The following is a 72,089-nucleotide window of genomic DNA, read 5'->3' as shown; positions in this document are numbered from 1 at the left end:
ATGGCGGCTGCGCGAAAAGCACCATATGCTGCTGACACACGGAGCTGTTAAGTGGCTTTTGCGCAGGCAAAACGCTGCGTTTTTGCGTGCGCAAAAACGCCACGCTCGTGTGAATCCAGCCTAAAGGGGTTATCCGGGATTTGAACAGTTTTTATTAGGGGCTGGAAATGAAATAAATAATCTATAAAAGCAATACTTCTATCCTTGCCCCGGGCGATCTAACGCCGCTGACACTCACGGTGGCTTTTTACATGCCTGTAGCATGTGACTGCTGCAGCCATTCAGAGGGCTCAGTGGGGGGTCAGGGGTCATATGTTGTATTTCTGGCAGTATGCTAGAAATACAATTCGTCACCAGCAAACCCGGATAGCCATCTGGCTGCAGCAGTTACATGCTACATGCATGTAAACAAACACCGGGAGCGCCTGGGGCACAGATAGGTAAGTAGTGCTTTTTTGGTTTATTTATTTAATTTCCGGCCCAAATAAAAAAAATGTCACATCCCGGATAACCCCTTTAATAGGAGCACAAAAATAATAAACCTGGGGGCCTTCATTAGGACCCCAGGCTGCCCTGACAACTATAGACACCCTGCGATTGTGGGGGCAATGGGGTTACTGCTATTGACCGCAGCATCTCAGTGTTCAAACGAGTTATCTCTGATCCCAGCCGTTAAACTGATGTGTCGGCTATAAAGCACCCATACAGCAAATGTTGTAAAATGTCTTTATCAGAACATTCGTCATCAAACATCAAGTCATTGGCATGGAAAAATCATTTAAATAGCAGAAAAACAATCTTTCCAGTAGATTTGTGTGGAAGGATTGAAAATTTTCTGTTGATTATCATTAAATGCTACAACTATGGAAATAATGAAATGTGTCAAGGAAAAAAATATAAGCAAGTCCAATGATTTTCCAGTAATGCACTAGATTTCTGCTCATCAGAAATGATTGTGTTGTAACAATAGACACATTGATTATCCGCATAAATGTTACCATGCTTAAATATCTGTTCATTGGAAGCCAACCTAAGGGCATATCGATATTTGTGGAGATTTCTGTGGCTCATGAGCCTGAAAGAGACCTAACAGAAGAATAGATCCTTAAGAGTGCATTCAAACTTAAAAATTTTTTTTCTATAACTTACCTACTTCTATGCTAAGATATGATCATTTGAAGTTACCAGCCCAAAGTCTGAGGCAGAATTACTTCCAGGTTTTGATAGCAAAATTCTCTTCTGAGTTACTAATACTGTCTAAGGCCTCATGCACACGACCGTAAAAACTCCCGTTATTACGGGTCGTAATTACGACCCGTAATAACGGGCTCATAGACTTCTATTGGCGACGGGTGCCTTCCCATTTTCTCACGGGAAGGTGCCCGTGCCGTTGAAAAAGATAGAACATGTCCTATTTCAGGCCGTAATAACGGCACGGACAGTCCATAGAAGTCTATGGAGCTCTCGTAATGACGGGTGGCTACATGTGTGCACCCGTCATTACGGCAGCGTTGCTAAGCGACGTCAGTAAATAGTCACTGTCCAGGGAGCTGAAAGAGTTAACTGATCGGCAGTAACTCTTTCAGCACCCTGGACAGTGACTACCGATCAGTATAAACCTGTAAAAAATAAAAATAAAAGACGTTCATACTTACCGACAACTTCCTGCTTCCTCCAGTCCGGTCTCCCGCCCGTTGCCTTGGTGACGCGTCCCTCTCGACATCCGGCCCGACGTCCTGGATGACGTTTCAGGCCATGTGACCGCTGCAGCCAATCACAGGTCAATCACAGGCTGCAGCGGTCACATGGACTGCCGCGTCATCCAGGGATGTCGGGCTGGATGTGAAGAGAGGGACGCGTCACCAAGACAACGGCCGGGTAAGTATGAATTTCTTTAACTTTTATTACAGAAAAGGCTGTCCCTTCTCTCTATCCTGCACTGATAGAGAGAAGGGGCTGCCGATTAGTGCAGTGCTATTTTGCCGCCAAAAACGTGCTCGTAAATACGGGTGGAATACGTGTGACACCGGACCCATATTTACGGGCACGGGTTCGTAAATACTGGTGCAAAACGGGTGGAATACGTGTGACACCGGACCCGTATTTACGCCAATATTTACGGGTGGGAAAAAATACGGTCGTGTGCATGAGGCCTCAGTTTTAGACAGCGTAAACCTAGACAAGGCAGTCAAAAAATGCCCCAAATTTGTTAAAGTGCTGCATGCTGTATGATGAATTTAGCGCATCTTGCTAGACATTCTAAACACTTTTCTTTTCCTTATACCACCCATTAGCTGACTCAGTTCACGTCAGTTTGTTTGCCACAGAATTTTGTCGCATTTTGTTGCAGTGTTGCATTTTAATCCATGCCTCATTTTTGACAGACAGTTAATAAATGTGGCGCACAGCATGTACGCAAGAAATATGGCTTAATTATGTGGATACAAATCATCATTCAAATCAGTGTTCACATGTGTACGCTTAGCTGCTACTACTCAAGTCAGTTAGAAGATATGGATCCAAAAATTCCTCCATGACATTCATTTACAAATGATATAGAAAAAAGTTTTTTCACATTTCTAAATGTGAACTTAAGGTACTTTTATATATTTCTTCAGGTATGTTTAAAAGAAGGAGTAACTGCGGCATAGCATCCATCCTCATTGCAGTCAGGTTAAAGAAAAAAAATTAAAAAGCTTCCCTGTTGGGCTACTCCTGCTCTTTCGAGAGGCCATCCAGTAATCTATGATCCAGTGCTGAATTCCGACCACCATCTACCTTTCCGTGGTAACTGCTGGCAGTACTTTTTTCAATGTGAGCTGTACTATGTGTGAGTCAGATTTTCCATTTGAGTAAGGCCCAATGCACACCACAGTAAAAATTGTCCGTAATTACGGACCGCAATAACGGTCCTCAATTACGGACCCATTCACTTCTATTGTCCACGTATACCTTCCCTTTATTTACAGGATAGTGTCTGGGCTGTAGAAATGTACCGCAAAAGATAGGACATGTCCTGTCTTTTGCTTTTTACGAGCCGTGCTTCCATACTTTGTATGGGAGCATGGGCCGAAAATGCAGATGGCTATCAGCGGCCTGTGATTACGGGCACAGCCGTGTGCATGGGGCCTTAGGGCTGAGCAATTTTGGCCAAAAAATATCTCAACTTTTTTGTTAACTTTATGGACGATTTTCGATTATAATCTCGATTATTATTTTTCTTGCTAAATTAGCTATAAAGGGAAATTCACTCTTTTTTATATATAAATAACTTTTACTTCTCTAAAAAACTGATTTTAACATATTTTAGGAAACTTTATAGATTTGCAACTGTGCTGTCTAGAATTATTTGGACAGTGACACAATCTTCATGATTTGGGCTCTGCGTGCCACCACATTGGATTTGAAATGAAACAACTGAGATACAATTGAAGTGTAGACTTTCAGGTTTAATTCAAGGGGTTGAACAAAAATATCCTATGAAACGTTTAGGAATTGCAACCATTTTTCTACACAGCCTCCTCATTTCAGGGGCTCAAAAGTAATTGGACAAATTAACATTACCATAAATAAAATAGCTGTTTTTAATACTTTGTAGAGAATCCTTTGCAGGCAATTACTGCCTGAAGTCTGGAACCCATGGACATCACCAGACGCTGGGTTTCCTCCTTTGTGATGCTTTGTCAGGCCTTTACTGCAGCGTCTTCAGTTGTTGCTTTTTTTATGGGTCTTTCTGCCTTAAGTTTAGTCTTAAGTGAAATGCATGCTCGATCGGGTTGAGATCTGGTGATTGACTTGGCCATTGCAGAATATTCCTCTTCATTGACTTAAAAAAACTCCTGGGTTGCTTTCACAGTATGTTTTGGGTCATTGGCCATCTGTACTGTGAAGTGACGTCCAATCAGCCTTGCTGCATTTGGTTCAATCTGAGCAGAAAGTATATCCCTGAACACTTCAGAATTCATCCGGCTGCTTCTGTCTTCAGTTACATCATCAATAAACACTAGTGACCCAGTGCCTTTGGCTGCCATGCATGCCATCACACTGCCTCCACCATGTTTTACAGAGGATGTGGTGTGCTTTGGATCATGAGCCGTGCCAAGCCTTCTCCATACTTCCTTCCTCACATCATTCTGGTACAGGTTGATCTTAGTTTCACACTGTTCCATAACTGGGCTGGCTTCTTTAGATGTTGTATGGCAAAGTCTAATCTTGCCTTTCTATTTTTGAGGCTAATTAATGGTTTGCACCTTGTGGTGAACCCTCTGTATTTGCTCTCATGAAGTCTTCTCTTTATGGTAGACTTAGATACTGATACTCCTACTTCCAGTAGAGTGTTCTTCACTTGGGTAGATGTTGTGAAGCGGTTTTTCTTCACCAATGGAAATGATTCTGCGATCATTCACCACTGTTGTCTTCTGTGGACGTCCAGGCCTTTTGGAGTTCACAATATCACCAGTGCGCTCTTTTTTTTTCAAGAATATACCAAACTGTTGATTTGGCTACTCCTAACATTTGTGCTCTCTCTGATGGATTTCTTCATTTTTTTTCAGCCTAACGATGGTCTGTTTCACTTGCATTGAGAGCTCCTTTGACCTCATGTTGTGGGTTCAGAGCAACTTCCAAATGCAAATGCCACACCTGGAATCAACTCCAGACCTTTTACCTGCTTAATTGATGATGGATTAACGAGGGAATAGCCCATGCAGCCCATTAAATAGCTTTTGAATTAATTGTCCAATTACCTTTGGTCCCTTGAAAAAGAGTCAGCTACATATTAAAGAGCTGTAATTCCTAAACTCTTCCTCAAATAGGATGTGAATACCCTCAAATTAAAGCTGAGAGTCTGCACTTTAAACCCATATTGATTATATAACTGTATATTCAATATGTTTTGGTAAACAGCTAAAATGCAAAAACTTGTGTCACAGTCCAAATAATTCTGGACCTAACTGTACATCACGAGTAAAACTATGGGGCATATTTACTAAGGCTGGTGTTTCATACGGCAGGTTTAGCTATCTCCTCCACAGGAGTAAGATGCAACAGATTTATTAAGGGGCGTACGCCTCTGAATAAATCTGTCGCATCTTCCTGCTGGCCGTGTGGAGCAATGACCCAGGCCATTCACCATCCATCCGCACCCCACACGGGCATAAAATAAAAAATATGTATACTCACCTCGCCGCTCCTCTTCTTCCCTCCGGGTCCCCGTCAGGCTCACTCGGCATGTGGCGGCTGATACAAGGTCCTGATGCCGAAAAGCTACAGGGCCTTATATTCGCCGCAGCACTCACTGTCATCAGTGCAGCGGCACATACAAGGTCCTGACCCCACCCGGCATCAGGACTTTGTATGAGACGCTGCATGCTGAGGGGGCCTGACGGGAGTCGGAGAGGAGATGAGGAGAGATGAGCATAATTATTATTTTCTTCATTTAATTGTAGAAAGGGGGTTTGGGGGAATTGTCCAATCTGGGGAGTAAGGTACATGTCCCGACACAGACCTTGCTACACCCCACAGAGTGAAATCAGAGCCAGATAGGATTCCATTATAATTTGTGCTAGTTTTCTGGCGTAAAGGATAATAATTTTCCAGTCGCTGTGACCCTGCCCCTTTCGCAAAATTTTGCCCCTTTTTTAAAAAAAGGCAAGAGCGGTATAAAAAGGGCAAAAGTCTAAATTTGCAACTAGAAAACTGGCATAGAAAGGTTGATATATTCCCCCCTATGTCCGTAGGCACCCCTAAAAACACTAAAAACACTAAAAACAGTGCCTGATCTACAGGCAGCAGGTTGTAGAGCAATCAATACATAGTTCTGTGATAAAATATTCTGATACAGTATAACATGATTAACTGCGTGCTCATTCAAAGCTTTTGGAGTCCATAGGGTGATCTGTGATCAGGTGAAAGACCATTATTTACACTTTTTATTAAAAAACATTTTTTACCACAACATTCAGCAGCAGCGATTTTACTACATTTTTGAAATCATGCATGGCCTGCCCTGGACAGCCCATTATGAACATGGCAGGACATATAGCAAAATAGTTGCTGACTGGCCTGGTAGTGAAATACCCAAAATGCACATGATGCACTGCATTTATAGACGTGGGGCTGGGGTGCAGTGACGTCGGTCTATTCATAGCTGTAGCATCCATGACCGCGGGCCGTCGGGTCTACTCACCTCCTGACGTCCGCAGCCATGGATCTGTGAGCGCTGGTCCCCATCTCCTTCCCAGAAGATGCCAGCACTCACTTCCGCTCCGGTCCGCTGTGTCCTGTAGGGTGCGCGCCCATGCTCGTGCCCCCTCTTAAAGGGCCAGCGCGTGCACATGAAGAAAATCATCATCATCTACACACATGATTTCCTGGACTATAAGAAGGCCCCAGCCCGTCTGTTCCTTGCCTGAGCGTTGTTAGTATATCCCAAGTCTGTCTTGCAAATGGTCCCTTAGTGTTTCCCATTCCAGTTGTTACCTGTGCCCTATTACCTGTTCCTGTATCCCGTGCTGTGTTCTTGTTCCTGTGCCTACTAGTTGGAGTCATGTCTACTGCACCTGCTGTTGTTTGCCACGCCCTGTGTCATGTGCCACGTCCAGAGGGATTCGTCATGTCTGGTGCAACCTGCGGCACCTGCTGTCATCTGCCATGTCTGGCGCTACCTGCTGCACCCACATCCATCCATGCCAGAATTGCAGCCACTGTCTGGACTATCCAGGTACCCTTGTGCGGGACTTTGTATTGCTGGGGTTCCCTGTTGTTTGGCCAGCTACCTCCCTGCTATAGCGGTGTGGCCTAGTGGGTCCACATTCCCACAAACCCTGACAATAGCACTACTGGATGTGAATGTAAAGCTCTGCACAACACAGCCCCGTGCAGAAAGAGACCAATGGGCAATGATGGTAACTTGGAGTTGGACACTTGGACAGTAGACTGGACATAACAGGCATATCGATCAGCTCACCCCTCACCATCATTCAATTTCAAACACTTTTCGTGGTTTCCCATATTTGGTGGTGCAGGGAGAGATGTCTTCTGTATCGGTAATGGTACAATTAGTATTTCCAAGATGCAGAATTTTCTGCTCCTGTAATGACAGGGATAGGGAAACAGACAAGTGAGCCCTAATCTACCCGCCACTCAGTCCCTGCCTACTTGCAACGACCCGCCCTAGGCGACGGGGTACAACTAGGCGACGGTCCCTACACTCAGTAAGTGCACGACAGACAACCAGACAAGGAAACACAGAACAAAGGGAAACGGGGCAGTTGCCCACGGCAACACCGTGAGCAACAAGAGTACTAAACGAGCCGAGTCAAACCAGGAGAGTACGAGATGCCAAACGCAGAGCAGGAGAGTAGTGAACAAGCCGGGGTCAATACGAAGCAGGGACAAGTAGTTCAAGAAGCTGCAGCAGGGCCAGGAAACCAACAGAGAAGAATCACAAGCAAGGAGGAACAGGAAAGGCAGGTATAAATAGACAGTGGGCGGGAGCTAGCTCCGTCTGGCCAGGCTGTGATAGGCTCTCCCACTCCTAAGCCTGCCATCCTGAGTGGTGGAAGATGGAGTCAGTCTCACAGACATAGAAGCAGGTGCAGACTGATTACCTGTGGGCGTGGATACAGAAGCTGTGCCTGGCAGATCCTTAACAGTACCCCCCTTTTATGAGGGGCCACCGGACCCTTTCTAGATGGACCTGGTTTATTGGGGAAACGAAGGTGGAACCTCCTGACCAATACCCCAACGTGAACATCCCGGGCGGGTACCCAAGTCCTCTCCTCAGGCCCGTATCCTCTCCAATGGACCAGGTACTGGAGGGAGCCTTGGACCATCTTGCTGTCCACAATCTTGGCCACCTCGAATTCTACCCCCTCAGGGGTGAGAACGGGGACAGGAGGTTTCCTCGAGGGAGCCAAGGACGGGGAGCAGCGTTTAAGGAGGGAGGCATGAAACACGTCGTGTACTCGAAAAGATGGGGGCAACTCCAGTCGGAAGGAGACAGGATTGAGGACTTCAATGACCTTGTACGGCCCTATAAACCTGGGAGCAAACTTCTTGGACGGGACTTTAAGGCGCAAGTTCTTTGACAATAGCCACACCAGATCCCCGACTATAAACAAGGGGTTAGCAGAACGTCTTCTATCTGCCTGAGTTTTTTGTATGCTCTGGGACGACTCTAGGTTCTTCTGAACCTGGGCCCAGACTGTGCACAGTTCCCGATGAACGACCTCTACCTCGGGATTGTTGAAACTACCAGGTGAAACGGAGGAGAACCGTGGATTAAACCCAAAATTACAGAAAAAGGGGGAGACCCCTGACGAGTTACTGACCCGGTTATTAAGGGAATATTCGGCGAAGGGAATGAATGAGACCCAATCATATTGACAGTCAGAGATAAAACACCTTAAATATTGTTCTAGAGACTGATTAGTCCTCTCAGTTTGGCCATTAGTTTAAGGATGGAAGGCAGAGGAGAAGGACAGATCAATCTCCAACTTTTTACAGAAGGCTCTCCAAAACAAAGAAACAAATTGTACCCCTCTGTCAGAAACAATATTGACAGGGACCCCATGGAGACGCAGGATGTGTTTGACAAACAAGGTAGCTAACGTCTTAGCATTGGGTAGTTTTTGGAAGGGGAAAAAATGGCACATCTTACTGAAGCGGTCTACTACAACCCACACCACCGACTTGCCTTGAGATGGAGGCAAATCGGTGATAAAATCCATGGAGATATGGGTCCAAGGTCTCTGGGGAATGGGCAAAGAACGTAGTAAGCCTGCTGGTCGGGACCTGGGAGTCTTGGACCTAGCACAAACCTCACAAGCGACGACGTAGGCCTTAACGTCTTTAGGCAACCCAGGCCACCAATAGTCTCTGGCAATGAGGTGCTTGGTACCCAGGATGCCTGGATAGTGCGGAGTCATGATTTTTCCTAAGTACCCTTAGCCGGAATTGCAGGGGAACAAACAGCTTGTTCTCAGGAAGGTTCCCGGGAGCTGAACCTTGATCAGCAGCAATTTCAGAGACTAAATCAGAATCAATAGAGGAAATGATTATACCTGGAGGCAAAATACAAGCAGGATCTTCCTCCGAAGGAGGGCTGGCCATGAAGCTACGCGACAGTGCATCAGCCTTAATATTTTTAGACCCAGCCCTATAAGTAAACAAAAAATTTAATCTGGTAAAAAATAACGCCCATCGAGCTTGTCTCGGGTTTAGCCTCTGGGCCGATTCTAGGAAAACCAGATTCTTGTGGTCGGTAAGGACCATTACCTGGTGCCTAGCCCCCTCCAGGAAGTGGCGCCACTCTTCAAATGCCCATTTAATGGCTAAGAGTTTACGGTTGCCAATATCATAGTTACTCTCAGTGGGCGAAAACTTCCTGGAGAAGTAGGCACAGGGACGGAGATGGGTGAGGGACCTGGTACCCTGGGACAAGACAGCCCCCACTCCCACCTCGGACGCGTCAACCTCCACGATAAATGGCTCCATTTGGTTGTGCTGAATCAACACCGGGGCCGAGATAAAGCGCTTCTTAAGGGCCTCAAAAGCCTGGACAGCCTCAGGAGGCCAGTGGAGGAGATCAGCACCCTTGCGAGTGAGGTCCGTAAGAGGCTTAGCGATGACCGAGAAGTTAGCAATAAATCTCCTGTAATAATTAGCGAACCCCAAGAAGCACTGTAACGCCTTCAGGGAGGCAGGTTGGACCCATTCCGCCACAGCCTGGATCTTGGCGGGGTCCATGCGGAATTCATGAGGAGTGAGGATTTGACCCAAAAATGGTATCTCCTGCACCCCAAACACACATTTTTCGGTCTTCGCAAACAGTTTGTTTTCCCGAAGGACCTGGAGCACCTTCCTGACATGCTCAATGTGGGAGGACCAGTCCTTGGAAAACACAAGTATGTCATCAAGGTACACTACAAGAAATACACCCAGGTAATCTCTTAAAATCTAATTTATGAAATTCTGGAAGACCGCGGGAGCATTACACAACCCAAAGGGCATGACGAGGTATTCGAAATGACCTTCGGGCGTGTTAAACGCAGTCTTCCACTCATCCCCCTCTTTGATGCGGATAAGGTTATACGCCCCCCGTAGATCAAACTTAGAGAACCATTGGGCCCCCTGAACCTGATTAAAGACATCAGGAATCAATGGAAGGGGATACTGGTTCCTTACAGCGACCTTATTCAAGTTACGGTAGTCAATGCATGGCCTAAGACCACCATCCTTCTTCCCTATGAAGAAGAAGCCAGCACCTACCGGTGAAGTAGAGGGGCGAATGTAACCCTTGGCCAGGCATTCCTGGATATACTCTCTCATGGCTTCACGTTCGGGACAAGAGAGATTAAATATCCTACCCTTAGGGAGCTTAGCTCCTGGTACCAAATCGATAGCGCAATCGTATTCTCTATGAGGAGGTAACACTTCGGAGGCCTCCTTAGAGAAAACATCAGCGAAGTCCTGAACAAACTCAGGTAGCGTGTTCACCTCCTCAGGGGGAGAAATAGAATTAACAGAAAAACATGACGTCAAGCATTCATTACCCCATTTGGTAAGATCCCCAGTTTTCCAGTCAAACATGGGATTATGCAACTGCAACCAGGGAAGGCCTAAAACCAAATCGGACGATAATCGCTGCATCACCAGTACAGAGCACTGCTCCAAATGCATGGAGCCAACAAGGAGTTCAAAAACAGGGGTATGCTGTGTAAAATAACCATTAGCAAGAGGAGTGGATTCGATACCCACTACCGGGACAGGTTTAGGCAAATCAATCAAAGGCATAGCTAGAGACATAGCAAATTCCAGAGACATGATATTAGCAGACGACCCTGAATCCACGAAGGCACTGCCGGTAGCAGACCTACCACCAAAAGAGACCTGAAAGGGAAGCAAGATTTTATTACGGTTCATATTTACGGGAAATACCTGTGCGCCCAAGTGACCTCCCCGATGGTCACTTAGGCGCGGAAGTTTTACGGCTGCTTATTCTTACGCCTAGGACAGGTGTTCACTTGATGCTTGTCATCCCCACAATAGAAGCAGAGACCATTCTTCCTGCGGAACTCTCTACGTTGTTGGGGGGACACGGAGGCTCCGAGTTGCATAGGTACCTCCGAGTCTTCCGTGGAAGAACGAAGCAACGGAACCTCGGGAGGCATCACGGGGGAGTCAGAGGAGAAAACACATAAACGTTCACGTTGTCGTTCCCTGAGACGTCGGTCAAGTCGTACCGCTAAAGCCATAACCTGGTCTAGGGAGTCAGAAGAGGGATAGCTAACTAGCAGGTCTTTCAGGGCGTTCGACAGACCCAACCTAAACTGGCACCTTAAGGCAGGGTCATTCCACCGAGAAGCTACGCACCACTTCCTAAAGTCAGAGCAATACTCCTCAACAGGTCTCTTACCCTGACGTAAGGTCACAAGCTGACTCTCGGCAAAGGCAGTCCTGTCAGTCTCGTCATAAATGAGTCCGAGAGCAGAAAAGAAAAGATCAACGGAGGAAAGTTCAGGGGCATCAGGAGCCAAGGAGAAGGCCCATTCTTGGGGCCCTTCCTGGAGCCGGGACATAATTATACCCACCCGCTGGCTCTCAGAACCTGAGGAGTGGGGCTTTAAATGAAAATAGAGCCTACAACTCTCCCGAAAGGAGAGAAAAGTCTTCCGGTCCCCTGAGAACCGGTCAGGCAACTTGAGGTGGGGTTCAAGAGGTGAGGTGAGGGGCACTACCATGGTAGCATCAGGCTGGTTGACCCTCTGAGCCAGGGCCTGGACCTGTAGGGAGAGACCCTGCATTTGCTGAACCAGGGTCTCAAGGGGGTCCATAGTGGTGTGAGGAACCAGGGTAGAGTAGGTATATGGGCTTGTGATTATGTAATGACAGGGATAGGGAAACAGACAAGTGAGCCCTAATCTAACCACCACTCAGTCCCTGCCTACTTGCTACGACCCGCCCTAGGCGACGGGGTACAACTAGGCGACGGTCCCTACACTCAGTAAGTGCACGACAGACAACCAGACAAGGAAACACAGAACAAAGGGAAATGGGGCAGTTGCCCACGGCAACACCATGAGCAACAAGAGTAGTAAACGAGCCGAGTCAAACCAGGAGAGTACGAGATGCCAAACGCAGAGCAGGAGAGTAGTGAACAAGCCGGGGTCAATACGAAGCAGGGACAAGTAGTTCAAGAAGCTGCAGCAGGGCCAGGAAACCAACAGAGAAGAATCACAAGCAAGGAGGAACAGGAAAGGCAGGTATAAATAGACAGTGGGCGGGAGCTAGCTCCGTCTGGCCAGGCTGTGATAGGCTCTCCCACTCCTAAGCCTGCCATCCTGAGTGGTGGAAGATGGAGTCAGTCTCACAGACATAGAAGCAGGTGCAGACTGATTACCTGTGGGCGTGGATACAGAAGCTGTGCCTGGCAGATCCTTAACAGCTCCAGAGCCCCCAGCATTGGTAAGTGTCATAAGATTAAAAACTTGAACTTTTTATTTCAGTAACGCTGCAGAAATAAAGAGTTTATGTTTTTAATCTTAGGAGTTCTGGTGAAACAAAATTATTTTTGCTTGGAAATACTTGGACTGCAAACTAGCTCTTTGACAGACAGACTAGCATGTGTACCATTGTCTAGTAACTAGTCTGCTCCACTGGTGACGAAGGAACTTGGATGGCCATGATATGGACGTGAAGAGCAGGAGAAGCAAGTACCTGTGGCAACTGAACAGTGATGTGAGCCATGAGCAGAGGTGTGTAGCACTTGGGTTTCTCTTGTTGCAGGAAGAGGAATACTCACTAACACTTGTCTTCACTTCCTAAGAACTATTATGGCTTGACCAGGGCCGGCCTTAAGATAGATGGCGCCCCAATGCGAAATGATCTTTCGGCGCCCCATCCCATCATTTGAGTTTTTTGGCGCTGAATCTGATGCGGTTCCCGCGTCAAAATCAGCGCCAAAAAGCTGTGTGAATTGACCCATATTGTTATTTCAGGTTTTGTCTTAATACTATATTGGCATACCATTGTAATAACAGGATACTATTTTAGATACATTGTTGGAATTTATTATAGTGATTGTTTTTTATTTTGAGACTTTGAACATACGGTCACTGGACAACTTACTCTCATCTGTATATAGTACATGAATAAAACATCAATTTTACCTTTTTACCTATTTGAACCCATCCATGTAGTGTCTTGAAAGAAACACCTCTTTGCGGGTATTACCATTATGGGAGATTTTTGAATGTGAAATTCTGTTTGTTGTGGCCATTACTTTGTGCGGATAGTTTGCAGTATGAGTATTATTATACCTGCATAGTTTCAGTGTAGTTTCAAAAAACTATTATGTGCAACAGCCATATGGCATAGCTGCTGTTTGTACTAACTTTTCCTCCAACCCTCCAGATATGCACTGCACTACATTGTGAAAGGAAATTTCATTGTTGAAAAATAGAAAACAAAGAAATAAAACAGGAAAGCAAGAAAATTGTCTGGTATGTCATAAATGCCAGCCTGATTCTAATCTCAGTCTTGCGCTTATTTGGTATTTTGCATGGACAATAAATGATTATTTAGAATTTGTATTACAGTATCTGCCCAAAAGTATGCAGACACCTGACCATCAAACTTATAAGAACTTGTTGGACATGCCGTTCCTAAATTAGGGGGACGGGGCACTTACGGCGGCTTTACACGAACATGATATACGTCCGGGCAACGCGCGTGATTTTCACGCGTGTCACACGGACTTATATTAGTCTAAGGGGCAGTGCAGACTGTCAGTGATTTTTGCGCAGCGGGAGTCCGCTGCGTAAAACTCACGACAGGTCCTATATTTCTGCGTTTTTCGCGCATCACGCACCCATTGAAGTTAATGGTTGCGTGAAAATCACGCGCACCACACGGAAGCACTTCCGTGGGACGCGTGTGATTCGCGCAATAGCAGTCAAAAGTATGTTTGCAAACAGAAAAGCACCACGTGCTTTTCTGTTTAAAAACCTCCAAACGGAGTGTCACAATGATGGCGGCTGCGCGAAAATCACGCAGCCGCACATCCTATGTGATGACACACGGAGCTGTTAAGTGCCTTTTGCGCACGCAAAATGCACCGTTTTTTGCGTGCGCAAAAACGCACACGCTCATGTAAATCCCCCCTCAATCCGATAGATAACGGCCTGTATAGATAATGGCCTACCGTATATATCGGCGTACAAGACAACTTTTTACACCCTTAAAAAAATGTCAAAAGTGTGGGGTCGTCTTATATGCCGGATATTGTCTACATTAGGGATGCACGTTGCAGCCGCACAGCTCAGTATAGTACACATGACTATGAGAGCGGGGCTGCGGCTGTGTAATTCAGCCACAGCCCCGCTCCTGAGTCATGATAAGTTCGCGGGGTCAGGATGATGCAATGCGGCCAGCGCTGCACTATTGAGCGGCGGCACTGGAGACAGAACATGGCGGGCGCGCTACAAAACACCCCCATGTTCTGTCTTCAGTGCCTGAACTGCCGCTCATTAGTGCAGCGCCGGCCGCATCACCTCATGCTGACCGCGCGCGCACTTCCTGTCAGGAGCGGGGCAATGGCTGTATTACACAGCCGCAGCCCCGCGCTATAACGGCGGAGATCAGAGAAACCGCTCATCTCCGCCGTTATTCCCCTGAATGCTGCGATCACAGCTGACTGCAGCATTCAGGGGAAAGTGAGAAGGGGGGATGCCCCTGGATCGCGTCACAGGGAATTCCTGTGACGCGATCGAGGGCCATACCATATATGGGCAGACAGCCCAGGGTCTATTGACGGACCCCAGGGCTGTCTTACCATATTTCATGTTGTTAGGACATACCCAAGTATGTCCTAACAACTGCCTGTGTGCTATCTGTCCACAGGCTAATGTACTGGCACATATCTGATATATGTCAGTACATTAAAGTTTAAAAATAAAGTAAAAACAAAGTATTGTTAAATTTTTTAAAAAATACACCTTCACCTTTTTTACAATAAACATTAAAATAAGTCTCAATACATAAAATACACACATTCAGTAATGGCGCGGACAACAATGTTTTTGCATCATTTATGATGTGTACGCTGTAAAAAAAATGAAATAAACACGGCTTTCATTCACTTATTAATGTGAGGCGCGATGAATTTACCCTCCATGTTCCTCACATTAATAGTAATTAACCCCATCATGTACCTCGCACATTAACCCATTATGACTGAGAAACATGATGGGATTAATTACTATTAATGTGAGGCGCGTTCAAAATTCATCACACGTCGCGCCTCACATCAGAAAACGGAAGATTTTTTTTTTTATTACTGTTGGCAAAAGTATCGAAATTGGTATCGAAATCGCAATACTAAACGAAGTATCGGTATCGAAGTCCAAATTCTGGTATCGTGACATCCCTAGTCTACATATTGTCTACACACAGGTTGTGTGTTACCTTGTGAGCCTGCAGTCCGGTACACAGGCTCCCGGGATGCACGGAATCCGCCACGGATCTGAGGGAAGCCGGTATTAGCCGCCAGGGAACATCTCTGTAAGATCCTCTGGCCCGCCCTTTCCTCTCATTCCCTGCCTCTCAGATCTCGCACGATGAAGCAGCCTATCTGCGCATGCGCGAGTTCAAAGAGACAGAGAGTCCTGGGTCCTGCCGCCGATGGCCATAGTGAAGCGCTCCTGCACGAAATGGTGAGTATATCTTAAATTCTATATTTTAAGGGTAAAAGTTGGGGGTCGTCTTATACGCCCAGTCGTCTTATACGCCGACATATACGGTATATACTTTGATCTGGTGTCTGAATGTTTTTTTGTCTGATCTGGCGTCTAATTTAGGGGTCTGAAATAGTCTGGTCTGGAATCTGATTAGTTTTGGGGTCTGATCAGTCGTTGGAATTTTTGTTGTCTGATCTGGGGTCTGATTTAGGGGCCTGAAGTAATTATAGGGTCTGGTCTGGGGTCTGAAAATAATTTAGGAGTCTGGTTTTAGGTCTGAATTAATTTAGGGGTCTAGCCTGGGGTGCTAATTAATTTTGGAATAGAGGTATTATTAATGTGCACAGTATAGCATACTATTTATGTGTGCAATATACGGTAGCAGCACTATTTATATGTTACTGTCAAACTAAACTGCAGTCCTGTAACCCTAAGTGACTGTCAGTTTCCACTGGTCCAACAGTGCTGCTGTGGATCTCAGGATGACTCCCTCTACCACAGCTCTCCCAACTCATGTGCAACTTGTGGCGTTGCACAAATCACTTCGTATAGGTGTGCCCTCTGCCACTACCGTTCACATTTTAGCCCAACCATCCACAGATATGAGCGTGCAGCATACATGGTGCACTAAACTATGCGCTACAAGAGTGCAGTAGAGTATTCTCCTAGACCACTATGTAGTCAATACAGTAGCAGTCCAGGTCCTTGTTAGAAATTGGTACCATCTTTTTAAGGATCACTTAACTTGACTTGCAACAGAAGTAAAACAAGAACAATAATGGTATCAATAACACAGGTAACTTGCTTGTAAATTAATGTGTAGCACTTGGGTTTCTCTTGTTGCAAGAAGAGGAATACTCACTAACACTTGTCTTCACTTCCCAAGAACTATTATGGCTTGACCAGGGCCGGCCTTAAGATAGATGGCGCCCCGTGCGAAATTATCTTTTCCACCCCATCATTAAAAAAAAAATATCCCCAATTTTTTTTTATAATGCCCCTTTAGTGCCCCCATACAGTATAATAATAATATTTAATAATATAATATACAACAACCCCTTCAACCCCTTTGTCCTCTAATTGTGCCCACAGTATTATGCCACCTGTAGTACCCCTACACAGTATAATGTCCGCTTAGTGGCCCCCACATAGTATAGTACCCTCCTGTAGATTTTTCCATACAGCCTCCCTGTAGACAGTGCCATAATCCCCCACCTGCTCCTTGTAGATCATGCCATACAGCCCCCCCACACCTCCCCCTTGTAGACAGTGCCCCCAAACAAAAGCAAAAATTGTACTCACCTAGGCCCCGTTCCCATGACGAACTGAGCTGCTCCACGAAAGGATCCTGTAGCCTAGTACAGAGTTTCCCAACCTTTTCGGACTCGAGGCAGCACTGGAAAAATAAAATTTCCTCAGGCACCCCTACCAAAATTGTTGCGAGAAAGACCGAAAACGGCTAAAAAAAAAAGCAGTACAATCATAGGGTATGTTTACTCACGTTTTTTGTAAGGCAAAAAAATCTGCGCCACACAGCCCCTGATAGGGAGCGCCAGACAGCCCCCTGGTAGGGAGCACCACACAGCCCCCTGGTTGGAAGCGCCACACAGCACCCTGGTTGGTAGCGCCACACAGCCCCCTGGTTGGTAGCACCACACAGCCCCCTGGTTGGTAGCGCCACACAGCCCCCTGGTTGGTAGCGCCACACAGCCCCCTGGTTGGTAGTGCCACACAGCCCACAGCCCCCTGGTTGGTAGTGCCACACAGCCCATAGCCCCCTGGTTTGTAGTGGCACACAGCCCACAGCCCCCTGGTTGGTAGTAGCACACAGCCCACAGCCCCCTGGTTGGTAGTGCCACACAGCACACAGCCCCCTGGTTGGTAGTACCACAAAGCCCACAGCCCCCTGGTAGGGAGCGCCACACAGCCCCCTGGTAGGGAGCACCACACAGCCCCTGATAGGGAGTGCCAGACAGCCCCCTGGTAGGGAGCACCACACAGCCCCCTGGTTGGAAGCACCACACAGCACCCTGGTTGGTAGCGCCACACAGCCCCCTGGTTGGTAGCGCCACACAGCCCCCTGGTTGGTAGCGCCACACAGCCCCCTGGTTGGTAGCGCCACACAGCCCCCTGGTTGGTAGTGCCACACAGCCCACAGCCCCCTGGTTGGTAGTGCCACACAGCCCATAGCCCCCTGGTTTGTAGTGGCACACAGCCCACAGCCCCCTGGTTGGTAGTAGCACACAGCCCACAGCCCCCTGGTTGGTAGTGCCACACAGCACACAGCCCCCTGGTTGGCAGTGCCACACAGCCCACAGCCCCCTGGTTGGTAGTGCCACACAGCTCACAGCCCCCTGGTAGGTAGTGGCACAAAGCCCACAGTATCCTTGTAGGTAGTGGCAAACAGCCCACAGCCCCATTGTAGGTAGTGCCACACAGCCCACAGCCCCCTTGTAGATAGCGCCACTATAGCTCCCTGAAGGAGTGGAATCCCTGTGTGGCCGGGGATTCCGCTCCTGGAGCTCTCCTTGATGTCTCTGTCCATATATGGACAGTGACATCAGTGGAAACTCCTGAAGCGGAATCCCCGTCCACAGCGTCGGAGCTCCTGTCGTCTGTGTCCATTTATGGACAATGACGTCATTGGCTTCTCCTGGAGTGGATCTTGAGAGTAGGAGGCAGCAGAAGCTTGTAGACCACAGGGTTGATCTGCTGCAGGATCTCAAAGGGTCCGAGGAACCTGGCAGCAAATTTGTATGATGGCACCCTCAAACTAATATTCCTGGAGGACAGCCAGACCTTTGTGCCAGGAAGAAACTGAGGAGGTTCTCTTCTCCTTGTGTCCGCCTTCCGTTTCATACGGTCGACTGCCAGCAGGATGGAGTATCGAGTCTGCTGCCAGATTTGCAGAAAGTCCCTAAAAGCAGTATCAGCAGCTGGTACCTGGGACGTATCATTCACCAGGAGAGGAATTCGGGGGTGTTGGCCATAGACAATAAAGAAAGGTGTCTTCTGTGTGGACTCGCTGGTGTGATTATTGTAGGAGAATTCAGCCCATGGGAGCAACTGCACCCAGTCATCATACTGCTTGGAGATGAAGTGGCGTAAGTAGTTCTCCAATATCTGATTGATCCTCTCGACCTGACCATTGGACTGAGGATGGTAGGCTGCGGAAAAGTCCAACTTTACACCTAGGAGTCCGGAGAGGGCTCTCCAGAACTTCGAGGTGAACTGAACCTCCCCGATCAGACACAATATGCTGCGGCAAGCCGTGCAGGCGGAAGATGTGTTGGATGAAAACCTTGGCCAGTTGAGGAGCAGAAGGAAGACCGGTCAGAGGAACGAAGTGGGCCATCTTCGAAAATCGATCCACCACCACCCAAACAGCACTGCATCCAGCAGAGAGAGGCAGGTCAGTAATAAAGTCCATAGCTATATGCTGCCAGGGAGCATCGGGCACAAGCAATGGCTGGAGCAGGCCTCTGGAGTGAGCGACCTTGTTAGCTTCACACACTGAGCAAGAAGACACAAAGTCCATAATGTCCTTTGGCAGCGTGGGCCACCAGAAATTATGGGCAATCAGAACCCGGGTCTTACGAGTCCCCGCGTGACCTGCCAGTCTAGAGGAATGTCCCCAGCGGAGGATTCTCCCTCTATCAGCCAGGCGCACAAAAATCTTCCCTGGAGGAATGTCCCCAACTTGCATGGGATTGACAGAGACAATGTAATATGGATCAATAATGTTCTGTGGAATCTCTATGGTGTCTTCTGTCTCGAAAGACCTGGACAAGGCATCGGCCCTCACATTCTTGTCGGCTGGGCGATAATGGAGCTCAAACTGGAACCTGGTAAAGAACAGTGACCACCTGGCCTGATGAGGGTTCAGCCATTGGGCCGTCTGAAGATAGGTGCGGTTCTTGTGGTCCGTAAAAATCCGGATAGGATGAGCTGCGCCCTCTAGTAGATGTCTCCACTCCTCCAGGGCCATTTTGATGGCCAGTAACTCCCGATCTCCAATCGAGTAGTTGCGTTCTGAGGAAGAGAAGAGCTTAGAGAAGTATCCACATACCATTGACTTGCCCTTGGAATCTCTCTGGAACATTAGTGCACCAGCACCAACAGAGTATGCGTCCACCTCCAACGAGAACTGTAGAGAAACATCTGGATGATGGAGGATAGAGGCTGACGTGAAGGTGCTCTTCAGGCTATTGAATGCGGACTCTGCCTCAGGAGTCCACACCTTGGCATTCATACCCTTCTTAGTGAGGTTAGAGATAGGAGATGTGAGTGAGGAGAAGTTTGGAATAAACTGTCTATAAAAGTTGGCGAATCCCAGAAAGTGCTGTATGGCCCTCAAGCCTTGAGGACGTGGCCATTCCAGGACAACCTTTACCTTTTCAGGATCCATCTTGAGACCTCTATTCGAGACAATATAGCCCAGGAAGGGTAGAGCATCCTTTTCAAACACGCACTTCTCCAACTTGGCGTACAGACGATTCTCCCTTAAGCGCAGCAAAACTTGACGGACATGTCTCTGATACATAGTCATACACATAGTTTGTACGGTTGAAAAAAGACACATGTCCATCAAGTTCAACCAAGGGATGGGAAAGGGAAAGTAAAATATTTCTATACATAGGAGCTAATATTTTTTTCTTCTAGGAAATTATCTAAGCCATTTTTAAATCCATCTACTGTCCCTGATGTGACCAGCTCCTGCGGTAGTCTATTCCATAAATTCACCGTTCTCACAGTAAAGAAGGCTTGTCGCCTCTGCAGGTTGAACCTTTCTTTTTCCAGACGGAGGGAGTGCCCCCTTGTTTTTTGAGGGGCTTTTACACGGAACAGGATTTCACCATATTTTTTGTATGTGCCATTCATATATTTATATAAGTTAATCATGTCCCCCCTTAGTCGTCTTTTTTCAAGGCTAAATAGGTTTAGTTCTTTTAATCTTTCCTCATAACTTAGATTCTCCATGCCCCTTATTAGCTTTGTCGCTCTTCTTTGCATTTTTTCCAACTCCAGGGCATCCTTTCTATGAACTGGAGCCCAGAACTGGACTGCATATTCTAGATGAGGCATCACTAATGCTTTGTAAAGTGGTAATATTACATCCCTGTCCCGCGAGTCCATGCCTCTTTTAATACACGACAATATCTTGCTGGCCTTTGAAGCAGCTGATTGACATTGCATGCTGTTATTTAGTTTATGATTTACAAGTACACCCAGATCCTTCCCAACAAGTGACTCCCCCAGTGTAGCTCCCCTAGGACATAAGATGCATGCAGGTTGTTGGTACCCAGATTCATAACTTTACATTTATCTACATTAAACTTAATTTGCCAAGTGGACACCCAAACACTCAGTTTGTTTAAATCCGCTTGCAATTCACGAACATCTTCCATAGTCTGAACTATATTACATAGCTTGGTGACATCTGCAAAAATAGAAATAGTGCTATTAATCCCATCCTCTATATCATTAATAAATAAGTTGAATAATAGTGGTCCCAGCAGTGAAACCCTGGGGTACACCACTAATAACCGGTGACCATTCAGAGTAGGAATCATTGACCACAACTCTCTGGATACGGTCCTTGAGCCAATTCTCAATCCAATTACAAACTATACTTTCTAAACCTATAGTCCTTAATTTACCCATTAGACATCTATGGGGGGACAGTGTCAAATGCCTTTGCAAAGTCCAAAAACACTATATCCACAGTGGTCCCTCTGTCTAGGCTTCTGCTCACCTCATCATAAAAACAAATCAGGTTGGTTTGATAGCTTCTATCCTTAGTAAAACCGTGCTGGCTGTCACTTATAATACTATTTATTGTCACATAATTCTGTATATAGTCCCTGATGCGTCATAGGATCTGGAGTAAAAATCAAGATGTCATCAAGATAGACCACAACACAAACATAGAGGAGGTCACGGAAAATGTCATTAATGAACTCCTGTAAGACGGCGGGAGCATTACACAGGCCAAAGGGCATTACTAGATATTCATAGTGTCCATCACAGGTGTTAAATGCAGTCTTCCATTCGTCACCCCCGCAAATCCGGATTAGGTTGTAAGCCCCACGCAGGTCCAGTTTGGAAAAAATCTTGGCACCACATATAAGATCAAACAGTTCAGAGATCAGAGGCAACGGATACTTATTTTTCACCGTGATTTAGTTGAGACCCCGGTAGTCAATACAAGGACACAGGGAGCCATCCTTCTTTATGATGAAGAAGAACCCGGCTCCTGCGGGGGAGGAAGACTTCCGTATGAAGCCCCTCTCCAAGTTTTCTTTAATATAGGCAGACATGGACAGAGTCTCTGGCAAGGAGAGATGATATATCCTACCACGGGGAAGGGATGCACCAGGAATCAGCTCAATAGGACAGTCATACGCCCGGTGTGGGGGCAGTGTCTCCGCCACCCTTTTGCTGATGACATCCGAAAATGCCGCATAATGACCAGGCAATACTGCCAAATACCGAGACAGAGGAGGCTAAGCTGAACTAGTCTGCACCAGGTATCGGCTGTGACACTTGGGGCCCCACTGGAGAACCTCTCCAGAGTTCCAGTCCAGGACTGGGGCATGTAGTCGTAGCCAAGGCAGGCCCAGCAGCACAGGGTTAACGGCCTTGGAAGGGACATAGAACAATAGAAGTTCAGAGTGGAGAGCCCCTACTTGGAGCCTCAGCGGCTTGGTCACAGCTATAACTGGGTCTGGCAGAGGTAGTCCATTTACTGATTCAACCATCAACGATCTCTCCAGAGGGGTAATGGGTAATTGAAGAAGGTCCACCAGGTCTCTACAGTACGAATGAAATTGGCAGCGGATCCAGAGTCCAGATACGCAGAGACCTGATACGTTTTCTCACCGGACACTATGGTCACGGGTATGGACAATTTAGACGAGGTCCTTCTTTGTCCAAGGTTGTCTCTCCTACCAACCCTAGGCTTTGGGGCTTTTGGGGACACAGACGCACAAGATGGCCTCCGAGGCCGCAATAAAGAGAGTCCCGAAGTGCGTCTGCGTTGTCTCTCCTGGGTAGATAGCTTACATTGGTCCATCCTCACAGACTCCTTAGGAGGATCGGCATCTGAGGATGGCAGGAGTTGCTGCAAGGTAGGGACTGGACTAGGAAGACCTCCCTCCCAACGATTCTCTTGGAGCCATTCTCAGAGCCTTCTATCAATCCGGGCAGCCAGAAGGATGAGGTCATCCAGGGTAGATGACAGGTCTAGAGCGGCAAGTTCATCCTTAATTTTAAGAGACAGTCCATGCCAGAATGTAGCCACCAGGGCCTCATTGTTCCACAACAGTTCTCCCGCCAGGGTGCGGAAGTGGATGGCGTACTCTCCCACAGCGATGTCTCCTTGGCGTAGGTTCAACAAGGAAGCCGCTGCAGAGGAGACTCGTCCAGGCTCCTCAAACACAGTGCTAAATGTCCGGAGGAACCCCTGGAAGTCACGGGTCTCTGGTCCTTGTTTCTCCCAGATAGGATTCGCCCATGCAAGGGCCCTGCCAGTAAGAAGAGAGATGATGAAAGCGACCCTTGCGCCATCAGACGAAAATGCCCGAGAATACAGACTGAAGTGGATCTGGCACTGATTCAAAAATCAACGACAGGTACTTGCATCTCCATGATAGCGGTCAGGAAGTGGCAAAGAAAAGCGAGGATTAACACTGCCAGGAGGTGTAGTCTGAGGAACAGTACTGCCAGGAGGTGTAGTAGGAGGCACAACAGCTAGTGCCTCCTGCCAACATGCGAGAATGTTCAAAGCCTGGAAAAGTTGGTCCTGTTGAGACCGGAGGTCTAGCAAATACGCCCGCATCTCTTGTGACGTCGTCCATGGGTCCATGGCCTGAGCGTACTGTCACGTTGGGTTCGTGGATCCACTGGGCCGTACCGCCTGGGCGGTATGGCAGCTGGCCAACAGGGCGCAGGTCACAGTCCACAGTTCGTATAACGTACCTGTGGCAGCTCGGACAGTAGCAAGGCAGGATCGGCTGGGACTATGCAGGCATAGATACAGCACAGCATGACCACAGCACAGCACGGCACTTGACCAGGATAGCACGGGATACAGGATACAGGATACAAGAACTGGGAACACTGGAACTGTAAAACACTAGGAGACCATTTTCTTAGACAAACTAGGATATAAAAAAACAACGCTCAGGCAAGGATTAGAAAGGGAGAGGCCTTCTTATAGTCCAGGAAATCATGTGAGTTGATGATGATGAACGTTTTCATGTGAGCGCACTGGCCCTTTAAGAGCGGGCCCGCGCACCCTATGGGACACAGCAGACCGGAGCGGAAGTGAGCGCTGGCTTCTCCTAGGAAGGAGATGGGGACCAGCGCTCACAGATCCATGGCTGCGGGCGTCGGGAGGTAAGTAAACCGGACGGCCTGCGGCCATGGACGCTAAACTATGCATTCCAGTAGGTAGCTTTCTCCTGGCATCCGCCAAACCCAGATTTATCCATCAGAATGCCATATGGTAAAACTTGATCCATCACTCCAGAGAACATGTTTTCACTACACCAGAGTCCACTGGCGTCGTGCTTTACAGCACTCCAGCTGATGCATGGCATTATGCATGGGGACCTTAGACTTGTGTGCATCTTCTCGACCATGGAAGCGCATTTCATGAAGCTACAGGTGCTCAGTGTCACGGAGCGGGTTAGTGGACCCACTAGGCCGTACCGCCGCAGCGGGGAGGCAGCTGGCCAAACAACAGGACACCCCAGAAATAGAATGTCCCGCACAAGGGTACCTGAATAGTCCAGATGGTGGCCGCAGCTTTGGCACAGATGAGATGGGAGCCGCAAGTTGCGCAGACGTGGTGGATTCCTCCCGACGTGGCAGATAACACAGGACGTGGCGGATTCCTCCAGACGTGGCAGATGACACAGGACGTGGCGGATTCCTCCAGACGTGGCAGACGACACAGGATGTGGCGGATTCCTCCAGACGTGGCAGACGACACAGGACGTGGCGGATTCCTCCAGACGTGGCAGACGACACAGGACATGGCGGATTCCTCCAGACGTGGCAGATGACACAGGACGTGGCACGACTTGATACTAGGGCAAAGCACGGGAAACAGGAACGGGGAACAAGGTACGGGTAACAACAGGAACGGGAAACACTAAGGGACCATTTGCAAGACAGACTGGGAAAACTAACAATGCTCAGGCATCGAACTAGGGGGCTGGACCCCTCTTATAGCCCAGGGTACTCACGGGTCAAAGGTCGTTCAAGATGTCCGGTGCGCACGCTGCCCCTTTAAGAGAGGGGACGAGCGTGCGCGCACCCTGCGGGCTCCGGCGGAGGTGAGTGGATGCGAGCGCTGGCGTCTCCTGAGGAGGAGGCTGGGGCCAGCGCTTGCCGACTCGTGGCTGCGGCTGTCAGCGGGAGGCTGGAGCTGACAGCCCGCAGCCACGGACATTACAGTATCCCCCTCTTACGCCCCCTCTTCTTGGGACCGGAGCCAGAGAGAAACTTCTTTAGAAGAGTAGGGGCATTGAGGTTCTCCTCTGGCTCCCAGGACCTCTCTTCGGGACCAAACCCCCTCCAATCCACCAAATAAAAGTTATTTTCTCTCACTCTCTTCGTGTCCAAGATCTCCTTTACCTCAAAGATGTCCGAGGAGCCGCTGGGAGCAACCGCTGGGCTGGGAGTCTTGGAATAGCGGTTTAGGATCACAGGCTTCAGGAGGGAGACGTGGAAGGAGTTGGGAATCCTGAGGGTAGGAGGCAGCCGAAGCTTGTAGGCGACAGGGTTGATATGCTGCAGGACCTCGAATGGTCCAAGGAACCTGGGAGCGAATTTGTATGAGGGCACCCTCAAGCAAATGTTCCGAGAGGACAGCCAGACTTTAGTCCCCGGAAGATACTGAGGCGGCTCTCTTCTCTTGGTATCTGCCTTTCGCTTCATGCGATCTACTGCCAGCAAAATAGAGGACCGGGTCTGTTGCCAGATTTGCAGGAAGTCCCCATATGCAGAGTCAGCAGCGGGAACCTGAGATGAAGTCGACACAGGAAGAGGGACTCTGGGATGTTGACTGTACACAATGTGAAACGGAGTGGAAGTAGTGGACTCACTTGTGTGGTTGTTGTAAGAAAATTCGGCCCATGGTAGAAGCTGTACCCAGTTATCGTGCTGTGAAGAGATGAAGTGGCGGAGATAATTTTCCATGATCTGGTTGATCCTCTCAACTTGCCCATTGGACTGGGGGTGATAGGCAGAGGAAAAGTCCAATCTCACATCCAGAAGTTTACAGAGGGCTCTCCAGAACTTAGAGGTAAACTGAACCCCCCGGTCGGACACAATGTGAAGAGGCAAGCCATGCAAGCGGAAGATGTGCTGGATGAAGAGACTTGCCAGACGAGGAGCAGAAGGTAGGCCGGTCAGCGGGATAAAATGAGCAATCTTAGAGAACCGGTCCACCACCACCCAGACAGTGTTACATCCTGCTGAGGGGGGGAAGGTCTGTGACGAAGTCCATCGCAATGTGCTGCCAGGGGGCATTGGGTACAGGCAGAGGATGAAGCAGGCCGGCAGGCTTGCTGTGAGTCACTTTGTTAGAGGCACACACCGTGCAAGAAGAGACAAAGTCCAGAACATCCTTAGGTAGCGTGGACCACCAAAAGTGACGAGCAATCAGGTCTCGGGTTTTACGGTCACCGGCGTGCCCAGCAAGTTTAGAACTATGTCCCCAGCGGAGAATTCTTCTCCTGTCCGCCAACCGAACAAAAGTCCTCCCAGGAGGGATGTCTCTAACCTGCAGAGGATTAGCAGTGACGATGCAGGACGGGTCTATGATGGTCTGGAGGGACTCCACCGTGTCTTCTGTCTCAAACGATCTGGACAGGGCATCGGCCCTCACATTCTTGTCCGCGGGACGGTAGTGGAGCACAAACAGAAAACGGGTGAAGAACAGTAACCACCTGGCTTGACGAGAATTAAGTCTTTGAGCGGACTGAAGGTAAGTGAGGTTCTTGTGGTCGGTGAAGATCAGGATGGGGTGAGCAGCGCCCTCCAGAAGATGTCTCCACTCCTCCAGAGCCAATTTGATGGCCAGCAGCTCCTGATCTCCAATGGAGTAATTTCGCTCAGCAGAAGAAAACAGTCTAGAGTAGTAGCCGCATACTACTGCCTTTCCTTTGGAGCTCCTCTGGAACAGAAGTGCACCTGCACCGACAGAGGAAGCGTCCACTTCCAGTGAGAACTGCCGAGATACGTCAGGATGATGGAGGATCGAGGCTGAAGTGAAGGCACTCTTCAGGCTATTAAATGCAGACTCTGCCTCTTGAGTCCACACTTTGGCGTTCACACCCTTCTTGGTAAGGGTCGAGATGGGAGACGTCAGAGAAGAGAAGTTAGGAATAAACTGCCGGTAGAAATTGGCGAATCCCAGGAACCGCTGTATGGCCCTTAAGCCTTGGGGACGTGGCCACTCCAGGACAGCCTTCACTTTCTCAGGATCCATCTTGAGGCCTTGATCCGAGATGATGTAGCCCAGGAAGGGCAGAGAACTCTTCTCAAAGACGCATTTCTCCAGCTTGGCGTATAAATGATTCTCCCTTAATCATAGTAGAACCTGACGAACATGCCTCCGATGAGTCGTCTGATCTGGGGAGAAAATCAAAATATCATCGAGATAAACAACAACACAGACATAGAGTAGATCTCGGAAGATGTCGTTAACGAACTCCTGAAACACTGCGGGAGCGTTACACAGTCCGAAGGGCATCACCAGGTATTCGTAGTGCCCGTCCCGGGTGTTAAATGCCGTCTTCCATTCGTCACCCCGGCGAATCCGGACTAGATTGTAAGCCCCACACAGGTCTAGCTTAGAAAAAATGTTGGCCCCTCGTATGCGATCAAATAGCTCAGAGATGAGTGGCAACGGGTATTTGTTCTTGACTGTGATCAGGTTGAGGCCACTGTAGTCAATGCAGGGACGAAGGGATCCATCCTTCTTTTTAACGAAGAAGAATCCAGCCCCGGCCGGGGAGGAAGATTTTCGTATAAAACCCCTCTCCAGATTCTCCTTGATATGGGCCGACATGGATAGAGACTCAGGCAAGGAGAGAGGATATACCCGTCCATGGGGAAGAGAGGCATTAGGAACCAGTTCAATGGGGCAGTCATAGGTGCGATGTGGAGGCAGCATCTCAGCCTCCTTTTTGCTGAAAACATCTGCATACTGAGCAAAATGGGGAGGCAGTCCCGACAGCGACTGAGGCAGAGAAGGCTTGCCAGGATGGATCTGCAACAGACAACGACCATGGCACTTGGAGCCCCATTGGAGAACCTCTCCAGAATTCCAGTCCAGGACTGGGGCATGTAGTCGAAGCCAAGGCAGGCCCAGCAGAACAGGATTGGGCAAAACAAGGAACAAAATAAATTCAGAATGAAGTACTCCAACCTGGAGCTTCAACGGCTTGGTTTTAGAGATAATGGGATCAGGCAGAGGCAGTCCATTAACTGAGGCAACAGCCAAAGATGTCTCCAGGGGAACTGTGGGCAGCTGAAAATGATCCACAAGCTCCTTCTGGATGAAATTTGCAGCAGAGCCAGAGTCAAGATAGGCAGAGACTTGATGCGTCCTGTCGCCGGATACCAGGGTCACAGGAATAGTCAATTTGGAAGCGAATCGTCTGTTAGATTCTATTCCACCTAGTGTTGTCTCTCCAACCAATCCTAGGCAATGGGGTCTCTCCGGCCTCTGGGGGCACAGACGCACAATATGGCCTCCATGGCCGCAATACAAACAAAGTCCGGAAGTGCGTCTGCGTTGTTTCTCCTGGGTAGACAATTTAACATAATTACTCTGCATCGGGTCCTCTGGTGGGACGACTGAGGAGGATTGCGGGACAGCAGAATCCAGCCTGGGAAGTTCTCTCCCCCGGAGAACCTCTTGGGAACGTTCCCGGATCCTCATGTCGACACGGGAGGCGAGTAGGATAAGATCGTCCAGGGTAGATGGCAGATCGCGAGCAGCCAGCTCGTCCTTGATCCCTGAAGACAGTCCCTGCCAGAATGTAGCCACCAAAGCCTCCTTGTTCCAGGTCAATTCAGCAGCCAGGATACGGAACTGAATGGCATACTCGCCTACAGAGAGGTCTCCCTGGTGTAGGGTCAGCAAGGATGCAGCAGCCGAAGAAACTCTCCCAGGTTCCTCAAAGATCGAGCAGAAGGTCTGTAAGAAGCACTGCAAGTCCCGGGTCTCTGGTCCCTGATGTTCCCACAGAGGATTGGCCCATGCCAGGGCTTTGCCAGTAAGGAGAGAGATGATGAAGGCGATCCTGACGTCATCCGAACAGAAGGACCTGGCATGTAGTCTGAAATGGATCAGGCACTGATTCAAAAATCCCCTGCAGGACCTCGGATCTCCGTCATAGCGTGGAGGTAGCGGCAAGAAACACAGGGGGTTGGTACTGGTACAGACAGGAAGTGTAGCAGGCGGAACCGCAGGAACGGGTGCGGTGATGACTGTGGACGAAGCAAGCAGCCGATGGGCTATGGCGTTCACCGACAGGAGGAGCTGGTCTTGTCATGACTGGAGATCCTCCATCTCAGCCAGCATGGCTTGTGTAGTCAACGTCTCAGGTTGACCAGCGGGGTCCATGGCCTGAGTGTACTGTCACGGAGCGGGTTAGTGGACCCACTAGGCCGTACCGCCGCAGCGGGGAGGCAGCTGGCCAAACAACAGGACACCCCAAAAATACAATGTCCCGCACAATGGTACCTGAATAGTCCAGATGGTGGCCGCAGCTCTGGCAAAGATGAGATGGGTGCAGCAGATGGCGCCAAACGTGGCGGATGACACAGGAGCCGCAAGTTGCGCAGACGTGGCGGATTCCTCCGGACTTGGCAGATAACACAGGACGTGGCGGATTCCTACAGACGTGGCAGATGACACAGGACGTGGCGGATTCCTCCAGACGTGGCAGATGACACAGGACGTGGCGGATTCCTCCAGACGTGGCAGACGACACAGGATGTGGCGGATTCCTCCAGACGTGGCAGACGACACAGGACGTGGCGGATTCCTCGTGACGTGGCAGATGACACAGGACGTGGCAGATGACACAGGACGTGGCACGACTTGATACTAGGGCAAAGCACGGGAAACAGGAACGGGGAACAAGGTACGGGTAACAACAGGAACGGGAAACACTAAGGGACCATTTGCAAGACAGACTGGGAAAACTAACAACGCTCAGGCATCGAACTAGGGGGCTGGACCCCTCTTATAGCCCAGAGTACTCACGGGTCAAAGGTCGTTCAAGATGTCCCTGCGGGCTCCGGCGGAGGTGAGTGGATGCGAGCGCTGGCGTCTCCTGAGGAGGAGGCTGGGGCCAGCGCTTGCCGACTCGTGCCTGCGGCTGTCAGCGGGAGGCTGGAGCTGACAGCCCGCAGCCACGGACATTACACACAGTTCTTGTACTGATGTCACTTCCAGAGTAATGAAATACAGGACATGCATTCTTTACGTGCCACATGCTTTAGCACTTGGCGCCACTCTCTGTGAGATTACACGTTGTTGCAATTTGTGGCTTAACATTTGTTACACCTAGATGTTTTCACTTCACAATAATAGCACCTACATTTGGACCACTGCAGATCTAGCAGATCAGAAAATTTTACACACTGACTTATGTGAAAGGTGGCATCCTATGACAGTGCCACACTTAGAGTATCTGAGCTCCTCAGTATGACCCATACTATAACCAGTTTGTGAATTGAGACTACATGGCTGTGTGTTGATTTTTTTTGTACCTTTTTGCAATGGCTGTGGCTAAAACACCTGAACTCAATAATTAGCGGTGTCCATATACCTTTGGCCATATAAGGTACAATAATGCTTGGGCTAAGGAAAGGCCCATGACTTAGGAATCAAGCCAAGGCATTGTACAGTAGGCGTTAAAATGGAAAATGTAGTTGGTTATGTAGGGGTTAATAGGAAGACATATTGTTTTTGAGAGAAAAGTAAAGGGGATAGATAAAAGTGGAAAAGTGAAGGGGAATTAACAAGGGCACAAGTGATTGGTGGTAGGTGTGGTGTCTGCGCAGGATAGGGCTTGCAGACATCCAGCCAGAAGTGAAGTCTTCCCTTTCCAGTTGAAGGAGGATTCAATCTTTAAAGGAGGTTAATTTGGTGGAACAAGTGGCCTATCAAAGGTTTGGAAGTCCTCCGGGTATCTCAGTAGCTGTGGAAAATATATGACAGTGGGTTCTGGTTTCAGGTCAAGAATTACGGGGCAACATCAGTCTCAGTGTATCCTTGAGTTGGCATGGTACGGCTGAGGGACATGGAAGAGGAGGTGTTACAGTATCAAAGACCAGCAGTCCTCTAAACCTGTAATACTATCCGACTACCAGTCTTTCTGTAAAAATAAAATTTGCTGTACTATTTACTACTTTATAAACCTTATACATAAATTAAGCACTTACCTGTAAATTGAAGCATGGTGGCCCTATGGTTAGCATTACTGCCATACAGCATTTTGCCCATGGGTTCAAATTCAGCATTTATGTTTCCCCAATGTGGGGATTTCCGCCATGTACTTTGGTTTTGCTGCCTAAAAGACTATAGCATAAGTGTAAAAAAGTGTCAAACAATGAGGGTAGATTGTGAGCTGGGATAGAAGATGGTATGATAAAATACATTATGTGTACAGAGTTATGGAATATGGGGATAAATAATGGGTACTAAATAAAAAAACAAGTGGCAGCTTAATTGTTTGTGCTACAAGTTTTTGGATAAATATATAATCGGGCTCCAGAATAATGGCTGCACAGAGAATCGAAGGTCTATTCATATGTGTTGGTAATAATGTGAGAATGACCTTTTTTGATCTTTCAAGTTCATTTAAAGGGGTTCTCCCATCAGGGACATTTAAGGCATATCCAAAGTATATTCCATAAATGTCAGATACATGCGGGACCCACCTCTGGGACCCGCACCTATCTCTAGAACGGGGCCCCCTAAACCCGGTTCTATCTTTCCATGTTCCCGCTGCCACTTGTGATTTCCAACTATGTAAGTAGAAACCAGGGTAGCTCGCTGAGCTACGCTGTTTTCATAATTCCCGAAGAAGTGAATAGTAGTTACGGAAGTAGCGTAGCTCGCATGCTACGCTGCTTCCATAACTGTTATTCACTTCTATGGGAGCTACGGAAATCATGTAGCTCAGCGAGCTACGCTGTTTTGGACTTATATGGTCGGATATCAGTCGGAACACAGAAAGGTAGAAAGGGTTTAGGGGGCCCCGTTCTAGAGATAGATGCGGGTCCCAGAGGTAGAACCCGCATCTATCTGACATTTATGGCATATCCTGTGGATATGCCATGAATGTCCCAGATGGAAAAACTCCTTTAATGCCATCCAAACGACCCTGCTTAGGGAGAAACTTTTACGCATGACAGTGCAAGAGAAGTGGTTAATTGGTTACTTGCTGAATAGGCCACAATTTGTTTGGTTGGGAACATGTATGTCTGAGCTCGTTACGAGTAGTGTAGGAGATCGACAAGGTACTATAGTTCAGAGCAGCGTAATTTACAGAAGTACTCAAATGATTCAGTGATCATAGGAGATATTAAAGTGGTTGTAAAGGATTAGAAAAACACGGCTGCTTTCTTCCTGAAACAGAACCAACCCTTTACATGAGTTGTGTTTGTTATTGCTGCTCTGCCCCATTGAAGTAAATAGTGTTGAGCTGCAATACCAGACACAACCTGCAGGTGTGGCACTGTTTCTGTATAAAGGCAGCTAGGTTTTTCTAATCTTGTACAACCCCTTTAAAGAGGCTCTGTCACCACATTATAAGTGCCCTATCTCCTACATAAGGAGATATATATATATATATATATATATATATATATATACACACACTTGTCCTTCTCAATGAATAAGAATATCATCAAAAAGTTAATTTATTTCAGTAATTCAATTCAAAAAGTGAAACTCATATATTATATAGATTCATTACACACAGTGTGATCTATTTCCAGCATTTTTTTCTTTGAATGCTGATGATTATGGCCAACAGTTAATGAAAACCCAAAATTTAGTGTCTCAGAAAATTAGAATATTATATAAGCCCAATTTCAAAAATGATTTTTAACACTGAAATGTTGGCCTACTGAAAAGTATGTACAGTATATTCCCTCAATACTTGGTCGGGGCTCCTTTTGCATGAATTACTGCATCAACGCGGCGTGGCATGGAGGCGATCAGCCTGTGGCACTTCTGAGGTGTTATAGAAGCCCAGGTTGCTTTGATGGTGGCCTTCAGCTCGTCTGCATTGTTGGGTTTGGTGTCTCTCATCTTCCTCCTGACAATACCCCATAGATTCTTTATGGGGTTTGGGTCAGGCGAGTTTGCTGTCCAATCAAGCGCAGTGATACTGTGGTTATTAAAACAGGTATTGGTACTTTTGGCAGTGTGGGCAGGTACCAAGTCCTGCTGGAAAATGAAATCAGCATCTCCATAAAGCTTGTCAGCAGAGGGAAGCATGAAGTGCTCGAAAATGTCCTGGTAGACGGCTGCGTTGACTCCGGACTTGATATAACACTGCTGTTCAAACTTTTGTGTTGTTTATGTGATTCATATATGTGGGGTTAGTTACTGCCCCCATTTTTTATTCTTGGACTCCTCCCATTCTGTCCTGGGTGATTTTAATTAGTTTAATGCCGGTTCCTACAATCCCCAGATATATGTAGGCTTAGTCCCAGTTCTGGGTGTATGTGCAGAGATGTAGTAGAGATATATTCAGGTTGTTATAAGGAACGATATAAGAAGCTCATCTTACCAGCAGCTATCTCACTTTACAATAATTCGAGGGAGTTATGGAGTTTATGACTAGAGGGGTATTGTATTTTTAATATATTTTAATTTATTTTGGTATGGTGTGGGGGTTTTTTGGCTTGGAAGGGAGGTAATTATATTAAATTTTTATTGGGGTGTTTTAAGTTTATGTTTTAAGTATTTTATTTTAATACGTTTTATGTATAATATGTATATTGGTAAGGTTTTTATTTGAGTACTATGTTTGACTGCTAGAGTTGCTATTGACAATGAAATTTCCCCTATTGGATTAATAAAGTATCTATCTATCTATCTATCTATCTATCTATCTATCTATCTATCTATCTATCTATCTATCATCTATCTATCATCTATCTATCTATCTATCTATATCTAAAAAAAGGGAAAAGGTTAATACGTGCATTTTTGTTGCTGCACAGTGTGATTTCAGGTTGGTTCATTGTATAACGTTACTACATGTTCAGTGTATTAGTTATATAGAGAAAAAGCTGGAATTCCCCCTTTAAAATTGTCTCAAGACTGTGAATTTAGATCAAGCAGGAGAAGAAAGCAAGAGTGAAGTAGTGATCGGAGTCCCTCTGGTGACTGTATCTGATACATCTTGAAGTGAGTCAGGTACAACCCAAGTTTGACTATTACACCTAGATAACTGATTTACAACCTGTTTTTATATCCTTTGGTTGATGTTTAGCTTAACTTGCCTTAGCTTTAAGACTTGTACAGCCAAATATAAGAAGCTTAGTGCTGCAGAAGTACAGTCCTCCCCAACTTTGTAAAACATTTTTGAACTATTTTTTCAGACTTAGAAGATCTGCCTATTGAACAACTCTGACTTCCTCTGGACAAAGTGAAATCAGAACGGCATTGTCTTATGATCTGACGTCTCCCAGAAAAGAACTCTGGACTGTCAGATACCGTACGAGGAAGGCGAGGAGCAAGGAGGAACTGAGAGAATAAAGTGAAGTATCTCCACAAAGCTGAGGACAACATGAATGAAACACAGGAGGTACCGGTGACTCCAAATGTAACTACACCTTTTATCAACCCAATCTGTAGAACCAGGCAAGCACCATACACATATCAAATTCTTCAACGTAAGTACAATTCACTCTACTTTTATGAAGTTTAAGGCACATACACCCATTATAATTGTATTTTTAGGACATAAATATTGTTTAAGACAAAAAAATAATGATTTGGGGTCATGTTATATTAGTGTTACCCCCAAATGACCCTAACATTGTGCTTTAGGGATATTCCATTCTCACATAGAAACACATTATTTATCAGTAGATGAGTAATTTAGACAGGTAGACAAGTTTATCTCAGCTAAAGACAGTTCATATATACACACATGAATGCATAATGAATATATATAGGAAAGGGAACTGTAAAGCTTCCCCCCCCCCCCCTTTATCCTACTGTATATCTAACATTCTTATTTTATTTATGATAATTGTAAGTATTTCTCTTCAAGTACCTGGATTACTTGTAATATGGAAAATAAGTAATATTTGTAAATCACCATCAAAGAGTTGAACTGATATTCTGTTGAAACATTGACAGTGTTACAAATGGCCCTACATTTATGTACATTATTGACGAAATCTGCAGAAAACATATTTGGAATAATTTTTACAATGGATAAAATTTGTATGACCATGTGAGAGATGAAAAAAAGCACATGAAACCCTTTCCCACACCACGCTGTACATTTATGTCACTAGCAAGAGTTAGTTCTTGCACTGGACTATAAATGTACGGCGTGAGGATGGCACAAGATCAGGAGCTGAGCCCATGCCATCAGCAGCGAGTGTCATCTGTAACATCTAGTTGACAGTCTGTTGCAATGACCGGGATCAGAGCTAATGTCAATCCTACTGTTTAACCTTTTAGTGGCTGCGGTCAAGAGAGACAATGGCACCTAACTGATTTTACAGAAGTAAGGGCTCACTCAGTAAGCCCAACAGCACTAAAGATGCCAATGGGTTCCCATGGAAGCCGATGCTGCCTGTCACTATGTCACTGCCAAGCATACTACACTGCAAATGATCGCATGTACAAGCCCCCTAGCGGGAATAAAAAATATTGTAAAAAGTAAAAAGTCAATCAAGTTATAAAAAATAACCATTTGTTTCTTAAAAATTCTTAATATGGGAAACATTTTAAAAACTATGCAAATTGGTATCACCGCATTCATACGAACCCGTACTATAAATATAAAAAAAGTGTTACAATTTTACCAATGAAAACTTCAACTCATCCTACAAAATATAGTGAATCTTTATGGATCATGGAAAGCAGCGACACAAAAACAAATGATTTTCTAAAAAAATTTTTAAAAAAAGATTATTTATTGTACAAAAGCAGTAAAACGTAAAACAAAAACTGTAAAAATCTGGTGTTGCAGTAATAGTATGAACTTGGAGAATGACTTTATCATGTTATTTATAGCGGACAGTAAACACAAGAAGCAGATTCCCCCAAAAATGGTGGAATTGCAGTAAAAAAAAAAGCTATATGTAAATTCTTTGGCACCTAAAGCGTGCTTAAAACGTGGCAGATGTTGCAATATTCAATGGGAGTCTTAATTATGTAAATAGCGCTCACAAAATGCTAGCATATTTTACACATCATTTTTTTTTCTCGCCAGGTGAACAAGCCCTTAAATTAATATCAGTTGATCCTGCTTACCGTAATTTCAGGGGCGATCAATGTCGGCCGAATTAAAGTTTGGTTGTCAGCTGTATGGCCAGCTTTAGGATTGATTATGGACAGTTGTGTATTACAGACCCTTGATATTTTAAGAAATATGCGAAACCTGAAGCTCCTTCGCTCTGTAGCAAAATCTGTAACCGAGGCCCAACTTTCATAAGCTTTTTAGGGCCTATTGCAACCGCATCGAACACACCAAATCGTGATAAAAATGCATACATACATTTTTACAAACCTCAGTGAATCTAAAGTTAGGGTCTCATGGAGAAAGTTTCGAGTTAATATGACATCAATTTGAATGCATTTACCAAGATATGGACATGTCTGTGCAACAAGACATCGTATGCTAGTACTCCAGTCGTGGCTGTATCAGCTGTTCAGTATATATAACCCAACCTGCTAGTGAGCACCACACTCAACTCTCAACACAGTCCAAAATAGTATAACAGGATAACACATGGGTTTCATCTCCAGGGCAAACAGGAATGAGCAACTAGTCACAGTTTTGTAGTGCATAGGATGAATACACAATTTAATTCATTAGTTGCATGAGGAAGGGTGCGCAGTACCCCAAAGCGTTGCGTGATGAGGTGTAGTGTGTAGAGACCTCAGCGTTGTTGTTTGATATTTCCATGTATCTGGATTGGACTAATAAAATTAAATTCTGTGCACTACAAAACTGTGAGTAGTTGCTCATTCAAGTTTGCCCTGGAAATAATACAGTGGGTTAACTTATTATAATATATAGTACTGTATAACAAGTGATAACAGCTGAGGGAGTCTCATTCATAATCCATGGGATAGTCTGAAAAAAATGGCATAAGGTTAAAAAAACACAATTTTTTTTTTTACCACACAAGAACATAGGAAACTCATATTTTGCATATAAATCCTTATTAGCCAGATTTATTTTCATTGTACAGATGGGATTCTTTTAAATGGTAGTCATAGGTGTGTGTGCTTTGTTCCAAGAGAGGTCTGATTTAGAAAACCCATTTTTAAACACCCTATTAGCGAGCAGCTACAAATAGCGTATATATATCTCCCCCAACATGTCCATGCATTATACAGACAGCTGCAGTATACAGCTGATCGCTGGGAGCAGGGCAGATTCTAGCTTTTCTGCTGCCTGAGGCAAAAATTGCCCCACAGATTTTAATTGACACCCCCCTGGCTGTTCTACATCACTAGCAGCCTCCTCCAACTCTTGTGGATGCGGCAGTGCCTTGTACTCCCTTGGCATGCGTGGTGCAGTGATGAAGCCGGGCAGAGTAACCCTCGCTGCACGGTGCGTGACCAAGCAGTACAAGGCAATGGCGCATCTGAGAAAGTTGGAGGAGGCTGCTGGTGATGCATAACAACAAACGGGAATGATTTGAAAACAATTCCATCTGCCCTGCAATTTTGTTATTATAATTATATCCTATACAATTATAACTCCAGAACCAAGCTCATACATATATACATTACGAGAACCAAGCTCATACATATATATGGCACCAGAACCAAGCTCAGTACATATATACATCCCCAGAACCAAGTTCAGTACATATATACAGCAGCAGAACCAAACTCAGTACATATATACATCCTCAGAACCAAGCTCAGTTCATATATACAGCTCCAGAACGAAGCTCAGTACATATATACAGTACTAGAACCAACCTCAGTACATATATACAGCTCCAGAACCAAGATCATTACATAAATACTACACCAGAAACAAACTCAGAACATATATACAGCACCAGAACCAAGCTCAGTACATATATACAGTACTAGAACCAAGGTCAGTACATATATACAGCACCAGAACAAAGCTCCGAACATATATACAGCACCAGAACAAAGCACAGTACATAAATACAGCACCAGCAGAAATACAGCTCAATTTAGTGCTGTAAGGGTTTGCACGGCGTAAAGCTACAGCTCCCAGCATGACCCAAACAATGGTAAGGATATGCTGGGAGTTGATGTTTCACACAAAAAAAATCATACCACCCATCATCTGTCTGCAGATCATACAGTGACTACAGTGCTGATTAGAAGCAGAACATTTAGATTAAGTGTCTCACAGTTGACGTTTTCTCCGATTCTAGTTATTTTTCTCTTTTCTTCTCCATCCGGTCCAGACCTCTATAATGACTTCTCCCGACCACGGTCAATTTCTGCATTTTGCTGCTCAGATGTCTTCAGTTTCTCACTTTTCAAACATTTATGCACCTATAAACGAAGATAAAAAGTTCTCATGGTGCCACACACTGCACCCCTTAATATAATAGCACCATACACTGTATCCCCCACACACACACACCCCTGTAGAAAGTGCCCCCATAGAGCCCCCTGTAGATAGTGCCCCACATACAGCCCCCTGTAGATAGTGCCCTACATATAGCCCCTCTGTAGATAGTGCCTCCTGTAGATAGTACCCCACACATAGCCCTCCCTGTATATAGTGCCCCACATATAGCCCCCCTGTAGATAGTGCCCCCCCATATAGCCCCCCTGTAGATAATACCACTCATACTTTTAAATGAAAAAAAAACTGTACAGACTCACCTGATCCCGTTCTGTGGCAACGCAGGCCTGTTCTCTTCTGAGCAGGTCTACTGGGGCTGAACAACGCAAGTGGCACAATGATGTCATCGCACAGCTTGCGTCGTTGAAAGGCGCTGATTGGCAAGGCAGAATAACTTGTCCTGTCATTCTGTGCCTATTAAAGACTCAAGCAGCGCAATGATGTCATCTCGCCGATTGCATCATTGAAAGGCACTGAATGACAGGCCACCAAACGTGCCCTCCTATTCAGAGCTTATGCATGTAATTGTATCTGCGTCCTATGGACGCAAGTACAATTATAGTGCAGGAGTGGGTGGCGACAGCTATATTTTTTTATTTCAGATAGGATTAATAAATAAAATGCAAAAGTGAACATACAATGTTCTCTGTACTAAGATTGCCCTAAACCTGTCTGGATCATCCAATCAAAAACAGCATTACGGAGATGTTTTTCAAAGAATCCAGGCTTCATACAATATTACCTTTTGAGTGATCTTGGCGAAAAACCTGGTATAATAGTCAATATAGAGAAACAATCTCTTGCTCCTTAGTCCTATGAGAAGATTTGTTTTAATAGTTTTTTCCTAAACTGTGTTGATATTTATCTCATGTAGCACTATAAGATCTGTATATAATACAATATATAATAAGGCCCAGGTATGTAAGGTATTACCTCATAGTTTATCACATTCAGCTTTGGTACAGAAGTAATATTTTTTTATTCTTAATTGGCACTGATTTAGTTCTACAGTACATAGGGAAAAATAACAAAAGGTAAATAACCTGTGCTGACAGAAGAACACACTGCCACACCTCTTTATGGCCTTCCTTGGATTTATTAAAGGTGATTGACACATGTAAAACTCAACTTTAACCTTTCTCAGACTTCTGACTCAACATCAGTCACAGCTGAATATGAGAAATATTCATAGTTTACTATACATGTAATGCTGTGATGTGGTCAGTACTCTGTGATATTGTCAATCCGAGCAATGAAATCCTAAACTGTTTTGAATCCTAGCTCTGAAAATCACATCTAGCTATAGTATGGATTGGAGTGATGTAGTATCATTGAATCACACTTTTTTGACATGTGAATTAACTTTTCCCCAAATGGACATGCCCTTCTGAAATCCAAGCCATTTTGGCTCAGTTAATTGCCATTGTTCCAGCTGCTGAAACCCGCATCAATCAGCTGTGGGGTAGTATACATGGCTCTAATTCAAATCTTTGGCTCTGGCTAATAGAGGAGGGTCCCAAGCAGGGGATCGCCCCTCTATGACACTCATATGCCCCTAACAGAAAATGGAAAAATTCAGAATGAGGGCATTTTTTGCAGATATCCATAACTTATATTTTTATAATTGGAGATTGACCACAAATTCTTATCCACCTTCCATTGATGTTCCATTGACATTGGCCCATTGTCTCATAATTGGTGCGGCTAGGCATATCTATCTATTTGCGCATGTGTGTGACTTCATGTCTCTTTGCTGTACATATATATGTATTTATGAAGCCGTTGCGTGTGTATCTAAGAATGGGGGAGGGCTTCACTGATGCCAAGCGTGACTCTTTTAATAACGTTTCTACTTAGTAAAGTGATAGAAAAAACACCAGTTCCAACCTGGCAATATCTTCAGCCAATGCCATATTTATCAACCTGGTTGGGGCCTGGTTTAACCTGGTGCATGCACGAGGAGAGCTACTGGCGCACAGTGCATCAGTATTAATAAATTTCTTACTAAGAGTTTTTTGAAGGACAGCTTTATTTATTTTTTCCCCACTATCATGGTCAAGTGGAAGTCAAGTAGAGAGATGGCCAATTGTAAATATAAAATCGGAATCGCTCTTGGGCAGATTTATAACTCTACAACCCCCCTCCATCCTGGGGCAGGAGGGAATGTGCACTCCCTATCATGGCATCCCTTCCTTGATAACATTTTGGGAAATATGTGTTGAGAGGAAGGGAGAAATGGCCAATGTGAGCTGTGGTTTCCCATCTCCACAAGTCTGTGTATAGCCTTGTATACTGTTCATTTTCACATACATTTAGGAAGTCAACAACAGTCTACTGCACAAAACATACCTGATGTCTAAATACTGATGTCGTCTATAAAATGTTACAGTAACATCTTACAAGGTAATAAAATGTTTACAGAGTTAATAACCTCTCTCCAGCTCATGACTGTGGATCAATCCTATTCTAACTAGTAAAAGTCTGACTGTTCAGTCTGAATACAAGTTGTTTCATATTACCTTTGTGCTGACATTCATTTTTATTGTTTGTTCCTCCAGAGCTGGACATCACTGGAATGCTGCTGTTTGCTATTTTAACATTAATGGCACTGGTCTCTGTGCTGGTATTCTTAGAAGAAGCATTGTACATGTACAAGAAAGTACCCAGCACCAAAAAGTCAATAGTAATCTGGATAAACGCTGCTGCACCGGTAGGTATAAACCAAGGCCATTAAGGGCATGACCAGACGTGGCGTATTTTTTCCGCCACTGTCCGCATCAATGCCGCACATAATCTGCGTTGCCTAAAATGGGCATTAAATTGATGCGGACTAGCCGTTGCGTATTGAGGTGAAAGTACTTTCCCTTCTCTCTATCAGTGCAGGATAGAGAGAAGGGACAGCCCTTTCCCTAGTAAAAGTAAAAGAAATTGATACTTACCCGGCCGTTGCCTTGGTGACGCGTCCCTCTCTTGACATCCAGCCCGACCTCCCTGAATGACGCGGCAGTCCATGTGACCGCTGCAGCCTGTGATTGGCTGCAGCCGTCACTTGGACTGAAACGTAATCCTGGGAGGCCGGACTGGAGGAAGAAGCAGGGAGTTCTCGGTAAGTATGAACTTCTATTTTTTTTACAGTTTGATATATATTGTGATCGGAAGTCACTGTCCAGGGTGCTGAAACAATTACCGCCGATCGTTTAACTCTTTCAGCACCCTGGACAGTGACTATTTACTGACGTCGCCTAGCAACGCTCCTGTAATTACAGGTGCACACATGTAGTCACCAGTAATTACGGGAGCCCCATTGACTTCTATGGGCCTGCCCGTGCCGTAATAACGGCCTGTGATTATGGGCGTTTTTACGTTAGTGTGGATGGGGCTTCAGTCTGGCTGTAGACCTAGAAATACATAGGTCCAGCCAGAATGAAGAAATGTCATGTTCGTAAAACAAATACGCTACGCAGCACACATAGCATCTGCGGACTTCATTGCAGAATTTTGACTCTCCATAGAAGTCAATGGAGAAATTCTGCAATGAGTCCGCAACAAGTCCGCTACACGTCCGCAACAATCAGTGTATGCTGCGGACACCAAATTCTGCACTGCAGCCTATGCTCCGCAGCGGAATTGTCCGCAATGTGTAAACGAACCTAACAAAAAAGTTGTGGAAAGCTATGGAGAAACGTGTACGCTGCGGATTTCCGCCACGTCTGGTCATGCCCTAACAGTTCATCATCCCTCAGAAGTATAAAGAAGGAAGTGATAACCTTATAAAAAAATATAAGTATCAGTTCAGAAAATTACAATAGCAGTCTTTTCTTATAAATTCAAGCAATATGGACTAGGAATGAAACTTGTAATGCAGTCGTACATAAGGGCAGGAATTGTTTGAATGAATTGGCTATTATTTCGATTTAAGACTAAAAACACTTTATTCGAGTGTGTACACACACATATATATATATATATATATATATATATATATATATATTAAACAAGGGGTAGACAGGGTAGTCACATAAGCAGGACCTTTTGCTCGAGTGACGCCCCCCTTCCTGCATACTCTTCATTTATCACCAGTGTTATAGCATGGAGTGCATAGCGGGTTCTGGAGGATGTCCTGCATAGTCTGTGAGTCCTTTACTGTAGTAACCACTACTAAGGCCTCAAGCACACTTCAGTAAACTGCTTCAGTGTGCTATCCGTTTTTTTTAACGGATAGCACACTGGCCCATTCCTTTCTATGGAGCCATGCACATATCTGTTTTATTAACGGAACCGTGTGGCAGTTCCGACAAAAATAGAACAGGTCCTATTCCTGTTCATTTTTGATGGTACATTCTCGGCCATTCCATTAATTTGATCCGTTAAAACAACGGACTGTACACGGATCTGTCATTAGTGGCCATACAATGGGCAACGGATGTGTGCATGAGGCCTAAGGTCTCTTGCACACGACCGTTGTGCCACTTGGGCCGTTTTTGACGGCATCCAAGTGGCACCCGATAGTCTTCACGGAGCTATTCACTTTAGCGGGGGATTTGGGTCCGTGAAAGATGGTCCGAGTCTCTGATCCGAGGAAAGATAGAACATGTCCTATCTTTCCTCGGATCACTGACGGGACTCAGACGGCACAGTCGGACGTGTGCATGAGGCGTAAGGGATGGGAGGCAGTTTACTGAAAGATAACAAAGAGCTGATGAAATAGCTTGCTGGTGCTGCTCCCTTTATCAACTCCTTGTCATCACACAACAAAAGCCATTGAAAAGACATTAAAAAAGTCAAATTAAAGTTTCTTGACATTTTTAATTTAATGTGTTAAAAGTCAAGGTAAAGATGGCTACATCTGTACAGCTGTTCAGGATTATTTAATTACATAAGAAGCTAAATTACCCTCTATGGAGTTAAGGGCAGTGCGTTGGTCCATTGGCTACTACTACTGCACTCCTGAGATCAAACGCAATGAGGGTAATAACTACTTGGGGTTTGTGTTTTCTCATTGTACATTTATGAGTTTGCTATTGCATTCTTGAAATGTACTAAAAAGTAAACTGGCTTTCTAAGAAATTGGCCATGGTGTGTGCTTTTGCCTGACATGGGGAAATTAAGGGCCATTTGCATGAAACTATTTTGCAAACCACCAATTAGCAATCGGTTTGAAAAATTGTTCCTGAGAGTGTAATGGACATTTCCATCATTATAATCCTAAATAATGTTATTCTTCCTGGAAAAGTATGAATAAATTAACATCTGGGTGTTACTATCCACTTTTTTAAATGGATAAAGGGTCATGTTTCTACACACTCAGATACTGTCTAATGAGTTCTCACAGTGTCAGCATTATACGGACAAGCCAACCAAGAGAAAGGTAACGCCCAGTTGTCAATTTATTCATACATTTCCAGGAGCAATAACAGAGGAATGGCACAATGTAAGTGCTCCAGCATTGTTGTTTCACGGGAAATGCAGATATTTACTAAAACAGACATGTCTGGAGAGGTGATATGTCATTGTTATTCACATACCTAGTTATTCAGAATTACATTTATTAACTAATAATCATAATTACAATTCCATGTTTTAAGAATCTATCTTCTTTTACAGGTAATTGCAACAACATGCTGTGTTGGAATGTGGATTCCTAGGAGTACAATGTTTACAGACTTTACTGCCTCAGTGTAGGTATTGGAAGTCCTGCCACATGTAGGAATACTTAACGGGGTTGTCTGCTTTGGACTAATCCTTACTTACTAGAAGCGAGAGATGTTGTTTGTAGCTGCTCGTCACTCTGGCCAAGAGATGAGGATTATGAAAAGAGGACCCTCCCTCTGTTAACTATGAATTCCCTAACAGGTTATATGAAAATGGGTTTTTTAAGCTAGACAGCCCTTTTAATAAATAATGTCACTGCTGTGGATGAGAGTCGTCTGTCACGGCGGGAGGCAATTTAGGGACCGTCTTCTAGTCGCTGTGGTGAAGGACCTGCGGCCGGAAGTGACAACACTGCGTCATCTCGTGATTGGAGCTGAGATCACGCTGGGCTGTGAAGAGGACACTTATATGACGCTGACAGTACAGCGTCATACAGTCGTCTTTACACCACCAGAGTGAAAATAAAATGTAACCTTCCATTTGGATATTAGAGCCAAATTAGCATATGTATAAAAATGAACATACATTTTCAAATAATAAATGTTTTCTTAAAACAAATCACACTGTAGTTATCAGCATCAAAGCGCTTATTAGATTAGTTAGAAGATAGGGAATTAATAAACTGGGGCCAGAGCCTCTTGAACCCCTTCCCTCCTCAGCTATTTTTCGGATTTACACTCTTGTTTTTTCCGCCCCACATTCCAAAAGTTATAATTTTTTTATTTTTCCGTCTATATAACCATATGAGGGCTTGGTTTTCTGCGAAACAAGTTGTAGTTTTTCATGGCAGTATTTATTGTACAGCATAATGTACTGGGAATGTGAAAAAAATATATTTGTGGGGTGAAATGGGCAAAAAACAGCGATTACGCAATTTTTGGGGGATTTGTTTTTACGGCGTCCATCAGGCAGTAAAAACGACATATTCACCTTATTCTACAGGTTGATACGATTACAGCGATACCAAATGTATATGTTTTGTTTTATGTTTTACCACTTTTACAAAAAATAAAACTATTTGCTAAATTAAAACAATCTTTTGTGACGCCATGTTCTGAGAGCCATAACTTTTCATTTTTCCATCAATTTAGCAATGTCAGGGCTTAAATTTTGCAGGGTGAGCTGTAGATTTCACCGATACCATTTTGGGGTATATGCAACTTTTTGATCATCTTTTATTTCATTGTTTTGGAGCGCTAAGGTGGCCAAACAAACAGTAATTAGCGTGTTTTATATACAGTATATATACCGGGCAGGTTAAACAACGCTATATTGTGATAGTTCTGACTTTTACGGACGCGGTGACACCAGTTATGTTAACTTCTATTTTTTTTAACATTGATTTAGGGAAAAAATTTGAAAAGGGGGATTTTTTGAACTTACAAAACTTTATTTAACAGATTTTTATTTTTTTTTATTAGTCCCCCTAGGAGACTTGAAGCAGCGATCGTTGGATCGCTTGCATGATATACTGCAATACTAATGTATTGCAGTATATCGTGATTCTGACAGTCTCCTGGACAGTCTCCAGAACTACATAGATGGCGGACCTGAGGGCCTTTGTTAGGCCCCCAGGCTGCCGTAACAACCGTTGTAACAGGCCGATCGTGCCGAAGGGGTTGCGCGATGGCTTGTTTGAGGGGGCACCCCATGATTCTAACACTTTAAATGCAGCGGTCGCGATTGACCGCGGCATTTAAGGTGTTCAACGGGTGGAATCATAGTGAGCTTTGATTCCGCCCATTGCAGTGAGGTGTCGGCTGTATTACACAGCCGTCACCCGCTCTGCATGGAACACGCTCAACCCGTGAGCGCTCTCCATACTTCCCCATAACCCTTATCACGTACAGTTACGTGATAATGCGTTAAGGGGTTAAACCTATTTGTTGTACCGTTCCTCTGTTATTTCACCTACAAATGTATAAATAAATTATCAGTTAGGGTTGTGTAGCTATACAGTCTTAGGCCGGATTCACACGAGCGTGTGCGTTTTGTGCGCGCAAAGGTCCATAACAGCTCCGTGTGTCAGCAGCGTATGATGCGTGGCTGCGTTATTTTCGCGCAGCCGCCATCATTATGACACTCTGTTTGTATGTTTGTAAACAGAAAAGCACCTGGTGCTTTTCTGTTTTCATTCATATTTTTACTGCTGTTGCACGAATCACGCGCGTCACACGGAAGTGCTTCCGTGTGCTACGCGTGATTTTCACGCACCCATTGACTTCAATGGGTGCCTGATGCGCGAAAAACACACAAATATAGGACATGTTGTGAGTTTTACGCAGCGGGCACACGCTGCGTGAAAATCACGGACTGTCTGAACGGCCGCATTGACTAACATAGGTCCGTGTGAGGCGCGTGAAAATCACGCGCGTTGCACGGACGTATTATACGTTCGTCTGAATAAGCCCTTACACTGTCCAATCAGTGCTCACAGTCTCATACTGAGTAGGGACACGCCCATTTGACAAGAGGAGTATTACACTCACGTGTCAATTTATTCATAAGTTTCTAGGAGGAATAACTGAGGATCGGCACAACAGAGACTTTATGATTTTATGTGGAGTACAAGTACTCACTAAAACAGACATGTCAGAAGACCTAAAATTTCCGCTTTAATAATTTTTTTCTGGCTACAAGAAAACATGAACCTTTTACATATCTAAAAATAAGTCACTATGGAGGAAACGTTACCATAGCCAGCAGAAATTGGTTGCCGTGTTAATGTGACATAATGTCCTTGAGTGACATGTCATTGCATGGGGACCAACAGAGGCCAGAGCAGGATTTCAGATGCCCTTTTCACAAACCAGTTCTTGTTGACTTCGTGACATAACTATAGCACAATGGGGGACAATATTTAGCATTATCTCTTATCTCCCCTAATAGGTTTCTGGCTATACTCATACACAAATTTCAGCTCATGTTGGTAAGTGAATGTGGCGGTAAAAAAGAATTCCTCAAGCGGTTTGCAGATACAAAACTTCAGCTCCACACAGGTCCATTGTGTTGCTGCTGTGTGTGCTTTCCAAGAAAAGATATTCACAGGTTCGTTTACAAGCTTGTTGAAATAACTAGACTTCATTCTGCTCTGCCGTCTCTATCATACACACGAGATAATCTGTTTGGCTGGGTTTACACGCAATAATTCTGGAGCAATCTGATATGTCCGTTTTATACTATGATATAGTAGATATATAGTTTCTATGCAACAATTTTTCTATAAGATGTGAAAAACTCCTTTATAGCGGTGATGGAAATGAGGGTAAAATTCATACGTGGCAGATATTTTGCAGAAAAATCTGCGATGTAAAAATCCGTTTTATACGTCTGAATGGAGTTGTTTCTGCATCATGTGCATGGATTTCTGAAACCCCCATTTAGATGAATCAAACAGTCTGAGTAATTTCTGCAACAAGTCTGCCGCGTGTGAACATACCTTAAAGATCTAAAGGGACTCTGTCCACATGCAGCAATGAGTCACAAAGGGGCAGGTTAAATAAGACTGACTTTTTATATCATTTCTAAACTAGGCGCATCTCTGGCTGTCCATGCGCCAGAAAGGAAAATCTATGTGAGCTATGAGCTAAAGTAGCTTTTCGCTCGATTTTACGCTAGTTCCTGGCATAAATTATAATGAATTTGTCGTGCTGTGAGTGGCCAAATCCGTTAAGCTCTGCCCACGTTAAAGAAAATGTCGAAGGCTGTATAAAAATCACAATTTTTTTTGCAAAAAACTCGTTTTTGCACATATTGCAGTGCTTAATTAATTCCCCCCAAAAGGTTTACGTATTAGATTAAAAGGGTTGTCTCATGAACACAACACCGTTTCAAAAATAATTTGTCGCAGTGATCAGCTGCTAGCCACGTGTCTAGCTACTTTCACCCCGGTGATCAGTTATGGCCGAGGAAATCTGCAGCTAGCCACACATTTACCCTGGAGGAGTGATGTACATTCATTACACGCCGGCAATTTAAATGAATGGGCATCAATATAATGCATGGACGTGTGGGATCTGCCAGAAGAGGAGATGTTTTCCAAAGCAGAGGGTCCCCATCTATGATGTGTCCTAATAAGACCACCCCTTCAATTTGAAATATAATAGCACAGGGCATTGTCCATTCTATAATCATCCCTTGTCATATCACATGCACAGATTATCAGCAGACATGATAAGAATTAAGCAGATTACACAGATATTTTGGTAATTTCATGTGATTTCCCTAAATTTCAATTTTAATTTCCTTCAGCTAGCCATACACAATAAAGTCTAGTATTGTCCAACAGTTTACGGACAACCCTGGGTTCATACTACTCGTAGAGCGGCTGATATTTCATTATTCACAGTGTTCAATTATGCAATAAATAAACGACTACACAAATAATTGTGTGAGATGCATATGTTTAGTTTGATGGATGTTATATTTTGAAATATTGCATCCTATATTTCCCCAAGCATTCTGAATTGACATTTTGATCAGTAATAATTCTGCCTTAGTTTAACAGGGATGCTTGGAAGAAATTTAGATGATACGATGATCGATAAGTGTTAAGAAGGTTTTATCTTCTGATTACCTTAATATTGTCAATGTATACTGTAAAATAAAATGGAGCCATGTAAACATAATTTTTTAGTAGTTTCTACACTCAAATCTAATTATCATTAATAAAATAATAGAACAATAATTGAATTGATGTGATTGAGATTATAATTTCACTATCCCTATAAACCAGAATGTATAAGTACAAAATATGTGAACAAACATAAAAACACAACAAAATAATAATGTATAAAAAAAATAATATTGTGGTTTCATTTTTACAGTCATACTTTATTTATGCTGAAGTTGGGGACCTTTCAGTTTGTTTTGCTGAGGCCAATACTTATGTTTTTGGCTGTCGTGCTTTGGACGAATGGAATATACACTATTGGTGATGTAAGTATTTTTCTGTTACTGTGAAAATTCAGGATATAGCACACCTACCTAGTTCCTTAGAACACTAATGGACTTGGTTGTCCTATCCACTGCCGATTTAGACAATAAATGCTAATGACCAAATCAAAACATTTTTATCCCATTCTAGATACGGGAAGGAACAATGGAGAAGTCTAAAGAGAGCCATATAGACACACCAATAGAGCCTTCAAACTCGATTTATTTTTGTCAGGTTTTTGGCCATTCTTAAAGTGTAGCTAAACGATTGACAAACTTCTGACATGTCATAGTGACATGTCAGAAGTTTGGATTGGTGGGGGTCCAAGCATTGAGACCCCACCAATCGCTAGAACAAAGCAGCTGAAGCGCTCAGGTGTAGGGCCCCAATTCAAAAATTGTAGCAGGGCCTACCCCCCCCCCCCAACTATCACATGCAGTTTCTCATACTGGTCTTATATGGGGCAGCAGGCCCTTTTAGGCCCCCTCAGGCACCAGAACCAGGTGCAAACCCAACCTCTGCAACCCCTATAGTTATGCCCCTTGGACAACCCCTGTCCACAGGTTTTTCCTGCTTGGACCCCTTTCTATTAGCAGGGAGCCACACGAAAGAGTCATTTCTGCTCTGGCAGACATTATATGAGCTTCCCCCTTTGATATTAGCTTTGTTTCATGGCTTTGTTTCAGCAACCAGAACTGAGGGAATCATCAGATTTTTTGGATAGGCTTCAATTTGAGAAGGGGTTGTCCAGTTGGGACAACCCATTTAAGGGCTCTTGCACACAATCATGTGTACTGCCCGAGTCCTGTTCGTGATCCATGGAAAGATAGGACATGTTCTATCTTTACACGAATCGGAGAGTTGAGTCTGTTTTCACAGACCCAATTCACCCACTGAAGTAAATGGGTCCATGAAAACAAGTGCCACTCGGATGCCGTAACAAAAGGCCCGAATGGTCGTGTACAAGAGTCCTAAGTTCTCTATTGAGCCCTTTTATTCTTGAAATCAGTAATAGTCAGAGATCACATCCTTCACCAATGTGATCGTCTTATATGTATGATAAATGAGAAGATCATTTTGACTGGATTTCTTCTTTAAGATGACCATTCACACTCTTAAATCTGTATACTCTGCAGAATGTGACAAGAATTTGACAAGAACTAATTCTTATTGTAGGAAACGCAATATTAGATATTAGAATCACTATCTACGGTATATATATGTGTGCAAATGGGAAATTGGAGAGGAGGGGCAATCCAAAAAAAGTAATACATATCTTTGTCTATGACCAGTTGATACAGCACGGTGTCGTAGACTTATGAAATACATACAGCTCCTGACATACTGTAGCTTAGTCAAAGTCATATCAGCATGCAATAATGTAGCAGGACATGTTCTTTATAAATGACTCTGCTCTGTTTTATTTCTTTTTTTGCAGTCACGTGCACAGTCAGCCACAATCTATATTAATATAACGGTTGCTGTGATCACCATTGTTTCACTCTGGGCTGTGGGAATCATGTTTAACCTCGTCAGACCTTCATTAGTGGACATGAATATTACTGCAAAGTTTGCCTCTTACGAGGTGAGATGCTGAACTATAAATACAAATATACATAGTAGTTTTCTAACAGTTAATTTTTTTAACTGGTGTAACTATGTTGTGAATGTCTCACGCCTTGAACTCCATTTTATTTATTTAAATAGGTCCAAAATTATGTGCCTGATGAGTTTTATAACATATTTTTATAGAGGTTAGAGCTTAGTTTTTATGCTATACAGCAGCCAACCCTCGGCATAAACAAAGAGCTAAATTATAAAATACTGTCTACTTGCAGCTGTCACTAGTGGGAGTTAAGATGCTTCATGTCTACAAGTTATACATTTAATTCAATAATGAAACAGTATGCAGTATGCTCCTAAGCTCCACCTAGTGGTGGCTCCATGCAGGCAGAACGTTATTATATTATTCTGGTCACATGGGGAATTTGGAGCTTCATCTGCTATACAGACATATACTATTTGGACAATAGTATTAGGACACAGCTCTTAATTCTTGAATTTGGGTGTTTCATTCAGTTCCATTGCCACAGGTGTATAAAATCAAGCACCTAGCAAAGCAGATCTCCTCTGGCATTAACAGCCACACATAAACTGTGCCCTGGGAACTTTCTGTCATGTGTTTCCTTGGCCGAGCAGCTGCATGCAAGCCTTATATCACCAAGCACAATGCCAAGCGTCAGATGGAGTGGTGTAAAACATGCCGCCACTCGACTCTGGAGCAGTGGAACCTTGTTCCGTGGCATGATAAATCACGCTTCTCTAGCTGGCAGCCTGAAAGAGGAGTCTGGAATGCCAGAAGAACATTACCTGCCTGACTGCATTGTGCCAACTATAAAGTTTGGTGGAGGAGGGATAATTCTATGGGGTTGTTTTTCAGGGGTCGGCCTAGGCCCTTAGTTCCAGTAAAGTGAAATCCTAATGCTTCAGCATACCAAGTCATTTTGGATATTTGTATGCTTCCAACTTTTGGGAAACAGTTTTACAAAGGTCCTTTTTTTGTTCCTGCATGACCGTGCCCCATAACGAGGTTCATAAAGGCATGGTTGGAGAAGAACTTGACTGGCCCTCACAGAGCCCTGACCTCAACCCTTTCAAACACCTTTCGGATAAACTAGAACGGAAATTGCGAGCCAGGCCCTCTCATCCAACATCAGTGTCACAAATGATCTTCTGAATTAATGTGCAAAAATTCCCACAGACAGTGGCGTAACTACCGCTATAGCAGCCGTAGCGGCTGCTACGGGGCCCGCAGCATGAGGGGGGCCCATGCCACCTGCCGGCACTGGTCCCCCGTTCTCCTTATCGCTGCCAGCGATCACACATGTATCCCCTATCCTGTGGATGGGAAATACATCTCTTTTGTAGGACAAACTATAGGCCGTTTATTTTTATTTTTTTTGGGGGGGTCTGTATGGCGTTATCTACAGGGCGGGTTCTGTAAGCTGTTATCTACAGGGGGTCTGTATGGCGTTATCTACAGGGGGGACTCTGTACGGCGTTATCTACAGGGGGGTCTGCTTGGCGTTATCTACAGGGGGTCTGCATGGCGTTATCTACAGGGGGGGTCTGCATGGCGTTATCTACAGGGGGGGTCTGTATGGCGTTATCTACAGGGGGGGTTTGTATGGCGTTATCTACCGGGAGGCTGTATGGCGTTATCTACAGGGGGGATTTGGGGCTGTATGGCGTTATCTACAGGGGGGCTGTATGGCGTTATCTACAGTGGGGCTCTGTGGCGTTATCTACAGGAGGTAATTGGGGCTGTAAGATGTTATCTACAGGGGGGCTGTAAGGCGTTATCTACAGGGGGATGTGTATGGTGCTATCTATAGGGGAGCGCTATGTGGTGGAATCTATAGGGAGGCACTATCTACAAGGGGGGGGGTTGTGTGATACCCAGCGGAGGGGGGGCCCCAGTCAAAAGTTTGCTATGGGGCCCAGTCTTTCCTAGTTACGCCCCTGCCCACAGACACAATCCAAAATCTTGTAGAAAGCCTTCCCAGAAGAGTGTACGCTGTTTTACTGCAATGGAGGGGGAGACCAACTCCATATTACGTTTTAAGGTAGCAAAACATTTGCTGAGCCAAAGTAAACATAAGCTAGTATTATAGCAAACTAAATATACAGTAATGTCTATTCTTTAAGTGCATACACATAATGCTGGCTAGTGGCCAAATAGTTTACATTCATTGCACCAAAACCTAGACTTCTCCTCATAATAATCTAACCGAAAAATGTTTAATAATTATAGGTTATAGTACATTATGCAAATTAAACATGTTCCCATTAAATTCTATATATCCTTTATTCAGGATCATGTTCTAACTAGTTTAACAAACTACAATGCCTGAGTGATGAGCGGACAGCCCTGAATCTACAGTATTTGACTACCAAATGTGTAGCCATATTGAACAATTCTCTTATGCTGAAGGCCTATCATTTATTGGGCTTGTTAAGTTAAGACTTTATCTATTAAGGATGAAATCAGGACTGCAGTATAAGGGCTAAATCAGTCATTATATCCAATAATCCCAATCTACAGTCAAATATACATTTGTCATTTTAATCCCTTTGACAATTTAATAGCTCTTTCAGGTTCTATGTCCAAACATTCATTCTAGCATTATAATGTTCACTACTTCCTTAAAAAAAACATCGGCTAAGATAACAATACCGTTTTCCAGAAAAATTTCTTACTGATGATAATATTTGTCATGGTGCCAAACCAGCTTGTGAACCTTTCTCGGAATCAAAAATTATGCATGTTTTAAATAAAAAAAGACGTTGCTTCTTTTTTTTATGAAAAACAAAATCCTGCAAGGGATCAAATGAGGTCTTACAATACAGTTCCCGTAACATTGCAAGAAAAATTCCTGTAAAAAGAAAAAATTTAATTCCTTCTGTTGGTTTTTCTGCTTTTTTTTTTTAAACTGAATGCAATAAGACGTTGACAATTCTAACTATCATGAGTCATAGATCCCAATCTACTCCTACATATTATGAAGACTAAGAGTCCTCTTACACCGGACAATTTTGGCTGTTGCAACAAGCGTCGATCAACGAGACAGCTCTTTGATCGGCACTCGTTTGCACCAGTCACAAGGAGCTAGTATGGGGACGAGCGCTCGTTACTCCGATCACTTGTCCCCATACATTATTATTATGTCGGCGACAACTATATTATTTTTGTTTTCTAAAACAATACGATCAGCAGATGAACGAGCGTTTGCTCATTCATCTGCTGATTGCTGCCTTGTTTACACAGGGCAATTATCGGCAACGTGCGTTCTATGAACAATTGTTTGCCTGATATTTGGCCCGTGTAAAAGGGCCTTAACTGGAGAAAACTTTCAGAAGAATAACCTCAGAGCTCATTCAAAGATGTCCTGATAGAATTGTTATGTGTTTTATGTTTTCCTTCCACTAATTTATGAGATTAGTATGAAAAGTTTGTGGGAAAGTTTTCACCCTTCTATATGATGTCTTTGATGTTTTTACCTTTATTCAATAGTTAAAACAAATCGTATATCCACCTGTAAACTTCTAGTCTACCTATATCAATATATGACTATGTAGTGACCAAGGCACAAATTCTCCTAACTCGGGGATGAAGCTAGGCTTTTTTTCACTCTGCTCTCCTCCCACACAAACTAACACACACACACACAATCCCTGTATGCTGACCTAGTTCACATCTCGTTACTGAAACACGCTTAGGCTGGGTTCACACGACCTATTTTCAGGCGTAAACAAGGCGTATTATGCCTCGTTTTACGTCTGAAAATAGGGCTACAATACGTCTGCAAACATCTGCCCATTCATTTGAATGGGTTTGCCGACGTACTGTGCAGACGACCTGTCATTTACGGGTCGTCGTTTGACAGCTGTCAAACGACGACGCGTAAAATGACTGCCTCGGCAAAGAAGTGCAGGACACTTCTTTGCAACGTAATTTGAGCCATTCTTCATTGAAGTCAATGAAGAGCAGCTCAAGATTTACGAGCGTCAAAGACGCCTCGCATAATGCGAGGTGGAGCTTTTACGTCTGAAACGACGCAGCTGTCTTCTCCTGAAAACAGTCTGTCTTTTCAGACGTAAAAGGTAGCTAGCGTGTGCACATACCCTTAGCTCCCGAAGTACATGCTAAACGTGTTCATTGGTCTCTATTATCCTGACAGAGTCCAAAAAATTTTACTTTTGCCCTCTGTCTTTTTTTAAAGATAAAATAACATTAAACTACGCTATTCTATCCTGAAGGTTCCTCCAAAAAAAAAAAGAATACCGTGCAGGAAATGTTTTTTTAACATGGGAGCCTATGTGTCACGGATGCCACTGTATGGAATCCGTCACAGGTATACGTTAAACATATAAGTCAAACGCATACGTCGGGGAGCTTCCCCAAGGTCGGAATCAGGTAACGATCGGCCCAGGAATTCCAGCCCTGGGGAAGCTCCTGACGTCACTGTTTATATATGGGATGAGGGAAAGAGTGCTTTCGATGCTCTGCCCGGTGACTCTGACATTGTGTAGCTCCTGACACTACTGTCCATATATAGAAAGATCGCTTCCAATGCTCTGCCCAGCTACTTTCGGCATTGTAGTGCTTTTGACGTCACTGTTCATGTATGGACAGTAACCTCAAGAGCTTCCCCAGGGCCAGTGTCACCGGGTAGAGTGCTTCCGATGCCCTGGCCGGGGACTCTGGCATTGTAGCTCCTGACAGCACTGTCCTTATTTAGACAGTGACATCAGGAGCTTCCCCGGGCACAGAGCTTCAGGCAGCAAGTGGTTTGGGCGACATATCCCACTGTATGCTTCAGTCAGAGTTATATGTTTGTAGTCTCCTAATGTATACCTGCGACGGAAGGCAATACGGGGATGTAAAGGGGGGCCTCATACATACAGGGATTTGTAGTTTCAACAGCTCTGCCCCAACACTAATGTTGCAAGGCGGTGGCCTGGCTCTCCACCACCATGAAAAGTGAGACTGCAGCCAGAATAGTATATACCCCTTTTTATTTTAAAACGTAATTATTAAATGTTGCTGCTGGTATCAATGGCCAAATCCAGCACCATGAGCTGTGTTTATACCCACCTAAATTACTGACCTGTAGAACCTCCACTGTATCTGCACTGTCTGCCCATAATATACATAGCAGTGTGGCTATGAACGTTTAGCTGTAAGCAAACCCCAAGTGAAAGACTGAGAGAAAGAGGGTGCAGATTGAGTATTTATCACGAAAAGACAAACAAATAAAAACAAAGTCTTAACAGGTTCCACAACATCTTTAGGCTATGTTCACACGGGGTCTTTTGCCGAGTTTTTTGACGCGGAAACCGCGTCGCAAAACTCGGCAGAAACGGCCCGAGAACGCCTCCCATTGATTTCAATGGGAGGCGTCGGCGTCTTTTTCCCGCGAGCAGTAAAACTGCCTCGCGGGAAAAAGAAGCGACATGCCCTATCTTCGGGCGCTTCCGCCTCCGACCTCCCATTGACTTCAATGGGAGGCAGGAGAAAGCGTATATCTCGCCGCGGCGCTCAATGGCCGCGGGCGAAAAACGGCGCGATAATTGCTGTTCACACGGAGTATTTTGGGGGAGGAATATCTGCCTCAAAATTCCGTTTGGAACTTTGAGGCAGATATTCCTCCCCCAAAATACTCCACTCTCTGTTTATAGTTTATGTTCACTTGTTATAAAAAAAATATAGTCCATTTTAGGATGCTAGTCATGTCATTTGTCCATTGATGTAACAGTATAATTTGCATTGTTTTAGTTCGTTGTTATTCTGAGTCAACTTCAGACGTCAATCATCACTATTCTTGGTACCACGGGTGTTATTTCCTGCGTTCCACCACTTCCTGGCCCATCCAGAGCTTCATGTAAGTAATCTTCATTCAATAATGAATAACCTTTGTGTGTTAGATAACATAAAGGGTCATCAATTAGGCAAAATTATAGAATGAGGGTTATTATTAAAATGTCTTAAAAAAGTATGGTCTGTCATAAAAGTATTCATAGTAACAATATTCACTAGTCACAAACCATCTAGTACATGAGACATATAAGTAGCAAATACAGAGGATACACGTTCTTCTATCTTGAGACGTTAGTTATATCACTTAGGGTCCTTTTACACCGGCCAATATGGGCCATAAAAACGAGCGCAGATCAACGAGACAGCTCGTTGATCAGCGTTCCTTTGTTCCTTTCACAAGGAGCTATGATCAGTAATGTATGGGGACGAGCTATCTCAGTATATACAATTTTTTCATACATACACAATTCTTGTATATAATTATATGAGTGACATTGTCCCCTGATAAACCAATTTTATTGTAGGAAAAATAGCTGCGCACAGCTACTGAGCATAAGGCTTCAGGAGCAAATTTGGATTTTTGGCTGAAGGTATTTTTTAACCAGTGTATGACTTCTTAGCAAACCTGTCACCTGTCCTGAAATGTTTATTGTAGTTATCACTTGTATTCCCCATAAAGTAACAATTCTGGAGTATTATTCCTTGTAACTCGGCGTTGTGATGTTCCTCTGCTATTCCTCCTAGATATTTATACATAAATTGACAACTGGGTGTTACCATTGCCCTTAACTATAAGATGTGACCCTACATCCTCTGATACTGTGAACATTGATTGGACATTGTCAGTCTGTGGCTGTGTAGGGACACCCCCCCCCCCCTAAGTGATAACACCCAGTCGTCAATTTATTCATAAATTTCTAGAAGGAATAACAGAGGAACAGTGCAACGTAGATTTCGAAGAAAATATGCTCCAAAATTGTTATTTCATGGGGACTACAAGTCCTCTTTAAGGCCAGGGCTACAACTAGACTTTTTGTAGTGCTACTGATTGAGTTTAACTCTTGAGGGACAGCTGCAGTCCACAAAATTGCATGCAAAACCTCAACTGAGTGATAACGCAAAAGACAAGATCTAGCAATGTCTTATTGTGTTAACCACCAACCAAACGGACAGTGTTATAAATAATACTCACATCCAAAATTAACGCTGAATCTTAAGACAAAGCAAATAACACAATCAATTAGAAAAATAACTTTTATATAGCAATATAAATGGAAAATGCCACCTACAGTCTAGGACCGATGATAGTTTGGGGCATCATTATATTAACCTGTTATTGAAGCTACGGTATATTTTGTAACAAAGGGAATTGGAAAATGTTTCATTGTTGTATAACAATACTAATAAAAGGAACTCGAGATGTGATTGATAGTTTGTTTAACTCCATCCTCAATAGCTATATAACAATGTAATATGTTGTCAGACAGATACTCGCTTGTTGTGTAGCTCTTGTCCTTTCTCTATTATCATCTCATTCCAACACACAGTATTGGCGGGTGGGTCAGCTAGACAGGAAGGACTATTATGCACTTTGAAAGTGTGATCGATCATTAGCTATCACCTCACAACAAAACAAGAGGTTATTTGGGAGTTAAGTGATAAGGTATCTATATTGACATGGGATTACAGAAATAGCCGCAGTCTATATTATTTACTTACAATATATATATATATATATATATATATATATATATATATATATATATATATATATACTATCTCTTTCAATATTGTAAAAATGTATGAACGTCTGTGGCCAAATGACAACTCCGCCTTATTCCCCAGCAGATTAGCATTGCCAAATCTCTATCCACATAAATATTCACATCTTTATGATTATAAGAGCAATAGCTAGGGTCTATACATTGACATGGTGATATGGATGGAAATTTGGATTTCAAAATGACAACTTTGCACTATAGATATGTGATATCGGATGCTAAGATACACAAAGAGGTTCTGAGTGCAAGATGGCAAAAACTCACCCTTACGAAGGGGTTATGTGGAATTACTTGATAAAGGAGCCAATCCGGCTCTGAAACGTGTTGCAGGTCATGTTACTAGTAAAAGGTTAACATTTGAATGACTCCAGAGGATCTTCCTAGATACAAGGGAACAGCGCCTCCGCAAGGGTCTGTTTTTGCCATCTTGCACTCAGAACCACTTTGTGCATCTTAGCATCTGATATCGCATAGCTCTCTCGCTGGGACAAGTTCTTCACCCAGAGAAATCTTTGGCTAGTAGTCTCCAATATCAGCACTTAGACTATATATATATATATATATATATATATATAGAAAAACAACGTAGTATATAGTAACGGCACCAGGACTCCAAGACAGATGAAAAACAGGGTGGATTTAGTCTCCAATATCAGCACTTAGACTATATATATATATATATATATATATATATATATATATATATATATATTTATAGAATTAAAAAAATAGGCAGCACTCCGTACTATATGTGAAAAGAGTGGGTACTTTATTGCCCCATGTGCAACGTTTCAGCTCTGTCCTCTAGAGCCTTTCTCAAGCAACTAACATGTGATTTATTCAGAGTATATAACATGGTGCCAATCAGCAATACAAAATAAGTACAATCAAGCATAATATATGCCAAAACAGTATACAAAAGATGTACAAAACTTACAATGTAAAACAGTGCCTTAAATTCAAATACATTGTGTCATAGTAAGTTGGATAATGCAAAACATATGTCATAAAAATAGCATCAAATCTAAAATATGCAATTAAATAAAGTGTAAACATATGTGCAGTCCACGTGAATATGTTAAAACTTTTAAAAGAAAATCACCAACTGGGACCTCATAATCACAGCGCCGCCATAGCAGCGATCAGGAAGCGCTATTGCGTACACGTGCATGCGCAATGAAGCGAATACGCGGATGCGGCCATCTTGGAAATGGGAAAAGTAAGTAAATCAATCAAGGGAAACTATATTAAGTGTCTATAGAGACATAGACTAAATTAGGTTAATATATTAGGATGCCCCTAGTATTTAGTGAGAGAAAAAGTAGTGTTAAGTACCTGAGGACAGTGAATATGAACAGGTATATCTATATAAACTGTCTGTATGAAGACACTTCTGTGACAACTCGAAGGAGTGGAATAGGGAAAAACCCAATGGACCCCTCTTAACTATAATATAAAAAGTGGAGTGGAAAAAGTGGTCAATGGACATTATATAAATATCCATCACCACCAACCTAAAAGGCAGACACTGGCACCATAGACATATCATGTATCCATGTGCCTTAGTGTCCCCTTATAGCTCCTAAATTAGCACATTAGCACTCAAATGAATGAGTGAGGGGGCCATCCCGTCTCATGTGTCATAAAATCAGAACAGTATGGAATCGCCTGCACATACCAATGTCATTCACCTTGTTCAGGTCCCTCCAAATAGCAATATTGACAAAAATAATTAATAATAAAAAGGAATCACATGATACCCAAAAATTGAGAACAACAAAATTTCAAGTAAAAATGTATATTTATTTATAAATCCGTGATGTCTTGTATCTCCAGAGGTGATCTCCATGTAGATATGAGAGTCATCTAAAAGGAAGAAAACAAAATTTATATATAAAAAAAAAAATATATATATATATATATTGGACTTATAGTTTGTCGTGCCTCTAGCACAACGCCGCTAGGTGAGTGTACACCTCTCACTTTCCTGCCTCCCCAACTTATCGTGAGATGATACCCTATGTTGCTCCATTTTGTGCTTATTATTCTTTAACCCGTTAGTGACCGCCAATACGCCTTTTAACGGCGGCCACTAACGGGCTTTATTCTGATGCATATGCCTTTTTACGGCACTGCATCAGGATAAAGTAAACAGAGCAGGGAGCGTCAAATCTCCCTGCTCTCAGCTGCTAGAGGCAGCTGAGGGATGGGAGCGTCCCTGCTCTGCCGGGTGAGATCGATATTAGTATCGATCTCACCTGTTTAACCCTTCAGATGTGGTGCACCGCATCTGAGTGGTTTTGGAGAGAGCGAGGGAGCTCCCTCTCTCTCCCACCGACACCCGGCGATACGATCGCCGAGTGTCTGTGTCTCTAATGGCAGCCGGGGGCCTAATAAAGGCCCCCAGGTCTGCCTGGAGTGAATGCCTGCTAGATCATGCCGGAGGCATGACCTAGCGGATGCCTGTCCGTTTTAAACGGACAGGCAGTAATACACTGCAATACAAAAGTATTGCAGTGTATTATAATAGCGATCGGAGAATCGCATATTATAGTCCCCTGGTGGGACTAGTAAAAAAGTGAAAAAAAAGTTTAATAAAGTTAATTTTAAAAAAAAATGTGAAAAAAAATGAAAAACCCAGCTTTTCCCCATACATAATGCTTTACTATTAAAACACCAAAATAAAGTAAAAAAGTTACACATATTTGGTATCGCCGCGTCCGTAACGACCCCGACTATAAATCTATTACATTATTTAACCCACACGGTGAACGGCGTAAAAAATTTAATAAAAAACTATGGAAAAATTGCTGTTTTCTGTGAATCCTGACTTTAAAAAAATGTGATAAAAAGAGATCAAAAAGTCGCATCTACTCAAAAATGGTACCAATAAAAACTACAAGTCTTCCCGCAAAAAAAAAGCCCTCATACGACTGTATCGGCGAAAAAATAAAAACGTTACGGCTCTTCAAATATGGAGACACAAAAACACATAATTTTGAAAAAAAAGCGTTTTTACTGTCTAAGTAGTAAAACATACAAAAACTATATACATTTGGTATCGTTGCAATCGTAACAACCCGCTGAATAAAGTTATTGTGTTATTTATATCACACGGTAAACGCCGTTGATTTAAGACGCGAAAAAGAGTGGCGAAATTTCAGGTTTTTTTCTATTCCCCGAACAAAAAAAAGTTAATAAAAGTTAATCAATAAATAATATGTCCCCCAAAATGGTGCTATTAAAAAGTACAACTTGTCCCGCAAAAAACAAGACCTTATACGGCTATGTCGACGCAAAAATAAAAAGGTTATAGCTCTTGGAATGCGACGATGGAAAAACGTAAAAAATGGCTTGGTCATTAAGGTCTAAAATAGGCTGGTCATTAAGGGGTTAAAGCAACTTTGTACTATAGAAGCACCCTGCAGGAAGTGTTGTCATGTGGGAAAAAAGTAGACTGTAACTCCAAATGCTAAAGACTCAAGACATTACAAAAATGCACAAAAAAATTGTTGTTTTTTTACATATAAATGTTCCATTAAACCTAGTTAATAACCTATTTAAAATCCCAACAATAGGCAATGTGGATGGAACCGGTTGAGCTACTCTCCCTGTCAGGTTGTGCATGTCGTACATATGCGACTATTGAGCCAGATATAAAATAAAAAAATAGCAGTGCCAACAAGGTAGATACTACAGTGCTCATACAAGTGTGCCAAGCACAGAATTCACAAATTTGTCTTCAACAGCCCTGCACTGCAATCTACAACACTAGCCGCAACATACACTCGAAACAACAGCACATCCGCAGCCACTTAAGAATAGCACCCTTTACAGTCCGAGATCATACTGGAGAATTCCACTGGGTAGAATTAGATATGTGGCATTATGGGACATATCGGGTATTGGTGACTTTCTCACTGAAACGTTGAATTTTAATGCTTATATGGTTAGAATATCCTGGTTATACTGTAGATGGCTCAACAATGGAGACATAGGGACACAAGATTCAGTCTGAACTTTTCATTGATACAAGGGCCGCAATAGTATATTTTAATAGATAATAGATACAGCAGGGACAGTAGATGGCTCTAAAAAAGACTTAGATAATTTCCTAGAACAAAAAAATATTAGCTCCTATGTGTAGAAATTGTTACCTTCCCTTTTCCCGTCCCTTGGTTGAACTTGATGGACGTGTGTCTTTTTTCAGCCGTACTGACTATGTAACTATGTAATATATTACTAATAGAACAATTTTTCAGACTAAACATCATTCTGATCACTGCATTGAACGCTTACTAAGCTGATTACCTTATATAAAGTACAGATCTTTGATAAAAAGCATCTACAGGCAAAAGAAAATTCCAACATGTCTGATAAATATTCTTATTGACAGGAGAGAATCATATGATGACCATAGACACCCAACTTATTATTATTAGAAATGGTTGTTATTTGTTGTATCAACAGAATAGTGACCCTAGTGCAACATATAGACATCATGTTCCCTCTCTCGTCTATGTGCCAGGATGGAGAGCTACTCTGTACGTCCCTGCATACATAAACGGCCATTTATTTGAATGGGCCACCATGTAATTCTACATTTAGTGGAGGAGAGAAGTGTGGCTGGCCGCAACTTCCCCTTGCCACCAGCTGATCACCACATTTTCTTCTTTTTAAAAAGGGCTTGTCTTCATGAGGCAACCACTTTAAATATGAGTCAAATTATGTATTCACATGAATTAAGAGGATAGTTATATTGTGAACTTATTTAAAAAATTTGAAAGCAGCTTGTGGTACCCCTTTATCTGCCTGCAGACCCCCTGGAAACAGCCTCCTCACAATAGAAAATCTGTGTACAATAGTAAATAGAAGACAAGGAGGAGGGGAGAGGGGGTGGAGGGAGGGAAGGAGGAGGGGATTGTACTGCAATAAATATTCCTAAATGTGTATGTAAGACTGCATGATGTGAGACCGGCGAGGGAGGAGCAGGTAGAGAAATATGATTGGCTCAGAGTGAAAACTGTAACTCTTAGCGTCTTAGGGCTTATTCAGATGGACGTAAATATTGTCCGTGTGACTGCCGGTTTTGTAACGGCCGTCACACGGCTGCATGTATTTCAAAGGGGATGTTTCCATGGCTGTTGTTTTAACGGACCGTGTGAAGGTCCTGTGAAAAAATAGGACCTGTTCTATTTTCGTCCGTTTTCACGTATCCCTCAATAGACTCAAGTCTATAAGGGATCCGTGAAAACGGGTCCCACATGGGTGCGACTCGGATGTGAAAAACTGATGTTTTTCACGTCCGAGTTTAGACTCGTTCATCTGAATAAAGGCTAACATCACATTAGGTACTCAGCAAACATGAGAGAGAATATGTATATTTACAGAAACCAGTAGAGAGATAGAAAAAGACCTAAAAAACTGAATTTCTGGTGCACTACATAATATACGTCTGCAGATGCCTAAAGTGTGATTGTGATTTTTTTTTTATTTTTTTTATATGTAAGCATTGCTCACCTACGGAGTACTGTGTTTTTTCTTCTACTCTACCCTTTGCTATCATTGTTGCCGGTCTCAAACAAAACTCAACTGTGCATTTAGCTTTAATTTACGTTCCAGTAATATGGATGTAAAATCCCTATTGCCTATAATTCATCTAAAATCTTATATTCCGTAAATGTCATTTTTATTTCAGACATGAATCAGCAACTTCTAATCATGGAAATGTTCCTGACCACAGTAATCTGCCGAATGCTCTATCGGAGGAGATATGACGAGAAACCTACACTTAGTGAAGATGAAGCAACCAAGGATAATCTGCAAAATAGTACACTTTGTCTAAATGGAAAGGCAATTGATGAAGGACTTCAAAAGGTTTAAAAGATACCCCCAAAACAATCATGGAATTTTCAACAGAATAGGACATAAAAACTTCTGGGCGATTTCGTTTTATCATCTTTCTGTACAGACAGATGATTCACTATGTTGAACTTTTATTGGACTAATGGAAATACGTTTATATTCTTGTATATTAAGGTTGGCATATATTTGTACAATGCACGTTACCTATACATTATCAAATTTAGTTTGTAAAAATAAAATTGAGCATTTTCGTTTTAGCCTTAGAAGCTACATTTAGATTTAAGAGGCTTTAAAAGACCTCACGGTAAATATATCTCATTCATTTATAACATCAACTTTAGTTGATAATATCTTTTTCACCGACTAGAGAAATTAAATGTTTCCTCAGGAATAAGGGCATGTTCAGACGTGGGGGAATTTTTCCGCTGCAAATGTTGGTGCAGATTTAGGGCAATTACGCAACGAATGTGCACCAACATTTGCATATTTGACAGGTAATTCACAGCGGACTTGCCACAGATTTCATTTTTTTCATTGCAAAGGCTGAAATCCGCAGTGAATGCAACGTCATGAGCATGCTGCGGAGGGGAAATTCTTCACCGCAGCCGGATTTCCGCACAGTTATTTTCTGCAACATCTGAACTAACTTTCCTAAAAATGTATAGAAACAAATGTAAAAAAACTGTTGCTGCAGAATTCCTCTGCGGACTGTCCGCAGCGCAATTCAACAGCAATTCCGCCACGTGTGAACGTGCCCCAAATATCACCTTTTTTTTTCACTGAATGGTCATCATAAATGGGGATATTGTACGGCTAAAAGATCAAATTTAATATGTTGTTATATAAAGCTAATACAATTGAGATACAACTATATTAAATATATATGTGAAAGTCTTGTGCTTTCGCACATTGCATTGACACGATCATCTAAGTTATTTTGGACAGACCTGATGTGTAATTTTTTTTATTTTTTATTAAGGAGTTGATAATATCCCAGCACATTCCACTTCAAACTCTTTGTTTGCTGAAGACACCTTCCAATAAAGGAGACTATCTCTCTCTCTATCTCTCTCTCTCTCTCTCTCTCTCTATCTCTATATCTATCTATCTATCATACTCTACATATCAATTCAATTCAAAGAAGCTTTATTAGCAGGACCAAATACACATTAGCATTGCCAAAGCAAGTAAGAAGTAAGGGATTGGGGGATGGGGACCGAGGGGTTGGGGATAGGGACACATCTAGGGTAGAGGTATACAAGTCCGTGGCATATCATGTCTCTCTCAGTCTATGGCATGTAGTAACCTATTGTGCCGCTATGCCCACTGTGTTTTCCCCAGCAGAATGTATAGTTTCTCTTCCTCTTTCATGGAGCTGAAGTCCGGCAAGAGATCAGAGAGTTTCCCGAAGTGACTGTCCTTCACTACTGAGTATTTGGAGCAGTGTAGCAGGAAGTGGGCCTCGTCCTCCACTGCCTCCTGGTCGCACTGTTGGCACAGTCTGCTCTCCATGGGCTTGTAGGTCTGTCTGTGCTGCCCTGATTTGATGACCAGATTGTGGGCGCTCAGTTTGTAACTGCTCAGGATCTGTCTGATTTTGTGGGTCGTTCCTGAGTGACATTTTGGTCAAGCTGGGTTAGGGTGAAATGTTCCAGGATCCCTGGGTTACGTGTGACCCCTTGGTGTAGCAAGGCCTTAAAGTAATAGGAACTTTGCTTGCTGCTATGTATATGGGCCCAGAATGATAGCGCCCTCTTCTGGATTATGAGGTGTAGTGGGAGTCTGCCCAGTTCAGCTCGACAGGCGCTATTTGAGGTACTCCGATGGACTTGGAGAAGGTGTTTGCAGATTTCCAAGTGGAATATTTCTGTTGGGCTGGAATCCCAACTTGACCAGTCTGGGTATGTGTCCGGACCCCAGTGAAGTCACTGCCATACAGGAGGATTGGGGAGATGATGCCGTCAAAGACTTTAAGCCAGACCATCACTGGTGGTTTGAGGTGGTACAGTTTTTTTCTGATGACACAGAAGGTTTTGCATGCCTTGTCTTTCAGCATCTCTATGGCTTGTTTAAAGCTTCCTGATTGGTTGATTTCTAGACCCAGGTAGGTGTACCTGTCGGTTGCTATTAATGGGCCATTGTTTAGAATGAAGGAAGGATGCCTGGGGGATATTGAGTTTCTCCTCTGGAACACTATGATGTTGGTTTTGTTTATATTTATGGGTAGTGCCCACGTGGAGCTGAATTTTTCCAGAATTTGCAGGTTGTCTTGGAGGCCTTTCTTGGTTGGTAATAACAGCAGAAGGTCATCTGCATGCAACATAAATTTCACCTGGGTGTCATGGAGGGTGAGACCTGGAGCTGAGGAGCATTCCAGTGCTGTGGCCAGTTTATTGATGTTGACGATGAAGAGCGTTGGACTGAGGCTGCAGCTCTATCTAACTCCTCGGCTCTGCTGAAAATAAGCCGTTCTTTTCCCATTTACCTTCACGCTTCATCTATTCTCTGTGTCGGAGCTTCTGATTACATCATACGTTTTCCCTCCTATTCCGCCCTCTAGCAGGTTCAGGAATAGGCCCGGGTGCCACACTGAGTCGAAGGCCTTTTTAAAGTCCACAATACAGGCGTAAATCTTCCCATGCTTTGCATTGTGGACCTGGCTCTTGATGAGGCTGCGCAGGGTGTAGATGTGGTCAGTGGTGTGGTGTTTTAGCATGAACCCAGTTTGGCTTTGGTTGAGGACATTGTGCTTGGTGAGGAAGCTGAGGATTCTCTTATTCAGGATGCTGTTGAACAGTTTCCCCAGATTGCTGCTGACACATATCCCTCGGTAGTTGGCTGGGTCGTACCTGTCCCCACTCTTGTGTATAGGTGTTATAAGGCCTTGGTTCCAGATTTGAGGGAAGTAGCCGGCACTCAGCATCATATTAAATAGTTTTGCTATTGCGGCCTGTATTTCTGGCCGGCTGTATTTAATCACTTCTGGTGAGATTCCATCTAGGCCGCTGGATTTATCTATCTATCTATCTATCTATCTATCTATCTATCTATCTATCTACCTGTATCTATCTACTTATAAACGCTATCTATAAGATATACGGTATTGCTAAAAAAAAAATACACTGCAATGCAGGCTGTAAAAAATGGTCAAATGTATTATACAACTGATGCTGTTAGGCTGCCATAATCACTGGGCATCCTTTTTTAGACCTGTATAAAAAGTAATGTGTATGATGGTTGTAATAAAAAATATATAGTATTAAATATTATAAAATGATATATCGTGTGACTTTATTTTCTCTCTTGTTATGCACATTTATTTACATATAATATAATTAACAACTAATGAGATTTTAGTGGAAGTCTTTAATGATATCCAGTACAAAATAGAGAGGAACTGTGCAAATACTCAATATGTGCATCTTTATTTGCATCAATGGGATCTGATAGGTGCCAGATTATTAGATTTTATGGATGATTGGACATCAAAAGAATAAAACATTCACATGTAAGGATAGAGAACCTTCAAGACGACTGCCCAAAGTAGAATGTTAACACTAAATGTACTACTATAACATTGTTTTCTTTAGGTACCGCTACTCAGTGTTCAAAAACAAGATGAGTATCCTTGAAGATGTACAAACTGAAGGGAGTTGGTCAATGCAAAAATTTGTCTTGAGCTATGTGTCATTAAGGAAGACCTATTATGGCACATAGGGTACCATTTTTATTAATAAAACTATCAACCCCTTAAAGGAGCATTCCCCAAAAAATATTTTATTCCCTTGTCGATTAGAGAGGCACATTATGTAAATTGTGGTGAAGGTAATTTTCTTACCAGTCGCTTTATTTGTGAGTTTTCCACTTTCTTCTAGTCCTCAGCTGTGTCATGTGACCGGCAATAGGACACTCCGTCTCAAGTGTGGACAGGAAGTCAGTTTCTCTATTTATTAGCTTCAATGTAAGTCTTAAAGGGAAAGAATGGAGAAACTGACTTCCTGTCAACACATGAGACGCTTTTGGCACTTGGAGAGTCCTATTGCTGGTCACATGACACAGCTGAAGACCAAAAGGGAGTGGCAAGGCCGGTTTTAGACAAAGTGTGGCCCTGGGCAATGTTAAAAGTGGGGCCCCAAATGCTCAATTAGGGCCTGTTCACATCTGCATCTGGGGGACCGTTATTTTTGGCGGAAACAATAGCGCAGTTGACTGCGCTATTTATTCTGCCAAAAACACGGAAACCTTGCGGAACGGAGAGAAATGGAAACCATTTGCAATAGAAGCATTACTATTGAAATCAATGGTAATGCAAACGGAAGCTATGGTTTCCATTTCCCTTTTTGTTGATGGGTTCCTCTGATGGAAAGGTCTGACGGAACCCATCAACGGAAACCAAATGCTGATGTGAACAGACCCTTACTGTAGTCAGCTCAGAAGGCGGTGTGCAGAGAACGATTTCTAGCGCGTGCGGGAGTGTTGCAAGCCCCAAAGCATATGTCCACCCTCTCACAATTTTTTTTATCTATATACAGTTATTAAATCATACCACTGTACCAGATTAAATATTACCTGCATACTGTTACTGAACACAACTCACTATAAGATCAATATTACCGATAATAACACAATATAAGGTCAAAATAATAGTGCCACACCATAACCACATAGTGATTGAATAATACACCCATACTGTTACTGAATAATACCTCCACACAATAACTACATAGTGACTGAATAATAACCCCGTACTGTTTCTGAATAAAAGCCACTATACAAAGACCAATATTACGACCATATAGTGACCATATGCCAGTGGTAGATGCCAGTTATACACAGGAGCTCTGCAGACGATATAAGTGATTACAGCACATTTATATTCATTGACTCACAGGTGATGTTTTCTCTGATCAGTCATTCACTTTCCCTTTGTTTTCTCAATCCGGCGCAGACCACTGTGACGACTTATTCCAGCCACGACTCTTCTCCGCAGAATTTGACATACAGACGCGTTGGTTTCTCGCTTTTCTAGCACCCTATACCCCATCCTCTAAGTAAACTCGTAATCCACAGTGCCCCTGACAGTTATAATGATACACAATAAAAGTGCCCCATCAGAAACTGTGCCCCCTTTGTGCCCTCAGAGAAATAATGACCCCTTTGTGCCCCCTGTATATAGCGCCACACACAGCCCCCTGTAGATAGCGCCACACGCAGCCCCTCCTGTAGATAGCACCACACACAGCCCCCTGTAGATAGCGCCACACGCAGCCCCTAGTTGATATCACCACACAACACCCCTTAGTTTATAGTGCCACAGAGCCCCCCTTAGTAGATAGAGCCACAGAGCCCCCCTTAGTAGATAGTGCCACACAGCCCCCCTTAGTATATAGGGCCACACAGCCCACCTCCCATGTATATAGTTCCACACAGCCCCCATTGTATATAGTGCCACACAGCCCCCTTTATATAAAGTGCCACACAGCCCCACTTGTATATAGTGCCATACAACGCCCCTCCCTTGTATATAGCGCCACACAGCTCCACTTGTATATAGTGCTACACAGCAATCCCCCATGTATATTGCCACACAGCCCCCCCAAAAAAATTCTACTTACCTTGCCCCGTTCCCGCAGCAGAGCGCTGCACAAACTCTGGGCGAGACGCTTGCGCAGACCAGCGTTATGCAGCGTCACGCCAGCCTGCGCAGGGACTCTTCCCAGTGCCTTATAGGCTGAAGGCCTAACGTGGCCTGCAGTCTATAGTATTAATTTGTATCTGCATCCTGGGGATGCAGATACAAGTGAATGTGACTGTCGCTAGCATCGGGCATGAGGGGTTCCGCACCGCCCGGACCATAAGTGTTATGGGCCGGGCCGCTCGGGCCCCCTCATGCTGTGGGCCCCATAGCAGGAGGGGGCCCTAGGCCCTAAAAAGATAGGCGCCCTGGGCAATTGCCCAGTTTGTTCCTCCCTATGCCGAGCCTGGGAGTGGATAAATCAGAAATACAGCCACAGTGAGAAAATTTAATTCACCCCAATTTACATAATGTGCCTTTCCAACGGACCAGAGAATAAAAAAAATTGTGGGAATGCTCCTTTGAGAAAGTACAATTTTCCTAAATGTAGGTAATTAGAACAAATGTAAATAAACCTTAGTATAAATGTACTTTCGATATGCAAATGCTCCTCCTGCTGAGAGTCGGGTCCCGAACTTTGTTATTTGGTGCTCCCCGGAATCCCCTGTGACTTCCCACAACTCCCTACAGCAGACTTTAGTCTCAGAACATGAGATGCAGCTGGATATCGCGAGATCTCGCTTTCTGTGTAATAGAGCTTTATATACTGTTTTAATATAGCAGTTACCGATCCCCAGGAGTACGGCATAAAATCTGGTGGTTCCAGATAGCATTTGAAAATGTAAAGGAACCTATTATAAAATTAAAAATACAAAAAATGGCCATACTCACAAATTGGGCAGGTATAATCCCAATAGGATTAAATTTGGAACGAAAAGTTCCAGTTAGGGACTCGCAAGTGTGGGGATCCGTGACGAGGATTGCGAGCTTGCGTTCTTTTGGCCAAAATTACAACCAATACCCCATGTATTTTCCATGTTTACTTGAATAATATTTACTACTTTTTGGACGCAGCCAGGTCTTCAATGCTGGGAGAGCATGGTGTGTTGCGGTCTGGCATAGCAAGCAGGGCAGCCCGCTCTATGTACTATCATGGCATTACAAATTGGCTGCTACCAGGCTATATAGGCTGTGCCTCATGATTTACGCATTAGCCCTCCATGTTTTACACACTGCACCCACACTTCATGCATCACTCACGTTCCTGACCCTTTTAGTACTGCCCCTTATATTTTACACTTTATTCACCACTCACTATACTCAGTACTGCCCCCTATATTTCACACATATTATTACTACTTGCACATTATAAACTATTCATTTACTTTTTACTACATATCCCATGCACCACACGCCACTCCCGTCAAGTCTAGTGGGAGTGGCTATTATTAGTTAAACGCACCTGTGCACTTTCCTTCAGCAGCATTTTTGACCTGGCTGCGTCCTATTGGGATTATACCTGCCCAATTTGTGAGTATTGCCATTTTTTGTGTTTTTAATCCTATTCTATGTCCCACTTTTTTCTGTGGTGTAGCTATTATGAAATTACGCAGCTCAGAATTTTTTACCCATGTAAATTTTAGTGTCCATATTACGTCCGTAAGAAGTCGGTTAAAGTAAACCAAACTTAGATCACCCTAAAAGCCTATGATGATTTAAGTTTCACATCACATCAACCACGAGGAGGTAATACGTACACTGAAATGCAACCTCATTACAACTGTGTGAGTGCAGCTGCCACACTGAATTCAGCCCTTAGCTTTTAACAGGGAAAAGCTCTGGGTTGTATATACTCCATCCAGTAAGTATGCTGCTTAAAGTGTAAAGTTATAGAACAGCAGACTACTAATTAGTAATTGACAGCCTTCCCTGTGTGAGTGTCAATCACTGCATAGGACCGCCCACTAGACTCATAAGCCAACAGTAAGAAGGTATTTAAGGAGGACCTATCATCAGCAAAAGTGTACCTGTTTTATTTTATTTTTTTTAAATAGCCTCTTCAGAAAAATGTATATTTGTAAATACATATGAGAATTTTATTTTTATTTTAAAAAACTAATTTTTCAACATGGTTATATTATGTCGGGACTGAACTTCCAGGTTTGGTGATCCCGGCATCTGATGCATCCTCCTACAAACCCCCATGGTAGCCTATAGGCTCAGGACACAAAAACTCACTGGTTATTTTGAACCTAAATACATGTAAGTGGATTAGTTAATGATATTATTAC

The 72,089-nt window shown here is 43.9% G+C and overlaps 1 protein-coding gene across 1 annotated transcript; it reads left to right on the top strand.

Moving 5' to 3' along the window:
- The first annotated feature begins 34,413 nt into the window (after window positions 1–34,413).
- LOC142741403 (organic solute transporter subunit alpha-like) lies at window positions 34,414–64,462 on the top strand. Its single transcript, XM_075850784.1, has 8 exons — window positions 34,414–34,688; window positions 41,167–41,318; window positions 44,213–44,286; window positions 47,150–47,308; window positions 49,087–49,198; window positions 50,635–50,781; window positions 56,536–56,641; window positions 64,057–64,462. Exons 1-8 carry the CDS (start codon window positions 34,583–34,585, stop codon window positions 64,239–64,241), a joined length of 1,041 nt encoding a protein of 346 aa, XP_075706899.1. The 5' UTR covers window positions 34,414–34,582; the 3' UTR covers window positions 64,242–64,462.
- Window positions 64,463–72,089: the final 7,627 nt, after the last annotated feature.

This window comes from Rhinoderma darwinii, chromosome 2, assembly GCF_050947455.1.
Source record: "Rhinoderma darwinii isolate aRhiDar2 chromosome 2, aRhiDar2.hap1, whole genome shotgun sequence".
Taxonomy (NCBI): Eukaryota; Metazoa; Chordata; class Amphibia; order Anura; family Rhinodermatidae; genus Rhinoderma; species Rhinoderma darwinii.
This window is presented reverse-complemented; position numbering and strand designations above follow the sequence as displayed.

Coding starts and splice junctions, on each gene's coding strand:
- LOC142741403 (XM_075850784.1), top strand. CDS start 34,583: ATGAATGAAACACAGGAGGTACCGGTGACTCCAAATGTAACTACACCT. Junction 34,689..41,166: donor CACATATCAAATTCTTCAAC/GTAAGTACAATT, acceptor TTGTTCCTCCAG/AGCTGGACATCACTGGAATG. Junction 56,642..64,056: donor TGGCCCATCCAGAGCTTCAT/GTAAGTAATCTT, acceptor TTTTTATTTCAG/ACATGAATCAGCAACTTCTA.